The sequence below is a fragment of the Ooceraea biroi genome, chromosome 9, assembly GCF_003672135.1.
Source record: "Ooceraea biroi isolate clonal line C1 chromosome 9, Obir_v5.4, whole genome shotgun sequence".
Lineage (NCBI taxonomy): Eukaryota > Metazoa > Arthropoda > Insecta > Hymenoptera > Formicidae > Ooceraea > Ooceraea biroi.
Genome location: NC_039514.1, coordinates 10028369 through 10084494, shown reverse-complemented (window position 1 = coordinate 10084494; position 56126 = coordinate 10028369). Strand labels below are relative to the sequence as shown.

The 56126-nt window shown below is 52.3% G+C and overlaps 2 protein-coding genes across 2 annotated transcripts; both read left to right on the top strand.

Annotated features, from left to right (window-relative positions):
* Nucleotides 1-23830: 23830 nt before the first annotated feature.
* Nucleotides 23831-31695, top strand: LOC113562656 (protein no-on-transient A-like). The gene is made up of 2 exons (XM_026972645.1): nucleotides 23831-23902; nucleotides 24459-31695. Exons 1-2 carry the CDS (start codon nucleotides 23831-23833, stop codon nucleotides 25392-25394), a joined length of 1008 nt encoding a protein of 335 aa, XP_026828446.1. The 3' UTR covers nucleotides 25395-31695.
* Nucleotides 24756-44641, top strand: LOC105284709. Its single transcript, XM_011348437.3, has 2 exons — nucleotides 24756-25190; nucleotides 38551-44641. Exon 2 carries the CDS (start codon nucleotides 38701-38703, stop codon nucleotides 42475-42477), a length of 3777 nt encoding a protein of 1258 aa, XP_011346739.2. The 5' UTR covers nucleotides 24756-25190; nucleotides 38551-38700; the 3' UTR covers nucleotides 42478-44641.
* The last annotated feature ends 11485 nt before the right edge of the window (nucleotides 44642-56126 follow it).

Sequence of the window (56126 nt, the reverse complement as noted above, 5' to 3'; positions counted from 1 at the left end):
GGGAGCGAGAGAGCTGTTGAGGGGGGAGCGTTTTCCGCGCTGAAAAGACGGCGAACCCCTTTTTCCACGTAATTAAGACGCGAGCCACGCCGTCGAGGGGGTGGACGGGCGGAGAGCGAGAGGGAGTGGTGACGGGAGGGGCACGGAATCTTTAGAAACTTTTCAGTCGAAAAGATGGATGCAGGAAGGGGAAAGGGTTGCGCGCTGATGATGCATAAATTAGGTGGGCTAATGGGCCGAGGTCGTCGCTGGAGATACCGTCTGAGAAAAGACCGGGGAAAATATTAATGCCTCTCACCCTCCATCCCCCCTGTGCTTTGACTTGGCTTGGCTGGCTCGCCTTGGCTGGTTGGCTGCCTCATCTACGGACCTCCGTGCATTTTCGGGGCGGACGCTCGTAATTACGCTCCTCCGTGCTCTCTTTTTCACGATCGGCCAGCGTCATCGGCCAAATCGTCGTCGGGAGACTCGTGAAACTCACGGCGATCATCTTCCTCAGGAAACTCGTAACTTTCGCCTCTCGGAACGACTCGCGAGATTTTCGGAACTTTCCGAGAACGGAGTGGTACCAGAAAGTACTCAAGGACGAAGTACACGTCTTATTAATGTAATTGCCGCGAAAGGATCAAAGATCGTTAAACTGATCTTTCTAATTTTATCGCGTGATTTTTTTCATTTTTGGAGAACACCATCGGATTTGTACATTTACATAGTATACCCGATGTCGTTCAGTAAAAATCACTAAGTTTTAATATGAAATTTCCTTCTTCTTTAATACTAAATTTTCATATCATTTATGTAAAATACTGATACCAGCTATCATCAGCAATCACATAGAACTGAAGCTCAACCTAACGATTCCGGGACACTCCACGCTCCCTCGTGCGCCTGTAACAGTTCCGTTTCCGTCAATAACTGATGATGTCGGCGATCCCTTCATTAGCCCGATGCATTAATTTCGTTTCTTTTGCTCGCCGCTTCGCCGCTCTATGTCCGTATTTACACCGGCCGATAGAAATAAAACGTCGGCCGCGTACCCCGCAGCGACCGGCGGTGATGTATCCGACGTAATCACGAGGGTACCGGGATTCAAGTCTGGTAGCCATCGTCCTACGAGATCACGTACACGTTCGAGTACGAGATGAGCGCTGCGAAAGGTCCGTTGAGGCACCGCGGGCAATAATTCTACGGCCCTTCGTCCTCCCCCGGCCGCCGGTCCGCGGACCCCCTTCGGCGGATACCAAGGGTCGACCCGCCGGCAAACAACACCCCCGCCTCAGGACGCTTCGTCGATCACTCATGGCGCTCTTGCTCCTCGTTCTTCGATTTACGAGCGTGGCACCCTCGCGCTCTGTACGTCGCTCGCGATACCGAGTAAATGTTTAAGTCACCGCGACTGCGAATTATCACAATGGTCCGATCAGACAGTAATTTCGGCAGTAATTTACTCGGTTCACACACGCGGCGACGTGACGAAGTGAAGATGTTATCGGATAATAATGTCGTATACGTGACGTAATGTTGTATGTTTATATAAAAATTAATAAAATTTATGTAATATAAATTATATATGTATGTAAGCTGATGATATAAATTATGTGTTACCATATCTCTTACTTATTTTTCTAAGTTCCATTTCTTCATTGGAAGATAGACTCTGACTTGATCAGAATTTAAATTGAAGTTGAATAATTAAATGTACATCGTTTTAGGAAAACATTCACAGATTGCGATTCATATCAACTCCGTTCATGTAGTCAATTGCATTCTCGGTCAACCCAGCTCCTCGTCCGAGTAGCGCCGATATTATTCGAGACGCGTCGTTACACTCCTACCGTGGACCACCAGCGGAGGCTGACTGCGCGATCGCTAACGATAAATCGCCAAGGCTCTCGCGCCTCCGTACGAAAAAGAGTGGCGCGTCCGAAAGTGAAAGCGAAATTAATTAGCGCCCTTGCACCGGGCGTCGGTGTAATGTCGCTCGTAAAATAAATACCGCAGTCTCTCGTCCGCTCGCTCGCTTGCTCACTCGCGTGCTTGTCCGACGAGATGCGTCGTGAGAGGCGAAAAATCTTTCCCAATAACGGCATCGGCCGGCCGCCAATCACAGCCGGGACGTGTACCGATCGTGAACAGAGACTCACGATACACATGACACGCATACACTCTTGCAAGCGAGCCCGCGCGCGCGCTCTCTCTCCCTTTCTCTCTTTTTCGGTCCCTATATCTGCGTCTCTCTGCCCCGTAATTACCAGGGTCGGCCTTCACCGCGGCAATTTGTCAAGGCTGTAATAATCCCGGCGGACCTATGGCATTGTATACATATCGGCAGATGCCTCCCACCGGACCCAGATAACATCGCCGGGGCCGCGTCGGGCCCCGGCCGGGCTGGTCCGTTCTCTCTCCCGAGTTGCACACCGTATCGTCCGGGCCCCCGTGAAAACCATCCATTTCGAGTACGCGGTACTATCATCGGCTCGGTTTTGACGCCCGTTTCAAATTAAAGCCAATCGGCACGCGGACGGACGGACGGACGGATACACCGTCGATATACCAGGTCGGTATACAAATACCCTTCCTTGCCCCCTTCGTCCTTCACACCGCCCGTTGCCCGTTCTTCCTCGCCTTTTCCCTGTTCCCCATCTTATTCCTTAGCAGAAATACGTGTGCTCGTAAGAGACGGGAAAGGGGGAGGAGGATGGGGGATGGTATACGTTCTCACCTGTGACCGCCGCTATAACGTAACACACGCGAGTATATCGCTGAGCTGTAATTTATACGACTGACCCTCGTTACATCGCGATCCGTCATTCGCGATTACGAGGAAACGATGCCCGGCGAACTTTTCGCGACTGGCGTGGCGTAGCGTGGCGCGACGGGGAAACGGCGGACGGCGGGACAGCAGGCACAGGGGGAAGGTAGGCAAGGTGAGGGTATTTATTATATGCTCCTCCGTACGGCTGGATTCCGCAGCAGGGAGAGGTCCTCGATCCGTGGAAACGCGGAAGCGTTTCTCCGCAGGTAACGAACGACGTGGCGCGTGATTAATGCCGCGCGATATCCATTCGCGTTGCGTAACGTTTATTTTGGCGGCAGCCACCCGTGCGTGACCGATCCCCGAGAGCTGCCCTGAAAACGCATCGGTAAACGCATCCTTCGTGGAGAACGAGGCGCATGAGCGTCCAATGAACATGACGGAATTAATTATTTTGCAGTGAGGAATAACGAGGAAGATGGAAGGAAATCGGTCGTTTACGGGACACTCTTGATTTACTAATTTTATATGCTTCGTGCATTCGTTGATTGAAATTTTATGTGGGAGAGACAACGGGGGGGCATAGCTCCTTTTATATTATTAACAAGTCAACTCGAGTCTCCGTCAGGATTTCGTGACCATTCGTGACGATTTGCACTTACGAGCCTCAGCAGGCTTTTAAGAAGCGTACTCGCGCGCGCGGGCGATATTAAGCGCTCGTAATGAGTTCGCTGCGCGCAAGATCGCGCGTGCATCTCGCCGCGTGTCTCTCTCTCTCCCTCTCTCTTTTAATATATAGGAGACCCCAAACGATTTCCCATTTCAACGACCGTCGGCCTTTCCCAGAGAGATCGAAGCGAAAGGTAGAGACAGAAAGAAAAAGAAACGAGGGGGGCCAGAGAGGAGGGAACGAGAGAGACTAGCCACACGAAAACGACTTGCGGTACGAGAAAGAGAACGAGAGGGGAAAGGGAGGATCAGGCCGGCGTGCAACAACGTGACTAGCCACATCTCTCTTCTTTTTCCTCTCTATCCCCGTCCCCGTCTCTGTCGTTCGTGTATCTCTTCTCTACCCCTTTTTTTCCTCCCTTTCTTTCTTTCTTTTCGAGTATACAAGCACCTCTAGCTGGATCTCGGTTAATGGTGCATGGCAGTTGCAGGGGCCAGTACGTCAGGTCGGTGCAACAGAGTGCGAGCATCCAGCTATCTTGATGAGATCTTGTTTTCCGTGGGATCCCCCGCGGTGAGCCGCGATTCGTTCCCCGTGTTGCGCGTTCCCGTTCCATCGCCGGAAAATCACCGACGACCGCTCGCGCGCGTACCCGGCTCGGCTCGACATGGCGCGGCGCGGTGACGTGCCGGTAAACGTGAAACGTGCGTATACCACGACGCAACGACGGGAAACGATCGCGATGCATGCGAACAACTGCGTTTCAATCGACAGCGGTGCAAGCAGAAATAAGGAGAGAAAGAGGGAGCGAATGAGACGCGACGAAACGCGACTTTTTAATTACGCGCGAGCGAGCGAACGAGCGAGCGATACGGCGCATCGATCGCTCGTGGCTTACCGTTAATTAATAATACAATTAACGCGCGCCGCGCGCGGTCGTCGGGCCATTCCGCTTGAAAGTGAAAGTCTCCCATCGCGTGTCTACTTTAAATCGTCGGTGAGTTTCAGTGAGATTCGATCTCGCGAAATTGTAACGCGCCCGCGGAATTAGACGGTGATATTTCGAAACGCGACACGCGTCGCGATCATCATCGCCTCGCATACCGTATTCGGTGTTTTCGTTTCGACGCTTGATTCTTTGCACGCGTTTGTGCAGTCTTTATGCGCTCTTATAATGTACGCTTGGATCAGGCAGGAGAGACCGATTCGCGATTCTGGAGCTGGACCGCCTAAAACGCGTAGAATCGGACGCCGACATCTTCCCACAACGGTTTCGTCTCCCGTGAACAAAACGTTCGACATTCTCGCGGCTTCAGGGTTCGATCTGCTCGCCGAAAAGGTCAGTAAAATGTCTCTCTTAGGTAAACACCTCTCCGGAATGCGCTTAAGCGAACGCCTTAATCGATATCTCGAAGCGTCACACGGCGGTGGACCATCTGATTATCCTTACATTGTCCCTGCCGTGGTAAACAGTGCGCGTGACCCTTTTTCTTGCCTTTTTCCTTTTTTCGATGGACGAACCTCGGGTTCGTGTTCATGCCCCTTTGCGGAAGACGCAACCGTGCCGAGAAACCCCCCGGTCACCCATCCAACCCTAAAAACAGCGCCCGGCGGACAAAAAAGAGAAAGGGGGAAACTTTACTGCATCCTAATTGGGATGACAGAGACGTCAATGGCGGCCGCGATCAAAGAGACCGTAAACGTTGGTCACGGGTGTAAACTACAGATTTTAGTGTCACCGGGGCTTTTCTAGGTCCCATAACATACGCGGTTTATGAGGTTGTGCAACCCGCCCTCGTAAAGTAAAGGCACGCATTAATAAATGAAGCGATTACGCGCTGCGCGACCGGCGTTACCTGTCCACTTTGCGAAATCAATTTCACGTTTTTTTCCCGCGTTCGACGCTCGATACGCGCGGCAGTAAAGCGGAAACGCAAGACATTATTTATGCCACTGCACGTCGAAGGAATTGACACTCTCCCGCACCGGTCGCGTTTCATGTCGATAAACCGACAAATTACGAGCCGGTCACGAAGATATTTTCTTATCCGCTCAATTGATTCCGCAAACATTAGGACTTATAACTCACGTGTGGCTGCACGAGAGCTACTAGAAACATGCTTTCGCCTCGCTGGTATCCCGCTTTTCAGCGGGAGACCGGAGGAAATTTCGATGTTAATTAGAAAAAAGAAATCACCGTTTGATCAGATATTCTCTCACGACAATTAATGTCACGGAGACAATACGAGCCAATTTTTCCATGATATCGAATTATAACACGCCTGACTTCGATATTAAACGCTATTCTTAATTGCCTGCTGTCAATTGGCAAACAACTGAATTAATCAAACCAAAAACCACAATAATATTCTGCAAATAATATTCTGTTTCAAATCGGTTTCGCTCGTTAACTATTTTGAAGCACGGAGAATTATATAAAACGAAAAAATAAACTCTAGTTCTCCGCTCCCAAATCTCATCAGTTTGATTTAACAACATAAATTCACAATGGAACAAATAAAATCAATCAGCGTCGTGCGACAATTAGCATCTTGAGCGCTAAACGAACCGCGAGTTCACTCGACGCGCGATTTCCCGTCCGCGTTCCTGAGAACGTCCCGCGATATCGAGGTACCTTGGGGGATGCCCTTCCGTTCGTGCGCGTACAACACTGACGCGAGGGATATCATTAGACGATATAATTATCAATGCACCGGTGCTATTATTACCGATGCCCGTTACTTGCCTTTTTACATGGCGCGGCCGCCTCGTCGTTGTACAGGTGCCGGCGCGCAACGGAGAATACTAATAAGATCGTTTACATCACGCTCAGCTTCGCATTGTTGCGCGCGGAACGCGTGTGTGATCGGGAGATCGAGATCGGGGGGCCCGATAATTAGATACACCCAGGAGATCGGATCGCTCGCTCGCGCTCGCGCTCGCGCGCGGTAATTACAATCACCGCGCGGCGCGGCCTTAATTAATCCCGATGAAAATTCTTATCGCCGCTATCTCTCGCGCCGGCCGCTTGTCAGCGCCGAGATACCGCGACTCTCTCGCGTATCCCTTACGAAGCGACACCGTTATCCTGATTGCGTTCACGCCTTCTCTCGAGGTGCCGTTTAGAACGCGGTTATTCTCGTCGCTGGACAGCTCGCGCCTATGAAATAGTACTGTACATGTATACTCAATCTCGAATCTTAGTCGTAGCCTGAATGATTCACTTTCGTGCAATCTCTCAGGTTGGAATTTGTTTCGACGCAGCTTCGAGCGAGTTTGTGGAAAGGATCGACAAGCTGTTGGAATCGAGGATCACTTTTTATCACTCGTGATCGCCCACGCGATCATTCGCGACGCGATTAACGTCCTTCTTGTTGCGATTTAGAAAGTCCCTTTCAAGAAGGGAGATGGGGGAGGGGAAGGGACACATTATTTTGTGGGCGAGACCGGATTCGGGCGGAAATCAGTTTCTCGGTGGCGCTATATATATATGTATCCCCGCGGAGAGAGGGTGACGTTTTATACGATCGTAAAGACCCGACGTTGTCGCGCGGCCGATGGCGAGCGCGGTCGCCCCCTTGTAATTAGAAATTTATGCACTAGTTCGCGGTCGTGTTATTCAAATGTGACACCGCCACTTCGGCGGCCGGCCCGGGTCGCATTGCTGTCCGGACCCCGTAATAATATGCGATATTTATGCCCGCGACGACGTGCCGCCATTAATTATCGCCCTAACGGGCCGCGCAACGTGAGGACACGCGCGACTCTCCGTGTTACACGTTAAAAATCAACCTCTCCATCATATTATATCGGATCGCCACCCTTCACCGCCAGATTGTCCCGTATCCGGCCGATAATTTTCCCCCCGGAGGGAGAAAAAAGGGGCACGCGAGATTGCATAACGATTTTCGCTGCGCGATAGGTCCTCGATTTTTTAACATCAATTTTTAACCGCTTTTGCGAAGCTACATTTTTCTTTAAACGCTTGAGATTGTCTTCGTCATTGAATTCTTCGGAAGTTAAATATTTATCTCGACGACGAGAATTAAATCTGCTCGTAGGATCGACCGGGAAAGGGGCACGATGAAAGAACGCCCCGTTTACGATCGGTCTCGCTTCTGTCGCGCGAGGACTCGCCGCGAACGCGGAGCGGACGGGATCGCGGAGCAGCTGCCGGGATCATAAAACCCAATCAAGAGTCCCACGCAGGCGAGTCTGGGCCCGGTCTCCCTCTTTTTTCTCTCTTTCTCTCTTTCTCTCTCGGAGCGTGTCTTTTAATAAAGCTTCGGGACTGGAGATAGCGGGATCGGGCGCCGTTGAGACAACGGGGGGTGTTCCGGTGCGGGATACGAGGGAGTAAAAACACCGGCCCGTGCGAGTTAACCACCCTGCTATCTCTCACCGCTCTCTTTCGGCGATCTCGTGGAAGACAGCAAGAGAGAAAGAGAGAGAGAGCGAGTGAGAGAGAGCAACTTCTTGACACCCGGGCAACGAGACCAGATAACGATCCCGGACTGACGTGTATGCGTGCCGCGTGAACGTTTGTTAGCGCGGCGCGATTAACGGCGCGAGCTTTCATTACGTCGGCGGCACCGTAGATTTCATTAACGCGATTTACAACCACGCCGAGCGATGCGCAGCGTGTGTTCGCGACGCGTTCTCGGAGAGATCTCCGCAAGCGGGGCAGGAAACGGGGGACTCGTCGGGGGAATTTAAACAGCTCTCGTGCGAGGGCACTTGCTCTTCGATCAGATGGTCTTTCGTCGGTTATTTCGCGCGTTGCCGCGGTAGTACTCGCGACTCGGGAACTTTACTCGCCTCCTTTTGCGCGAATCGCGAGTCGCGAATTGCTCGATGGCTTTCACAGATCTCGAAATTTTGCGCTCTCGCGATCTCGGATGATAGGCGCGATACCGTCCATCTCACATTCGCGTGAAATGGGCGATTTGCTCTTTTGCGATTTGAGAATCTGAGCGCCTTACGTAAGCACGCACATGCACATACATACACACACATACTGTCCCGCCGCCGCAATGCAAATCGCCTTTTCTCACCTATCTCGCGCACGCCGGAAAAGGGAACGATTCTCTCTCTTTCTCGGGGGGCACACCTCGCCGTGAAATCCGAACGGACGTCGGCGTGCTCGCCGTCCATTCCGAAGCGGCCGAAGCGACCGCATGTGGGCAGGGTGTTTCCAGCACTCGCGCGCTAGCACAGGTACGATTTCGCGTCTAAATCAGCCTTTCTATCTCGCAGCGACGGCGATAACGCGCGCGCGCATACGCGGCGATCCCGCGTCGACGCTTATGGAAACGCGCTTCGCTTCGACGGGCGTGCAATTTCTTTTTTTTCCTTCCCTTCTTTCTTTCCCGCCTTTCGCGCATTGTCGATCCACGGAGGATAGGGAGAGACCCCGATCGGCGCGCTCTTGTCTTCGACAGAGATCCGGTCGACCTTTCCCGCGCGCGTTCCCACGCGCGATATCGCGCCCGGGAAGAGAGCGCGATTTGCCGCCGCGAAACGCGCGTGCATTGTGTCCGTTTCGCGATCGCGGACGAGCGGGATGGACGAGGCGATGCATCGCCGACGGCGAACCGGCACGGCGATATCGACGCCGAGGAATCGGCCACGAGACGAGGGGACGAGGAAGGAGCCCATGGGCAGGCGAGGGCGCCTGGCGCGGGAGATCGGTATCTTCACGCTGCGTGGCCGTGTTGCGAGGAGATGGAACGTCGACGGCTTGACAAATTGCCCCCTGATTCGCGTTTTCGCTAAAATCAATCACTCCGCCGTTAGCGTGTCACCTTTGCACTCGACGGCGCGCCGTAATTGCCGGATTCTACGGCGTAATTGCGAGCGCGGACCCGCATCATCATCGTCGGTATCGTCGTCGTCGTCGTTGCGAGCTGCTCCTCAAAATGCCTCGAATCTGCTATCGAGTCTCGCTCAACGATCGATCGATCGATCCCTCGCCGATGACGTGTAACGTCTCTTTTTTCTCTGTTATCCTTCGTACTTTCTGATATAATTGGCGCGTAATTCTCACACGGCTGTCGACCGTATTCCTCGCATCGAGTATAATTATTATACCAATTGACTGACACAAGAGACGTTTGTTGCGGCCGTCGCAAAAATCGCACGTCGATCCAGCCACTTTCACCGCAGTCAGCTCTCGGACAATCCAATGTTCTGCTCAGGGAGCGATCTCGCGATCCTAAGTCAACGATCGTGCAATCAAGAATTTTAGATTGCCGTTTCGAGAAGTTTTCGAAATACAGACGACTGTCATAATTCAGTTTCAACCTATCAGAAAAATACGAAGCGTGAGAACGTCTCTGGCATTTATTATAATACTCCACTGGATGCGCGATGATCGAGCGTTCTGTTCTATGCAAGAGGAGAGCGCCTCTAGATCGCGTTCTCTGCGCGACGCCGACGCCCATTCTCGGCCATTCTAATCGAGTCGACCAAATTAATTACTCTTCGCACGGTGTCCGCGCTGCGTTTCGAAAGAAAGTCTCGGGAGAGTGAAGCCTGTGAGCTGTCCGGTTTCCTGCTGACGCATCGCGTCTCACGCGAGCGAGCGAGTGTACGCGAACCGAGTGGCGTACCCGGCAGCCTCCGATGCAGTCCCTCCCTCGTCGGGTACGCCCGAGGTAAGACGGGGGCCGGAGGGGAAGAGAAATCAGGACCAGTGCGGCCTAATAAAAAGATATAGAAACGATAATGCAGTCTCCAGAAGGTCCTCTGGAGGTACAATGGGGTGTATCATGGCTGGAATGACACGGCCGTTTCTGTCAATGGCTACCCACAGGCGTCGCATTGTGCCTTAAGGTCTCTATATCCAGTGTCCGTTTCTCCCCCCGTCCCTTGGGCACCCGCGAGGAGAGCGAGTCGCGCGTCATCCTCCTCCGGCAGGAGGTGGCGTTGAATGTGCACTGGCGATCCTCTTCCGCCGGCGATCGCGCGACCGATCGTCACCGATCGTGTGTCCCCTCGACATAATTATCCCGGGTGTCCGAAATTACTCATGGTCGACCCTTCATGACGAGTCGTGCACGTAAGTGCACAAGTGCACAAACAAGGGCACATTCGCGTCGAAATAACGTGGCGTGTCGTTCGGATTCAATCCGCTCCGTTCTCGTCGAACGCATCGAGCGTGAAACGAGAATCTTCGCATTCCGAACGGAAGAGATTTCATTGCCTGCGTGAGCACGATGACGGAGAAGAAAAATCGTCCGTCCGAGGATCCTCGTTCCCTGCCTACGCGTCAGGCGTACGCGACGATGACACGCGTCATCGTCCGGAGACGAGAAGAGCGTGCGCTGCGCGAAGCGATTCGATCTTTCCCGAGGGATCCGCAAAGTGTTCGGTGACAGGCGAACAAAGAGCTGTCGGGACCCTTTTGCGGGGCGCCGCAATGTTTTTCGAAATTCGTAACAGCGGGCCCCGATTGTCCGGGACACGTGGGGGGCCTTTTCTCATCGTGCTCTCGATCGCGAAGCACCGTTTCGCCGGAGGAACGTAGACCGATTCCTCCTCCGCGAGGAACACGATATTCCGCTAATTCCTTTGTCCATCCTGCCGGCGCGCGTTACTCGTGCGCGAGAGGATCTCTATGGAGACACCCCATAACGCGCGCTGCAATTCGAAAGTTTACCTTCGGGGATTACTCCCGGATGTCCGAGCACGCTTTACATAATTCGTCTCGCTGCCGAAACGGTCTCGGGAAACCGATTGACCGGAAAGAAAGGTAAACGGATGATCGTGCAAGCCGGCGCTCGTTGTAACGCCGACGAAATGATCCGTAAAACGAGCGTTAATGCCTCGTTATCGTCTGGGTATAATTTGGGTAATTCGGAATTATTTGCCAGTCCGTGAAACTTTTATAAAGAAATGTGAATAAATCCACTAAAGGCTCTAATAGGAACAATATCCAATGCAAACAAATACTGAAATTTACTTATTTTTTATTTATTACTTTCTCAAGTTTTGTGTCTCTCATATGAACCGATCCTTCGTGAACTCATCAACCAGAATCAGAAGAGAATTCCATGAGTTCGAGGGAGAAAACTCACGACGTCTCGCACGCGAACGATCTGTGTGTCCGCCACCCCAAAAATCCAACGATAGGAATCCATCGAGAGGTGCACCGGGGGACAAGGGAACGGGAACGAAAGTTACTGCGGGAAAGGACCGCCGGTTCGAGCCGACTGTTTTTCCCATGAGCGAGGCCCGGCGTCCACGCGGGAGCAAATTGAAACGATACCGGGCGGATACGGCGCGTCGGCACGCGATCGCGCAGGCGTACCGCAAATTGATACGAGCGAATAATAACTTTATCTCGGGGCAGCTCGATGCGCCGTCGATGCCGCGCCCGCCTTTGAATGGACCGATCAATTCGCCTAACGTCTTTTTAACCCAATTAATTAACGGTGGGCATAGGGGAGGGCAGACGGGCCCGGACGCTCCGGCTAATGCGAAATACTTGTAGTTGACCGGCAGTGACGTCATCGGCACGTCATCCGCGCGCTCTCGTCCTTCCCTTCGGCGCGATCACACGCCGCTCCTCCCGCTTCCGCTACTATAATAGATATTAATTGCTGCGCGCGCTCGCGCGCGCGTTCTCGCGCCGTTCCGATCGATCGCCGACACCCACTTATCGTTTTTGAGCTACGCGAGGGTCCACTGGAACGCTGGAGAATCGCGAGATCTCATTACGATCGAGATGAATCTTGATATCGCTCTCTGACGATGCCGGTGATCTCTGCGAGGTATCCGCATTGCCGATTCCCTGAAGCCGCGCTTTAGGGAACGACAGGATCGGGAGATCAATCCAAAATCGCGATTCGCGCATTATTTTTGCACGATTGGTTAATATTCTTGATGGCGGGCGGAAGAGGAGGAGAGAGATGAGTATCCGGAGAAGCGAAGGCTTCCGCAATGAGCCGATAAATACCAACGGCGACCAGCAGGCTCGAGAGGTCAGCGAGGGAGTCCTGCCGGCCACGTACCTGCCGAGGCATCCAAGTCAACTTGATTTATCCTCCATGCGGTCGATATCCGGGGATCGACTTCCGTTCTTGCCGGATTGCACCGGGTACGCTTGCGGAGTTTAGCTGGCTGATCACCCGCGATCGGTCCACGACACCGGCCTCCTCGGCGGGACCGTGGATCCGGAAAAATCGACGACGGGGACACTGATGGGGACCGGGGAGAGGATCGGCCGATTTCCAGACGATTTCATGCGGTCGGAGACGGAGTTGAACCTATTATTATCGTGGCTCGCAGTCCCCCGTAGTGAAAATGTCAAACGGCCATCTCGCATGGTTGATTCCTTGTCTTCGGTCGCGGCAAGGCGAGGGGACGGCCCCGACGGCGGTCACATCAAAGCTGTGGACCCCGTGGGTCCTTCTCGCGGCCTAGCCAGGACTCGCACGACAGGAGACGCGACGGACCGACGCGTCTCCCGTCCGACAGCCTATTTCTTCAATTTTGTTCTTTTTATCTCGTCGTGTATCTCGTTCGTGCGAGGTTTGGCGTGTGTGCCCCGCTTAAATGGGACCTCGGGGGCCTGCCCGAGTCAAATCGTCCGCGTCCGTTGATCGACCCGCTTTTCGGGAAACAAGCGTGTCCATGATACACGTCTGTGGTTTTTAATCCTTCGTGTATCGTCATGGAGCGGAAGGCGAAAGGCGAAGCGGACGGCGAACCCGCGAGGCAAAAAGACCGAGCGATCGCGAAGGCGACGAGCAAAACAACGAAGGCGAGGCGGAATGAGTCGGGAGCGGAAGCCCGGAACAGCAAAAACCATCGATATATGTGATGAATCGATGAATTCTACGCGCGTTCGCGTACCAACGGCACTTGTTGAACCCCACGCGCTCCGAAATCCGACGAGTTATCGGCGTGACAGCTCGCGATGACACTCGCGGGAGAATCTTCCCGCGCGCGGTCTGAACAATCAGTGCTCGAACAAATAAACAAATTGTTATTTTGTTAATTGACGTAGAATTAATTAACATAAAGTGTATACGCGTTTGATTATGATATAATAATTTACTTCAAGAGAATTTAAAAGGAAAAATAAAAAAAATAAAAGATTAAATCCTGCATTATTCTCGATTAAAACAATCTCAAAGATTATCAACAACGACCGACAAAATACTGATTTTCGCACGCGAGGGGCCACAAAGGAACGCCATTCGCGGTCAAGAGAGTGCGATTCGGTACGATAAAAAAGCGGGGACGACTTCGATCCGAAGGGAGGACGAGTCCGAGACGAAGAGAGGACCCGGAGGGCGGAAAGAAATGAGAAAGCCATCGACGGGCGGCAATAGGGAATCGATAGATGCCATGGCGCGAGCATCAATCGTTGACTCATCCCATTTGGATCACAAAAGTAAGTCGAATTGGGTCGCCCCGGGTCCGCTCGCGAGGGACCCATGTGTAAGGCCCCTCATCTCATCCGGCCGAACAATTATTTTGCGGGTCCTTCTCTCTCTCTCTCTTCTCTTGTTCTTTTCTGTCCCGTGCCCTCCTTATCTACCATTTCGCTCCTCCGGAGAGTCCGAGACAAAATATATATCCCGCAGCGCGACGTCCACCGACGCGCGGCAAGACAAATGGCCTCGTGACGGCGGCTACATTACGTTTCAAAACTGGCCTAATCGTCGGCTTTCCGGCGATGAGAAAGAGAGCCCCCCGATATATAGAACCGCGGGGCCATATACCTGCATCGGCAGGCGCGGCGCGGCACGGCGCATTGTCTTTTCCCGCGCTGCCGTAAGGTCCTCCTCTTTTTTAAAGATTCATCGTCGGCATGCTTTCCAAACCGCACATCGATTTTCGAGCGTGGATTTTTTCATTCGTTGAGCCGACGCATCTACTCTGTCACGGTGTAGGGAAAAAGAGACAGAGAGAGAAAAATGGACGCGACCGATACGGCAATCAACGGATTCCTCAGCAAGAACGAAAGCGATATAATTTCGGCGAGCTGATCTTGATGCGCAGATTAACGTTTTTCTATTTTTCTTCTCTTTTTTTCCTTTCAACCGATGTTCCGTGAAGTTAACCGTGTTCTAAAAGCATTCTTTAAGCGCCTTATACAAGATTTCCATAGAAAGATAATTCCCCACAATTTTGATAATTTCGATGAGACGAAATTTGGAGGAACCGCTGTTGGAGAACGTCATGATACATAAAAAGTAGAAATAAAATATATGCATCATTGTTTAAAGTTGAGCTCACGAGCTAGCGATATTTTTGACTCGAATAATTGCTCGCGTTATTTATATCGCCATTTAACGTTACTGGGGCCCGGCGGAACGTCTTTAGCTAATCATCCTCGCCGATTTATGGTTTACGGGGGAGGATGGCGAGAACAATGGCGCGCCGAGCAAGTATCGGCGGCGATTTGTTCCTCCGAGACGGTGCCTCGCGCGCGCGCGTTTAATCCAGCTGTAAAATTAATGATCAGCTCGTGTCGAAGCCGCGACCGGCTTGCGCAACGGGCCAGCCGTGATTCGCGAGGGAGATAATCGTACACCTGACGTCGAGAGCCGAAGCAATCGGCGCGCAAAGTCCCTCCGCTCCGACTGCCGAGATACGGACCGCCAATTATTATAATCGCGTACGTAATACAACGCGGGAATATTGCGCGCGCGAGCGCCTCCTCGGTATCAGGGATAGCGCGTAATATCCGTGAGGGAAATGTAAAAGGGTCCCTTTCGTATTAGCCGGGACGCGGAGTTAATCGAATGCATTATTCCACGCGGGAAGGATCGCCCGCGTGTTCCGGAAACTTTCAAAAATCATTTTACACGCTCACGCACGCACGCACGTTCACGCAAGCATGCGTTACGCGTCCATTAAAGAATTAACCCCTTCGTGGGCGCGCAGCGTGTGCCGGCGCGCAAAAATAACCCCGGATTTCGCCAACGAGCATCCCGTCCCTCCCTCCCGTTCATCCCTTCCCACCGGCCAGCCCTGAAACCGAAAGCCGACAGCGGCTTTTCCTGCTCGCTTTTTTTTTCGGTGAATTTTCCGCGAACTAGCAGAACGATCGTCCTCGAGAGTAGCCGGAAATCGCCCTGTTATCCGTCGAACGTTGTGTAAAAACACGGAGGCGCGAAAAACCGATTGTAATCGCGCTGGGTCTATGGGGACGCCGCGGATTCGTTGCACCAACAATATGCATCTGGGAGGCGGAGGAGGAAAAAAAAGCAGTGGCGTGAAAATCCCGCGGGTGCGGGAATGTTCGATCGAATTATCGATGTTACAGACGCCAGATACACGAAAACAGGGACAGGAGCGGGAACGGAAGGGACGGCGGTGAATCCGCTAAGTTGAGCTATGCGAAGTGTCCCATAACGGGGACTTATCAGCCATGTATATTTCCAAATTCTTTTTACCCTACAATTTTCCACGTATTTAATCTTTTTCGTAACTGGAAATTTATCAAATAAATCTATCATTAATTACCTATATTGACTCGTTGATCATTTTTGAGATCGACTGTCCTGGCCACATCGGTCACGAGGCTTAATATATCTCATCGAGATAAAATTCATTTAGATTCGATTAAGACTGCTGAGACTCGTATCTTGCGGGCTCCTAACTGTATATTTTACGGTCATATATTATAATAATCGTCCGCGCGATAATCATTTCCCGCAGTCGCCGTCGCGCAGGTACGCTTCGGCCAAAGAATCAACTCGCCCTGACACATCTTAAATCGCGATCGATATTAAATAACAGCGCGATTACGATGGTCCGCCCCGGCTCCGGGATAATCACCACGTTAATCCTGCGCGCAGAAGGCGTAAGCCTGCGTCCACCTCGAGAAGCGACATTTCCCTCGATCTATCTTCCGCTCGATCCTTAATACAATATAATTATACCGAGGAAAATAAACACCCAAAATCGTGCATCACCGCGAGCCTAACGTGCCGCATCCTCCCAAGTGCGCAATCTTCTTTCCAAATAACAGTCTAAACGCGCTATCTAACCGTTATCTAACTTGCTACTTGATTACCGCTCCGTACGCGTATCCCATATATCAAACTGGCGCCGTGCGCGCGCGCGAAGCTCACTAAAAAGTCAATACCTTGAAGCAACGATCTTTCAGAATCACGAGCGATCAGGTTGAAACGTTTACACGACACAGCCCTAGCTCGTACCACGGGGCGTGACGCGTTTTCAGCGAGACTCGGGGACCCGCATTGTCCGTGCTATTCAATGCCTGGAGGACGAGTACCTACCCTCGCAAAAGGGAAAACACGCCGTGGAAACACGAAGGGAAGATTTTGCGTGAGGCCATCATTGGCGTAACTAAAGACACGGAGAACAGACGTATGCAAGCAAACAAGCAAGCAAGTGTGTCTGTGCATGAAAAGATAAACGAGAGAGGATCGGCACGACGTGAGCCATGCAAATTTCGGGGCTCCGACTCGATTGCCGGCGCCTGCGATTCTTCGGCGTTATCCCGACAAAGTCGGAGAAGCGCTAACGAAATCCTAACCGAGATTCAAGGTAAATATTTCACAGGTCCGAGAGGTCGACACGTTTGTGCATCGATCAGTGACATTTCGGACCAAGACGAACGAGACGGGAAAATCGCTTTCTCGTTCAAGAATCTCTAGGAAATCAGTAGAACGTTGTCCATTTTCAATCTTTCCTGTAGGCATATAAAATTATATTTTTATTTAAGCAGAATATCGATTAATATCAGACATGAAACAGATTCTGCATGCACGAAAGAGAAATGGGCGACGCGAGGAAGAAAGAGACTCTAAACGCGTGAGACATCTTTAGATGCCAACATCAATGAATCTAATGAACGCACCCACGACGGCGATCCCGAATAATGGAGTTCGTAAAAAGGCGATTACGCGCGAAACAAAGCGAACGACGGCCCGATCGTCCGGACCCCGGCCGGGGAAAAAAGTTCGGTGGGTGCCCCATGCGGCGCGAACGTCGATCGGCCCCCACCGTTCGGTAACAAATGATAGTTTTCATAATTAGCGGCTCCTTTCTCTTGGTTTCCGAGCGACTGCCTCGCCGCCACCAGCGGACACGGTGTCAAGGGACAGCAGGTGCACGCGGCCGTTCCCCATAAAGGGACGCTCACGATAATTCCGAAGCGTGAAATCTTCCGGAATGCGACGTCATCGAGAGATGGGGCGTTGACAGATCGAGGTCGACAGAGGGTCGGTGACGACCGATGTGACGATTCGGGCCCTCTCTCTCTTTTTCTCGAGGCTCCAAGAGAAACTCCGAGAAATTAGACTCGCCGCTCGGTCAAAAATTCGCAAGGCCGCTCGGCAACTATGAGACATTGCCTTACTTTATGATATCTTCTCTCTTTCTCTTGAGGCTCCGAGAGAAACTCCGAGAAATTCGCAAGTGCGATCATTTCGGCGATCATGGGATCATGGGAGGATAAGGAATGCCTTTACGGTATCCCTTACTTACTTTACTGTATCTCGCAGTTTTGGAAGTTTAAATAGAGCGTGTCGAGTCGTCATGGTTGCCGTGCGAGGGAAATCTAGGCTCGCTCGTTTGCCGTAAAATATTTCAGTATATAAGGCAGTACCTGTACAAGTGCAGTTATGGAGTCGCGCGTGCTGTTCTTCATTCGATTACTTTAACGACGGTGCGAGCGGCCTGTTAAAAAGCGCTTTGCGAAGCTCAGCTACGTCGCTCATGAACGCAGGCGATACATTTGCATAGCGGAACGTGCACGTTACGCTCGATAATCTGAAAAAACCGAGCTTACAAATTAGGGGTGGAGGAAGGAGAGGAGGCAAGGGGGCATCATTGGCAGGCAGATTGGCAGGGATCACGCAACGCGGCCGAAACGCATCGTGGACGATAAGTATCCTTTTCACGGACACCTGGTAGATCCTAATCTGTCCTTGTCTGGACGAGCGGGTGGTCACTTGTCGTGTCTTTTACACGTTCGTGCGGATGACTGCGCGGGGGGTGATCGGCTGTTCGTCGCGGCGGTTCCTCGTGGCGAGCTCTGCCCTGGTATTAACACGATGGTGTTGGTTTACCCTCCGTGAAACGGCGATCGGGTAGCACGATCGATCTACGTTGCCGCGAGGATCGTGTCAGGGCTGAATGTGAGCCAACGCTTTACGTAACGAGCTCAGGCTCGTTGCGAAATGCCGTCAGAAGACGCGCGCGAGCGTCTCGCACGACGACGAAACCGCAATACGAAGGAACCAGCGACGCGTGAGCGAAACTCCATTTCCTCTGATGAGTGGGTCACTCGCGAATAGAATCGGCAGTTGACTCGAGTCGTCGCGGATTTAATGGCAAACGAGTCGCACAGAGAAAACGAAATCTTTTGAGGGAGTCACGTTGAACGAGGCGGGCGGAATTGACAGCGAGAGGGTGATCGTTCTTGTTCTTGGAGAACGCAGGCAGCTTTCAAGAAAATTATTCCTCGAGAATTATTCGATGTTCGCGACGGGGATTCGGCATTAGCGAATCGCCGGCGACGCCGTTTGTACAGCACGGTAAACAAGCGTTCGCCGTGGTTACAGGGCGCGAGTAAATGGTATGTAAACCGTGTGTCCCGACTTCACCCTTGGCCTCAACCCTTGGCCAAGTATCCCTCGTTCTCGTCCGCTCCTCCCTCCTCTCTCCGTCTGTCTTTCTTGCTCTCGCTCTCGCTACTCTCCTCGCACTCCGCAAACTCCATTAAAACATTATCCACGTGCCGATGCGCTCGGAAAATCAGACGCGACTATCCAGCTTCCGCGACGTATTGATATTACGTCCCACCACGAGCGTCCTCGTGCGGTTATATACATATATATGCACGCGCGTATATGTACATATATATATAAAAATATGTGTATATATATATTATATATATATACATGTAATATATAACAGGCGCATATACTCGTATCTCCATTCCGTTACCGGGTGCGGCTGGGATCGACTGGCCGTCAGGCTTTCGGTTTTCGAAAAGGGTCGAAAGCCACCCCCGTAAACACTGGGATGTACATCCGTTTGACCGAAAAAAAACCACAAAAAATTGTCGATAGACTTGCGGCAATGTGGCGAGCACTCCGCCCCACGAAAATGTCGAAGGGCGTCCGCCTGGGGCCCATCGAGGATACGAAACGGTTGGTTCCGGCGAGATACCGAGGGGCGCGTGTTCGTATTGACGATCTTAATCGCCAGACGGTCTATCTAGCAAGAGATTTTACTCGAAAGCAAACGTATCTTGGTGGACATCCATCGCACGGAAACGACGATCATGCGGTTCAGCTGGAATAAAATATTCTATAATACGTAAATAATATTTTTATCCCGCCAGGAAGAAACAATTAAAAGAAGTCAAGTAGATCCGACCGGTTGAGTGCCGTCTTATGATTGTGTTCGCTCTGACATCGCTTCGGTCATCTCCAGCCAGTGAGTTCGGGTTCGTCGGTTTGTCATTAGTTTATATTGATTTATTAGTGATATTATTGTTTAATTTGTAGGTTTTGACTGAATACTTTCACTTGAAAAGGACCTGAAATCCACAGGTCGAAACGTTGTGTATTTACCAGCAATAAAATAGCCAGTTCGGTCGGATCTACTTGACTTCTTTTAATTCTATAATATTTCGTCGTTTTTAATGGAATTTTTGACGGAACGCGATGAATGCTCGGTTTCCCGAATTTCTCGGAGACTCGGCGCGGCGCTATGAAAACGGGAATAAAATGCGCCCGGGGAAAAAATCCCAAGAACGGGTAAATAACGACGGATAATTCACCGGCTTTGCCCATCGTGCCGCTTCCGGGGATAGGATTAGAGCGCTCCGGGCGATTTTTCTTGATTCCCGCATTTTCCGCTCTGTTATTTGGACTGCGACCGGAAGAGCGAGGGACATAGATCCCCGCTGGATGCGTCGCGCGAGGAATTGATTTGGAAAACTGTCACGAATCACATATTGAAATTTCCGGAAAATAGCATGAAAAGGTAGGAAAATCTGCAAGTTAATGGATATTCATACTTACGCATCAAATAATTTTAACGACGCGCGTAAAAAACGGATTTTAAATTTAATTATAATGACTTATAATATAATGCAGCATTTGAAGAATGAAAGCAAACGTTTTTTCAAAAATAACATTTCCCACGTCTTCGGCGAATTAAAACGCGTGGAGCGCGGCGTGACAGTGTACGATGATCATGAAGATGCAAATTTTTCGGCCCCGTTAATTTGAACCACGAACAAAAGCGTACGGCGATCCGTTTAATTTTCATTTATATCGCGCAAATCAAGCGCGCGCGCGCGGGGACGTCGTGCGGTATCGGATTACCGTCCCCCTCGATATGCGTACACGCTCGCGGAAAAATCCGTTGACACACGTGCGCACACCCACGTACAGGCTTCGAATACCGCGTGCACCGGTATTAACGCAAAAAACAACGTGCGCCTGTCAGGGGAAATAAAACAAGGATCGGGCAAATAGCGACGGTCCGTAGATAATTCTGTTTTGTTTATCACTGCCGCGGGAAATGCGATTTCGTACGCCACCGACTGACGCGATTTGTTTTTATATCCAATGTGCCTCGTTGCAGCCCCCTTCCCCTCCCTCCTAGCAGCGAGTTCCCGGCATAACGATTCCGTAACGTGTAATTCAACGGCGACGGCTCTTGCGGTATCTTGTGAACGCAAAATACGATTTATCGATTACATCGTCGAAATGCACGATTACGCGGTGGGGGGAGATTGCAATTCTAATTAAAATGATTTCACACGAAGACAAACGCGCAGCCGACAATCGGACAATCACGCGGAATTTTACGCATTCGTGCGTTCGGCGCGGCGGAGAGATCGTTCCTCCGATCGCGCGATCTTTGGTTCCAAGACGTCGACTTGCTCGTCGGCATTTAGGTGGTGGCGAGATCGTCATCGGGGTTTAATTAAATCGAGAAATATCGGATAGTCATTAATGACAAGTGGCGCCCGATCGCGATGACTTCGTGATTTTTATTGATCCCACGCTGGGCCGCACCGCGAGGGTCGGGACCGCTCGCGGGGGCGTCCCCTCCCCCCAGTATGGCACCTACAACGACAATCGCGCCGCCGGGGCCCCAAGGCCCCGATCGTCGCCGCGCGGAACAACACCGCCCCCTCAATCTTATCGATCGCACGAAAAGAAATCACGTAATGGATCCCGACCGACGACGTCGACGGCGACTTTCTCATCGACACGACAATGAGGGATTATTCCGCCGGTCCCCGAATCCCTCCCCGGTCCCTCGAAGAGGAAGAGAAAGAGAGAAAAGAAGAACCGTTTCCATTATCGATCCTCGATCATCTGGAACACTCACATAATACTCTCCGCTCGAGACCTCGAATTGCGAGGCTCTTAATAAGGCGAATCATTTAGACGATGATCCTCATCTTTATCTCGTCTCCGCCCGTTTGGAAATAAATTCGAACGCCATTTTTACGTGCCGTTCGCGAGAGAATGAGTCGACTTCGGCCTCTATCATACCGTTTACCTGCATCCGTCCGTCCGTCCAGCCGTTCATCTGTCCGTTCGAGTGGTGAGTGACCGACACGCTGGGACGGCCGATGCCGAGAGACAGATAGGGAAGGAGCATTAGCGCGCTCGCACGTTCGATTAACGTTTTCGTCGTAACGCGAAACGCCGCGATCGTCGCGATACGATCTGCGGACCGACGGCGGAGTGCGCGGGGCCCGTAAGGAGGTCCATAAACTTTCGTGTCCCGAGATAGCGATCGTCAGGTGCGAAAAGCGTGACGGTTCTGGAGGGAAAGCGTCCGAGCGGCCGCTGGTACCCCGCGGATGGGTGTTCACCGTCGAATCACGATGACGATGATGACGAGTGCGCAGCGCAACGGGGTCCTCATCCACGAGGGAGGACTTCTCTTCATCGTTTTTCCTTTCTTTCCTTTTTTTTATTTTAACATGAGACTACCCGGTCGCTCTTACCGTAACGCGACGTACCGGAGCGAGCGCGCGACCAGCCGCTCGCGCTTCATTTACGGGACGTTGCACTCACGGTAACGAGTCTCCTACAAGGGCCTCTCCCTCTCCATCCCCATCCCTGAGTTATCGATTTCACGACGATACGATACGTCGATTTGTCATACGTTTATCACGGCGCTTATTACGCGCGATTTATCGCGCGTCCGATCGCGCGCGGCCGCGCTCGCCGCGCCGGGCCCGCGATTATTAATTTAAAGGCGTGATAGGGGCGGGTACGCGCGCAGGGGGAATAGTTGATACAGTTGATGCATCCTATCCCGTGTCGGCGCTCGCTCGCTCGCGCGCGTTCTTTCGTTGACGCCGCAGCGCGGGAATCGCGATCCGATAGGCTCCGATCGCCGATAAATGACCGTGTCGCGCCGTAATGATTGCGCTGAAATGGATCGGTACGCTGATCGTCTCTCTCAGCAATTTTTGCATTTGCCGAGAGAATCGGAGTTACTGCTGAATGAAAAGAATAAAGAAAACTTTCGTTATATTTGAACTTTCTCAAACTGTAATGCAGTAAATCATCGAGCTGTCTATAATAGCAAGAATGACACGATCGAGCATTGTTCGTTTAACGCGTATATTTTTTTATTCAATTGCAAGCAAACGCACATGTGCGAGCGTTGCTCGTAGCTTTGTTTACGATTGGAGCTGCGCCGAGTTCATTTGCACGACGCACCTTGCGGCCGTCCACCTCCTTCGGCTGACTTTCTCCTGTAATATCAAAGCGCGACCCGAGAGTTGGATTATCTGCACAACTGCACCACAAAGTAGCCCGTATCAAGTTCCGGTAAGCGCGTTATGTGCCGCGCGCGCGCGCTTCGATCTCAGCTGGGAAAGGAATTAAGTTCCGCGGGGCGGATGTACTCGGCGGCGCGGATATTCTCGAGCGATCTCACAACGGAACGGCAATGCGTCCTGCGAGGTAATACTCGCGGTAATCGCCCCGGGAAGCTGAAAAACCGCAGCAGCTTTTCATCTGCGTTACACCGATCCGATCGCGAGGTCCGACCGCGAGCTATCGACTACAAGATCCCACCTCTCGTGGAATCTCTCTGGGAAAGCTCCCTGAAACGCGTCATGATCGGGACAGGTTCGGGCGCGATCCCTCAGGGGATTGTTCATGTAACAATACTTTCCCGGACACTTTCGGATATACTCCCGGATCTGCTGGTAGCGCGTGGATGGTCCTCGCGGCGAAATCGAGACGATACGAGGACAACAACGAGATCGGCAGCGGCTGCAGCGGCGGCAGCAGCAGGTTGATGGATGCCGGAGTCTCATGAGAAAATCCGCACGGTGGGGGACACGCCGCGCGACTCGTCGCGCTCGTCCTCGTATATACACTCTCTCACTCTGGCCAAGTAGTGATACCGAACTGACGATGGTGGTAGTAGTAAGCGACGTGATGGTAGTGGTGGTGATCCTAGTAGTCGCCGTGGTGGTGACGCTGATGGTAGTAGTAGTCTAGTAGTAGTAGAAATGACGCCGCCGCTGCTAGTAGTAGGGTCGACGCGAAGTGGGGGACGGTAGGTTCGGTCGCGAGTACGGGTAGGGGTAAGTAAGTACCTTCGGTGCCACGGCGACCCTAGGTTGCCTTCGACGATACCGGAGACAGTACCGGAGAGAGAAAGACTGCGAGGTGGCGGGAAAGGGGACAGAGGAGGACACGCGAGTTTTGCTCGAGGGGACGACCGGGGAGAGAAAGAGAGAGAGAGAGAGAGAGAGAAGTCGGACGACAGTCGACCCGAGCGAAAGAAAGAGAAAGAGAGAGGATGGAGGAGAGACACGACACGGAGAAAGACGAGCGTATGCGGGGGTGGGAGTACCCGGAGCTTGGGACACTGGTGGGGCATGCAGGAGAAGGGATGGGATTGGGACAGGAGGGGACACAGGGAGAAGGAAGGGGGGACAGAGTGAGGACGTTTGTCCACGTTCACCCATCGATACACCGACACGGTTGCACGCGCGCGTGCACTACCAGCAAGAAGGCTCCTTTCTGACCTCTCTCTTTTCCACTTGCCTGTGTTCCAGCGCTGGCGCGACTGTCAAACATCCACCACCAACAGCAGCAGCAGCAGCAGCAGCAGGCTCAACAGCAACAGCAACGACTCGGCGGTGGCGGTAGTAGGGATGTCGCCTCCAGCCCTCGTCCCTCCGGTAGGGAGGACAAAAGCGTCGTAGGGAGGGTAAAGCACCCACCATCGGCGACGACGACGCCGACGACGACGGCGGTGACGACGACGACGACGGCGGTGACGACGACGACGACGGTAGCGGCGGCGGAGACGACAACAACAACGACGACGACAACGACGGTACCCGGTAGTGGAGGAGGAGGTAGTAGCGGTGGCGGCGACGGCGGCGGTTCTAGAGGTGGTGGCAGTGACAGTGGTAGTGGAGGTGGCGGCGGTAGCGCTGGTGGGGACCGTGACGGTGGAGGTGATGCCGGTGGTGGTGGCAGTGCTGGTGGTGGTGGTGCTGCTGGTGGTGGTGGCGATTGTGCCGGTGGTGGTGGCGAAGTTGCGGAGAAGGAGGAGAGGCCACCGGCTTCAGAGACTGTCGAGCCGACGGCCGCGTTTGACGTCGCATCCCTCGTACTCTACGGCTCGCGCGCACTGCCGATACGCCTTAAGATCTTGCTCGATCAGTTGTTCAACCAGTTGCCCGCCGCGCAAGTGACACGTATCCTAGCTGCCTTCGGCTGGACCCACGAGGATTACACGCGAGGATACATACTGCAGGTGAGTGGTGACACGTCGATCCGATCGCACCGATCCAGCACCCGACGCGATATGACATACGTACGCGAGTCGCATCCTCGGTGTCCCATGACCTGTCGCACGCGCCGAGTTCTCCCACGAGATTCACACTCCACCGTCACGGGGGATGTCGCGGACATAGACGGATATACACGGAAACAACATGACAGTGTATGCACCACGTGACGACATAGCGAGATGCTTGATTCGACTTCACGTACCGATCAGTACTTGTATCGATCATCACGATTGACGTTTCACCCGAAACGGAACGAGCGCAGTGTCGAAAGCGCGTTTTTTTTATAATGCTCAAATTATCTTCATCTTTACGACATGACAGATATGACATGGACCGCCTGGTGACGTTACGTCGATGCGACATCCTGACATCTTCCGCGCTCTTCGGCGCGCGCGACAGGTTCCGCGGTGATCGGGAAAAGAAAAGTCAAAGATTTCCGCAGACCCGACGCGACTCGGCTCGGACCCGAGACCTTTCGAAATGTCGCGGCGAAATACAATGTTACATAACGATCGTGTCCCCGGTTACGTCTCCGTCTGCGATTCTCCGGTGCATCGTTCATGTTGAAGCGGGCGGCTTGGTAATAAGATGAGACGCGCCATCGTCAACCTTGAGCCTTGACAGAACGAGATTCCTGAAGTTTACGGTGACTGCGGCAAGCAGGATATCGCGGCGCGAATAAATCGCAATGACGGGGAAACGTTGACGAGTGAGTTGAACGGCGACAAGTGCATCGCGAGTGCGTCGTACATGTCAGTGTGAGTGGTGCAAGCGACGTCGGGGCATGGGATCAAGATACCGTGGCTTGGTAGTCGAGAGGTACCTGCGCAGTAACACGTAAATTCGAACGAAAGTCCCCGTCGGGCGCATCCGCCACGTCGACGAGGATGAAAAGGACGAAGGAAGTCGCCGAAGAAGGAAGAGACAACCCGCCCGCGGGAGGAGGACCGACCCGCCGATCGAGGGGAGTTGATCTTGGACGATTCGTTTCGCCGATGAGATGACAGTTGCTCCATCACAGACTTCTCCAGAGGACAATCCTATCGGAAGTAACGCAGTTGGACATCCGGTGTGACGTGTGACGTGCAAAAGCGACTTGTCAGAGAGACGCGACTGATCTAATATTCCGTCATGAATCGTCACGTGAATATGCTACGTCAGTTGTATGTGATTGTACATGTTTGCTCGCCTAAGAACCGGAGGAATCGGAAGTCTGACAGTGCAGGGGGACGATCTCGTGATTGAGAATTCGTCAACAGCGAGAAACCACAGTTCGATCTTCGTCGGCGATCTCTGCGAGGATCGGCAGGATGACTCGTTGTGTCTCGTCGGGTCGACCGGTGACGAATTGGAGCGTATTCACGGACTGTTCCTCTTTAATCGATTGTGTGCGTCGATCGGTGAAAAAAGACTTCAATGCCGTCGACTGATCAGCGCGGCGGCGGCGGCTTTCGAATGATGTGTCAAAATGAAACTGTTGTCGTCGTGAAAGAATGGTGTTCTCTCAAACGACCGGAACACTCGTTACACTGTGTGAGCTGAGGTTTCGTTAAAAAGATTTCCTCGTGGCAGCGCAAAGTACGCGAATTAAGAAACAAATTGCAAATCCGTCACTCGCACGCTAACTAACGATTCCTCGTGATCGCACGCGACTGAAAATATAAAACGAGCGGTCGTAATTACGCGGACGCTTAAAACGTAATCTGTGAGTGAAAAGAGAAAACGATGTGAGCTCCGAGCGAAGTCATAAATCCGAGCGAATGATGTATCACGATGACGATCGCGATCGATTCGCGAGATGAGAGCCGTACACCGAGATAATTATCAATCATTTTTGTATTCGTGAAGAATGCACGGCTTTACTTCGCGCGTGATGACGGATGGCAATCTGTGTGGGTGATTAAAAACGCGGATGGTATATTTGCGCGACGAGGCTGATGCTTCTCCCCGCGGCGTGCTTCACTCGCGATTGTCATCGCAGCAATTCCGATGGCGTGCTGGGATAATTCAGCGGTAACTTTTCTACATTTTATCGGAAAGTGGATTTGCGTAATCGCGGCGAATCATCAGGATATTCGCAATAACGCGAATAATCGAAACGGGGCCGGCGTTTCGAAAGTCGCGAAGTCGCCGTGTCTCGCGATCTCACGCGCGCGGCAATTACGCGCGATCGATCGTCGAGTCGCGGAACGTTTTCACGGTGTAGATTGGTCTCGATATCACGTACATCATGTCGTGCTCGATACACGGTACCGGCATCACGGCGCGATTCCGCTTTAGCGACACGCAGCAGCAACATCAGCAGCAGCGACAGCGCGGGGCACCGAAAACGCGCGCGTTGGTCTCGCGCGTTAGAAAACGGCGGGTATCCGTGTAAACTGAATTGCGCCGAGACGTCGGCGTGAAATTAAAACGTACGTACCGGGAAACCGGTTTCTCTCTCTCGCGGCCGATGCATACGTACGTACGAGCGTGCGTGCGTGTACCTACGTATGCATCGGCGACGCGTTTATACGCTGCGGCGAGTCCGAGGCGCGTATCCGGAGAACGCGCCTCGGAATTCAATCGAGGGGGAATAAATCCCGATCGGAACAACGACGACATATGGGAGAGAAACGGGAAACGACTGTGCGACACGTGTACTCTATCGTGGTGGATGCATGTGATTCTGCGAAAACCTTGAGATTGATTCGCGTGGAATCGTCGTCGAGAGAGGAAACGCTATTGACACGTGCGAGCTACGCGCGCTCTCTCGCACGTGTTCTCTCGTCTCTCCCTCTGTCTCTCTTTCTCCCTTACGTTTACTTTCGTCTGGTTTTCGAGCGAATTTAAAGCGAGATTTAAGCTCGTTAGAGCTCGCGTGACGGTACACTTCGGAACTCTATTAGCTCCGTACTTGGGCTCGCACTCCGGGTCCGTTTGTACTCGGGCGTTCAAGGCGTTTCGTCGCCATGAACAAGTCGGGCGAAGACACGCGATTAGTCGGGAACGGATGTCGAAATACACGCTCCGATGGCGAGCCGTCGCGTCTCTAACAAGTCGAAGCGCCGAGGATGACACCGGGTCTAACGCTCGCTTATGGCGGGATTCGATTAACACCATGACTCTAACAGCGAGTGTTTTCCAGCTGCTTCTGTGATAATTGTTGAAATAATCAAGTGCTCCTTGACATGACAATGTGACGCGTCGCAGGAAGCGAGTGTTTCTTCAGAATCACGGAATTTCTCCGTGCCTCTTAAAAATCTAGTGTCTCGTACGTACTTTATTCGCTTCAGACAATTCGAATCGTGATATAATCGAGTATCCAGGAAATTATATCGTAATTACATTGCAATTATATTGTAAGAAACATCGGGTTGATGTAGGTTGTTCACAAAGACCATAAAATTCTTTGACGTCTCTTATTCCCTCAAGAGACACTGTTTGTCACGTATGAGTCTATACGTGATCCGGCGCGTTGTGATCTTTAATGTTCCTCGCGTGAAGTAAATCTCGCTGAAACATCGTGCCGTCATAATCTCGTTCTCGACGATGCCGAAGACACGTTTACATATCAAGTGCCGTCACAGGATATCGATTGGCTTCGCGAAATCCTCGCGAATTCTCGGCCGGCTAACAAGGCCTGTCACGATTCTCGAATCGCCGGATTCCGTGGCGACGATTCGCAGCCGAAAGCCGAGAATTTGCTTGTTCGGAATTTGCATTTTCTCGTGCGATCGCCGGTCGTTTCTCCTGTCGAGCGATGCTTTACGATCCATTATGGGTCGCGGCACCTTCGGCCGATTCCTAATCACCGTCCACGACGTGAAAGAAAATTCTGGGGATTCATCAGAAGTCGAGAGTCGCGGATTTGCATCGCCTTCCACATCTGGCACGGTCGAGCGCTACTTTAACGGCTCATTATTACCGGAATACAGTCCTCGAGATCGCGGGACTTCCTGAATCACGATCCGCAAGTGTCACGTCGACCGATCAATCGGAACGTAGCACAGCAGAGAAAGAAAGAAAGAGAGGAAAAGAGAGAAAGAGACCGAGACCTCGGTTCTCCGCTCCGGATTTGCATCTCGGTATGCAAGCTATTTGCAACGCCGCTCCACGACTTGAGTGCCTGAATCATGATTTACGCCGCCAATAATGTCTCCCAGACTTGCTGTCGGAATCCCAGTCACGGGGCTCCCGGATCGTGATTTGTATTACGGTGATTCTTCCTGTCGGCTAGATGAAAACTACTCGCAATCTTCTGGCGTTCTTTCCGCGTCGCAAGAATCATGAATCGCGTCTCGCGAGATCATTTCCTTCTGAAATTGTGTGCTGCGATGCGGTGAAAAAATGGACCCTCACATAGAGGGGAGAGTTCGCTATCAGAATCTTGATAAAGTAGAATTATCTTTTTCGAGGGGAAAGCGACAAAGAAAGGATGAAGAGAGAGAGATCTACTGGATGCGCGGAAGCTTCAGCCGCTCCGGATTTGCATCTTCCACTCGCCCGTGGAATTCTCGCGGTCGAGGGCCGCTTTATCGTTCGCCACGTCGAAGAATGTTCTTTCTATGAGAGAATACCGGGAGTCGAGGGTAGGATCATCGTCGTGGCGCGGACATGGAAACGGTAAATCACATCGCCACGGCGGACGGCTGTGAGGCAGATCTCGAGGCGGAGAACGGCGCGCGTTTCGTGGCGCAGAGGGCAATTTCGCGCGTTGCCAGCAACGGAAGCGGTTTGCGCGTTTGCGACCCAAAGTCGCAACAGCGGAATCAAGTGGGATTTTACACGAGGGGAGGTACACGACTTTACGACGGACGCCGGGATGGAGGCAGAGGCAGCTCAGGAACGCGAAACCGCCCTCTTGCTGCAGCGGCAGTGCGAGATTTACGAGCAAGTTGCGCGGCTCGTGAGGATTCGCGCAATCTGCGACGATCAGTGAGAGATCGCGGGGACTAATGCGGCGCGGACAATCGTGAAAACGGGATTTTTATGGCCAGTGCCATAACGGACGTCTTTCGCTCTTGGGAGTCAAGTGGCATAATTTGTCGACAATGTTGTGCAAGATTGAATTAATCAACCGAGAAAGGGGACGAATAATGTCGGATGAATTAAACTTAGCATGTATTTTGACGTTATCGAATCGGATTAGCTCTTTTTTCAATATTGCAGGATAATCCAGTTTTACACAAGCATCGTCCATTTAAAAATACTAATTAAATGAGCCGATAGAGACAGAAAGTGACAGAACTAAATTAACGTTGTCATGGTATTAAAATCGGTATAGTAATTTATCTTCAAAAATTTCTAATAATTTGAATGAAGTTATTAAACGAATGCGGAAAGCATTCCTAGACGATTTTACGAGCTAGGATCATTGTCACCGTGTAACACGAGTCCGCGCGGACGACATCGCCACATGACTCTTCGTCGTCGTGTATCTCGGCGCCAAAGAGCCGTGAAAAGGCTGGGAAGCGTGACGAATCCCCCGACACTCGCGCCGATCATCGTCGGAATGCGTCGATTTCGAGAGAAAACGAAAGTTTTCCGCGATGGATCGCGTAAAAACTAAGACGCCATTTGCCACCTCTCTCCTCTCCCGCTCCGCTTGTAAAAATCAAAGTAGAGAACGCGCTTGGATCCAAAAAAATCACCTATCGAGATCGTGCGCACGGGATATAAATTCATTATTCTCTAAAGGGGGAAATACCCGTGTGTCACGTAGTAATAATAAGCACAAATTATATTTACCACAATATACTGAAAAATATCGACTCGGCCGTGACTTCTCAAGTGTTCAACGATGTTCAATGATCGCCGACTCGATTAAAATACCACGCTCATACTGGAAACTGTAGCGCGGACTAAATGGATCCCCCTCCCCCCCGAGATAATCTCGGGTCGATACTACATTGCTCACCGAGTATCTCCATGTGTCGATTGAGCTGCCGAGGCTAGGGAAAAGAGCATCAAGGACGACGGCAAGTCGAGTCCTTCATCGGTGGTCCGCCACCGTCTCTCTCGGAACCTAAAACCCGTCAAGATCGCCTGACCCAGGGATCGATCGTCGCGGGGAAGCATCGCGGGGGGAATCGTAATATCGAAAGTGGCGACGTAAAGCAGACAAGGGCCGGGACCGGCGGAAACCGGTAAAGATGGTAGCCCGGAGCCGATCGACCTGTCATTACTCCACCTCGATGGGAGCATGAGCCAAAACCGTAAATTACAGAGCATCTCACAGCGAGCGGAGACGATTCGAGGGTACCGATCCAACAGTGTTTGCCGGATGAGAGAAAAACAGTGGCGGCGAGAAAGATAGAGAGTAGGCAGCGCGACTCGATCGCTCGAGCGGAAATGCAGAATCTGGTGCGCGCAATCGTCAAATTAAAACTTCGACATGCCATTTACGTACATGGCTACCGAAATGATGAAGTCGGAATGACGAGGACGACGACGGCGAAATGGATAAACACAAAGTAATAAAAAAAAGAGAGCGCTCGATAAAAACAGGAAGGCGGCCAGTTCGAGGGGTCCAATATAGGAAAAATTACAGAGCGCGCGGGGGACGATCGTGACCGAGGCAGGCATGATTTCCGACAAAAAATAAGATTCGACGGCGGGATCGTCGAGCGCGATCAGGGCGCGATCGAAATATCGATCAACAATCGCGAGTGTGCTCACCGCGCGGTCTCATCGCAAGTAACAGCAAAAAAACGAAGCGTAATTGCTACATGGTTCACGAGGTTGAATCACGAATTTGCTGGCAGGGTAACGCGTCAACGCAAAAATAAATCGCGCGGAATTTATAGATTCGCGCGTATTTCGCCGTCTCCGATGGCTGTTCTAGATCTTTTCACGCTTATGAATCCCGAGACACGAAGCTGTGAAGCTGCGAGGCGCACGTCCGTTTCGAAGCGCCGAGTGGTGCTCGCGGGGATCTCGCGGAACTCGACGTTAACGAACTCGCGCGGGCGTGTGCGGCATCGTCCGTGCGGAGCATCAAAATTCCGGCCGCGTCAAAGTATCGCGTTAACGTTGATTTGTATAAACGGTGAGCGCCGTGGCTGTCTCTCACGATCTTGGTGACACGGCCAATCACCGACGATTGGTCGCGACTTCCTGGCCAGGCAAAGATCGGTCGTGTCCGATATTCTTCTCTCTTCATCTCTCTCTTTCTCTGATGGACGACGACGACGACGACGACGACAACGACGACGATGATCGAGAAACGTGTTCCGAACGTAAATCGTTCCACATGGCGCTCGAGCTCGGCACACGCATGTACGCGCTCGAGGAACGTGTTTCGGCGCCCGGCGCCCCGAGCGATTCTCGGGGATAATGTCGGCTTATCGATAATATTGTCGTTAAAACGTACGGGATCGAACGATCGCGGTCACATTGTTCATCCCTCGTCGTCGTCGCGTACGTGAGACCAGAATAAGTTACGAGTATAAGCTGCGTGTTCCATTTCAGCGCGCCTTGTCGCGCGTTTGGCGACGAATGTGACCGCCCTCGTTTCGTCAATGCACGAAGCATTAATATCTGCGAGACTATTTCTCCGGTTCCCTTTAGTTCGAACTCTGTTTTAACGAAGTGTCACGTATGCCGATATTATTCGCGGGTCTAACGTGAGAACGAGAATGACGCTAGTGGAAATTGGAGATCGCGTGTCACGTAATAAACTTTCGGAAATATAGACACTTGCAAATTATGATATGAATGTGAATATGACATGAATATATTATTTATGTTAATGCGACGTAATCGATATCCCTGGGATTCTCTTTAACTTTAGATTTCAAATCAAACGATGTCATACACGATTTTATTAAAGACGGCAACCGGTGCCAAAGGAGATAAAAATGCAGCCACCGTGTCGTGATATATTAAAATGTCGAGAGAAATTTTATTATAATAATAATAGCGATGCCTGTTCATATGCCGGGAGCAATAATCTTGATTCACACAGAATATCGATCGACGTGTTGAAAGAAGGGACTCGGTAAAATTTCGCAGGATCTCTGTACTCGAATCTCCGACCTCGGACTGGCGAAAGACGCCATTTTCCCGGTCTTGCACGTCGCCGCGGTGAAACTCCGTGTTGTTGCATCGAAGTTGCGTTTTACGACCGCGCCAGCGGCCAAGCCACTCGCATCTCCGCCGGGGACTCTTGGGGGCCCGACGAGGTTTCTCCTCGTTGTGCGCGATCGTCGCGTTCGAACGAGAGAGCTAACGAGAGCGCGCGAGGCAAAGTCGAAATAAAACGGCGCAGTTGCGGTGGCCGCGACAAAGAGTCGGAGAACGAGTCCAACAGGAGGTTACAGAGAGATACAGGGAGAGAGAAAGAGACAGAACGAGAAAGAGACAAAGAGCGGGGGGCAAGAAAGAGGTAGACATCGACCGCCAGTTAGAGGAGGAGGGCAGAGGATAGACGCAGGTAGCTGCAATCCAATTTAGCGGCGGATATCCACGCGAGATCTTTACGATTTCTACCCACGAATAAGACGGGCCCACTTAGCGTGAAATCATATGCAGTGTCCAGTCACGGATGCCATTGCCGCCGCCGTCGCCGTCACTTCCTCCGCCTCCACCGCCTCTTCCTTCGCGCGGTGAAAACCGAAGTGCGTCGTAAGGCCCCGATCCCCAGATGGCACCACGGACTGGAACGGGCCCCGCACGAGTCTTCTCGGGGGCCCGGGATCTCCGACTGACGCGACACGCGTACCTCCCCCTCCCCTCCCCTCGCCAATCCGCGGCGGATGAGCGATTAAGCGCGATATCGCGATCACAGATGATTCATTTGTAAATGATTCGCAAACACATCACGGAATCAACCGTTTCCGAGAGTCGAGCGAGCGTCTTTTACGCAAATGTGAATATCCGGTCTTCATCGAAAATTTCATGCGACGTCTGCGGAATCCTGTTGAGCAGTTTCCCTCCTCATTTTCTTTGTTTTTTTTCCTTTTCACTTTTTAATGCTCGTGAGCGGGCGCGAGAGTAATATCGGTCCCATTATCGGTTAACGGCTGATAATGATACGAAGCAGACGGCGTGTACGACGTACGGGGGCACGATTGCGTGAACCGGACAACGGGGATTACACGGAGTCATACGCGACGAGACGTAATGAGCGAGCGAGTAAAACGAGGTTTATCTTACTTCTTCGGCTCTCGTAATTATCCATTATGCAATAACGCGGTAATGGTTCGCGTCGTTCTTAACGCCTCCTTTATTCCCGGGTACCCAAGCCACTAAAGTTCCCAGGGTCCCGGCGACGCGGGTTTCGTATAGCGCGCATAGCCTGCTTGCTCGGAAACGCACGTTATTATTTAAATTAACTACATCTATCTGTATTTAATTAAAGGCACCCCTAAGTTTCCTCTGAGAGACAAAGGGAGCACGGGAGGATACATGCGCGGCGCGCGTCCCGCGCTCTCCGCACTCGCGGTGCTTCGGTCAGATTAAAAATCAGTGTCAGCAGATGAGAGTTTTTAAATATTGTTTAATTTACAAAATTGCAAAATGTATAATACCTATATCAAAGTCGTAGATATTAAAAAATGAATAATGTTCTCTCTCGTTTTTTCTCTCGTGATAATAAAACCTCTCCGATAACCCGACGTGCAAATTAAATTGAATATAAATTGCCAAGCGCGGTATTTTTACAACAAAATTTCGATAAATCGAGTTTCAACGTCGTTCACAGATTTGGTGATATTGGAGCTAGAAATCTGTTGTTTTTGCTTTAAATGTCAATGTCAGTCTTTCATGAAAGTAGTCAGCTTTCTTGAAAATCTGCCCTCTCCAAGTCGAAATGATTCAGCGACCTCGCCCACACGTTTCACACCCATTTCGCGACCCATCGGCCTCGCGGGAGAGCACACAGAACGGCAAAATTCCACGCTGCGGAATTCGGTAGAAGAGTTGAAGGAGGAGAGGAGACAAGGAGAAAGAAAGATGAGGAGGAGGAAGAGGAGGAGGAGGCAGAGCGAGTGCTGTGTCGGGGAACGGGGCCTCATTCGCGTGCGGGATTAAAATTCGAGTCCCACGGTACACGGTAGTCTTGCTTGCGTTCTCAGACACGAGCGTTCGGGTCCTTTCACGTAAGGACGAGAGGAGGCGCGTCTTAAGCGCTTCGCAGAACCCTTTTTTCGTCCCCCATCGTGCTCGGGAACGTCACGCACGCGTGTATGGCACGGCCGCGGGTGAACGATGACGCGCCGCGGCCATCGAAACCCTCGTGAAACGACAGATCTATGGGAAAAGCATCCCATCGACCTTCGGGACAGATCGGTCCCTCAAGGGATCTCGAAGGGGGGAAGTTCCGCGTCGGCGCCAAGTCTTGGAAATATAACACGCGTCTTTGTTCCGCTTTTTACTTTTCTTTCTTCATCGACATCCATTCCCGATGCTTGCATCGCAAACGATCGAACGCTTATCATCGAGATTGAAAATTAATTAATTAACGTTAATTACGTAATTTCGACAATTCTAAGTCCTCATTCATCGCGACAGGGACGGAAGAATCATGGAAATATTAGAAATCAATGATACGTCGCTCTACCGGGATCCGAGGTTGACGGATAACTGTAACCTCCTGCTGTAAAGTGTAAAATGATATTACGCGCTCCGGAATTGGGACTCACGGAGTCCCTCAAAGTCATTTTCGCGCCTTGCGTTCGACTAACGCGGTGTCGCGCGTCGACGCGCTCGGAGGCATTTTACATCGTTACTGTCGATGCGATCCGATAATCACGATGGGAGAGGGCAACGACGAATTCCCCGGTGTGCTTAACATCACGCAGCATAAAGATTCCGCAGAAATCGTCGTATAGATCGAAGAGGAACTCGCGTCATCGCGGCGGGCGGGCGAGCGGGAGGGAACGTCGCGGACAAGCAGAGAGGTGTGACATTACTCGCGCCTCATCAAACGGTAATCTATGCGATCTATGCGACGTGAAATAATACACGGTACGACGTCGCAGCTGTCGCTGCCACGTGAGACTTGATTACCGCCGCGAGAATAAAAATCACTAAATTACACTTTGTAGTGTAGCGGTAACGTCGAGCGTTATTCATTGTCTTTCGATTCTACGTATGTGTACGCACGTGTGTGTGTGTATGTGCGCGGTTTTTCAATTATCTCCAATACGTTCGCATACCGTCAATCGTAAACCATACACCGTGTCCTCCACTCAAACGTCGCTCAGCATTTTTGCGTAGAACGGATTTCTGCGCGTCCCATCACGCGCGCTCGGGCTCGAATTAATTTTTTTCTGTGATGACGTTCTCCTGTCATGCGTATCGTCGAATTATTTTTCCTCGTGACCGGCGCGTTATTAATTCACGCCTGATACATCGAGACACTGTGCAAACATCCTGATTTACCGAGGCAAAACACTCCCAGTGCCACTCCGCTGCTCCCGAGGTACTCCGAATCCGAACCAGAAATCTCCTTCCCCCCTCTCTCTCTTTCTTCGTCTCTCTCGTGTTCTAGATAGAAGATCCGAATATCAGCGCGACACAAGGCGGTATTTTATCCCTCGCACGGCGCACATAGATGTTGTTTGCTTTGCAAAAAAAGAAGGGAATTCGGGGGAGCAGATGAGAAACAGAAAGAGAGGAACACTTTGCAAATAGATCTGCGAGATCGCGCCGTGCCCCGTGACGGCGCCGAATCGATCCTATCAAAGAGAGAACAAAAACTTCGCGGCAGCAGACCTATTATATCTGGCGGCGTGATCGCCGGCATTCGTCCGACATTCTTTATTTTTGCGGTTGGCCCGGAGCGAAAAATAACGACGTCGTTCCCGCTCCGGATCCGATCCGGAGTGGCGGCGCGGCGCGGTCACGAGTGTCCGCTGGCCAAGGAGCGTGTCTCTCGTTCCCGAAGAGAGTGCGTGTGCGTGCATACGATATACGGTGACGCGTGCGCGTGCTTGAAGAAATATACACGGGACGCGAAAAGCGTCGCGGCGCTGGGCGTCCTGCGTTACGTCGGGGTCCGCTGGAATGCATAAATATACAAATCGCGAGAGAGAGAAAGAGAGATTGAGGCAGGGATGGTTGGAAGGCGGGAGGGAGAGAGGAGAGGATAGAGTGCGCAAGAGGGAGACAAGCTTGCGTTCTATATACGCGGCCACCCTGAATTTATAAGAAGCCGTGACTCCACCGCGAAGCGAGAGATACGTGACGTCCATGTGGAACGTCGAAAGCATATCGCCAGATTTACGCTCCTCTCGGCGGGATACGTACGTATCTTGGCGCGAAGAAGGCCACCACGGTTTGAGCTTTTGTCAAGCAACGCGCGGACCAAGTCGTGGCAGACAGAGCAGGAACATCCGGTGTTCTGCACTGTTAAAAGTCAGGAGAATTGAACGCACGAGCAAGCTCCTGACACAAAGATGACGAGTATGACATTTGGCTACGTCGTCGTCGTCGTCGTCGAGACAGTGAGATTAAGCGACGTTCCTCGATGAAGCACGCAAAAAAAGAATCGCAATTTTTTAGAGACGATTGTTGTCACTATCGTGGCTATTCCCGTTGCTCGATCTTCGGATCGAGAGGATAAATCGAATTCGAGATTGATCGGTACTCCGTCGCGGATCACTCAAGTTCGTCTCGCACACATGCGTGGTTTTTAACGACGCGCGATGACAAATCGCTAAACCCCGATCGCAAAAAGTGGATCGTTAATAGCGCAGGTACGAGGAGAAGACAGATCGGCCATGTGTATCCGTCCGCGATGCAAGGTTAAATCTTTAACGTGTCTAACATAAGTGCAATCTCGTCACTAACAGGCGAAGCAGAACTAATTACCTGCTCCATTAAGCGTCATCAATCAGTCCTTTTTACTTATCAGCCACTTTTTGTGCATTCCATTTCACAAAAGTAACGGGACACGTATGGGACGCGTCGGCCTTCTGCGGTTGTAGCGGCGACAATGTAGGAAGTGGTTTCCTTTTCTCATTGCCGCGGCGCGTAATCGCGGCCGAATAAGAATAAACGCTCCTTGTTCACCGCGTACGATTATGCCAATCGATAATATTAATCGCGCGTCCTTTATCGCGCGATTTGCGCGTTTGCGCAATTTCCTGCATACGGCAGACAACGTAATCGCAGAGTACCGAGCACGGCAATGCATAGGAAGTCGTGCCCGACAAATCTTGACGAGCCCGAGGCAACATTCTCTGTCCCCCTTGTCGATACAAGTCGCATCACGAACGATTAGACTACATCTCAATCCTGGCGATCGCGACATTAGATCTCTAATTAGCTTGTTCCGACGTTAACGTCCACTTCTTCTGGAATTTCAAGACAATTCTCGTCTTCCTCTGTTCGCAGGACTCGCAGAACGGCCCGGTGCTGGACCGATGGAGCATCTGCTCGGCTGAGGAGGAGCCGCTGGTCCTGCAGCAGTTCCTCAGATTCGCCGAGACGCGTCCGTTTGTGCAGCAGCTGCTGCTGGCCGCCGGAACGCCGGGTACGGATGCTATGTCACCGAGCAGACGACCTTCGCCACCGACGATGCCACTAGCACACTTGCCGCCCCCGTTGCACATGCTACACTGCGGCCTACCGCCCCCGGGTTCCCGGCTGCCGCCCCCGCTGCCGCCACCACCGCCGCCGCCGCCTCCGCCCCTGTCGGTGTCGCATCCGTCGATGTCGCCAACGACGCCGAAGCATTATTCCTCGACGGCCGGCAATCCCGGCATCACCAGCCACGCGAATTCACCCCCGCGGACCATCCTGGACTCCCATCTCACGGTGTCGCCGTTGAATCGGCTGCAGAGCATGCAGCCGTTCGACTTTCGGAAGCTGAGTACTCTCGGGCTGCCGGCATTTCCACCGTTGCCGCCGCCACCCCCGCCGTCCGCGGAGCAGCTCTTGCAGAATCGCAAGTCTCTAAGGAACCCACAGAGCCCGCACAGTCCACCTCATCATCATGCCGTATCCGTCGCGTCGCAGCTGCAGAGGCCGCATGTACCAGTCGCGCCCGTCTCCTCTTCAGCACTCACCTTCGGCCATCCGCTCTCGGTCGCGGTATCTTCCGGTGCGCTACCACCGAGTTTCCCGACGCACTTCCCGCCACCGCCAATCGGCAAATCACCTGGCGGCATCGGCGCCTGTCTGACGGTGCCAGGGGACGTGCACAGCGGCGGCGAGAAGAGCAGCGAGTTCGGCTCGGAGGAGGATGAAGAGGATGATGAGAACTCGGATAGCGCATTGAACCTCAGCAGACGAGACTCGTTGTCGAAGCATGCTATGTCTACCCCGGAGCATCGTCATCACTCGTTGTCGTTGCAGGCAGCCCCGCTCGGCAGGCCGCTCGGTATTCCTGGCAGAAAGCCGCACTCGCCGGGCAAGCGGCCGAGTGGTCAGTGGGGTGCGGCCGCCAACCTGCCCCCGAACCTCGGCACGCCCTTCATCAACCCCACCACCGGCAAGAAACGCGTGCAGTGCAACGTATGCCTGAAGACCTTTTGCGACAAGGGCGCTCTGAAAATTCACTTTAGCGCGGTGCACCTGCGCGAGATGCACCAGTGCACCGTAAAGGGCTGCAGCATGATGTTCAGCTCGCGCAGGTCGCGCAACCGGCACAGCGCTAATCCGAACCCGAAGCTGCACTCGCCGCACTTGCGCCGCAAGATCTCACCGCATGACGGACGCTCGTCGATGGCGCATGCGCTGGTGCTGTCGCCGCAGGTCAGTCTTCCGGTACCGGCTACCGGTCTCAATCACCTGCCCTTCGGGTCGTTCCCGTTGCTCACACCACCGCCCGATCTGCGCTCGCCCGCGTCCTTGTGCGCTCTTGACTTTAAGCACTTGGACTTGTCGTCCGCGCAGCCGGGCCAGGGCAGGCCGTACGACGACGCGCTGCAGCAGAGGATGTCGGCGAACGCGAGTCTCTCGACGACCACCGCCTCTACGACGATGCCGATCGCGATGTCGTGCGTCGCGGCCACCACAACCACCACGACGGCACGCGGTTCGTATCCTGGTAGCGGCGGTAGCGGAAGTGGCAGTGGCGGTACCACCATTGGCGCGGTCTCCCCGTCCACCCAGGCGTCGTCCATGATACCAGAGGGCGAGGAGGATGAAGACGATGACGACGGTGGAATCGTCGTGGTCGCGGAAGATGAGGGTAGCAATTTGCCGTCTAGATTGCAGCCGCTGCGATCCACGACCGCGATCGCCGGTGTAATCGATGATGATGACGAACAACCGGCCGACTTTAGTCTAGCGAAACGACCGAAGCTCTACTTTGGCGATACCGGTGACGATGATCTCATCAGCAATCCTGATAGTAATGAGGACAACGATTCGATGAGTACCGTTGATCAGCAACCGTTCTCCATCAGCCAGCATTCACTCAACTCGAGTTCCTTCCACAGCCGGGGCGTGCGCAAACGAAAGTCCCAACATCCCACAAGGTGCGCCGTGCCGGCAGAAGTGCATTCTTCATCTACGGACGGAGACTCGTCGAACGATGAGGAGCAGCGAGTACAGCGGCGATGCCTGTCGGACGGCGTGGCCGCATCCACGCCGATGACCGAGTTCCAGAATCAGCCGGAGGATATGTCGATGTCCAGGCTCGAGGCGGAGGAGCGAAAAATGCTACCCAGTTCGCCGAGGAATCTCTGTGGCAATTTTCACGATCGCGAATCGAACTCGCGCTCCCCGGATGGCGAGAACGCGCAAGAACGCGACGCGACCACCGGCGCCAGCACGCGGCGCGACACTCTCACCTCCCAGGACAACACCGTGGAGGATCTACCTCAGGACGAGCCGCGGGACTTGAGCTCGAGGGCGAGCAGCGTCAAGTCGCCGAAACGACAGATCACCCCGGAACCAAAGATCGATAACGCTCAATCGACGACGCCGAGCGGTGCGTCATCGACCACGACGATGACGACGACGACGGCGCCGACCGCGAGAGATCCTGATGCGACGTCGCCGAAACAGAGAGATCGACATGCGAGTGCGGAGAGCGACGAAGTGCCGACGAGGGTGCGGGAGGAGACGATCACGAAGAGAGAAACCGCCGAGGCGTCGCGGGAGGAGGGGAGACCGGCAAACGACGAGGAGAACCAGGTGGACGACGAGGATGACGATGATGAGCCCATGGAGGAGGTCGAGGATGATGATGATGATGAGGAGGTGGACGACGCGCTGCGTAATCAGGAAGGTGAGCGTCCCGATGATCCCCCCCGTGCCCCGAGCTCGGTCGACAGCCGTCCGACGACAGCCGACGACCTCTCCCACGACTCCTCGACCAACACTTTGCGTCAACTCGAGTCCTTGTCGCAGGGTCGATGCGCGATGCCGTACGCCGAGACGCAGCGGGTGGCTTCGAGGTCTGGCCGCGGCTCTACCAGCCCTATCAGCCTCACGACCCACCAGGAGACCACCATGGACAACTCCTCACGTGGCTCTCGTTCATCCAGCGCCTCACCCTCCACAGCGGCCATGGATACGGACAATAGCCTGATCACGTACGCGCGTTACGAGAATGGCGGCTTCGTCAGCACCCAGGAGGTGCCGCTCGACCGTGATAACCCGCGGCGCTGCACTGCCTGCGGCAAAGTCTTTCAGAATCACTTTGGCGTCAAGACTCACTACCAGAACGTCCACCTCAAGCTGATGCACCGCTGCAGCGTGGACGGTTGTAACGCCGCCTTCCCGTCGAAACGCTCGCGCGACCGTCACTCAGCGAACCTCAACCTTCACCGGAAGCTGCTGTCGACATCATCCAGCCCGCCGCTCACGTCCGGTCTGCCACCGAGCCTGTCACCGCGCGTTGATGATCCCCAGATGGGTCCGCTGCTGCACAATGAGTTCCTGGCGCGGCTCTACGCGGATGCGGGGATTGGAGCATTGGGCGCGTATCCGCTAGCGCCTGGTTTACCATCCGCGGTCGATCTCGCGGCGAGGATACCACCCCCGCATCCATTGCTGTTGCCACCGCACCTGGGCACCACATTTCCAGGCCTCACGTCGTTCGCGTCGCACCTGGCCGGTCTCAACGGCCTCACGCATCAACATCTGAATCACCTGACGCGACTCACCCAAGAACAGGGCAACAGACACGCGTCCGCTTCGGGTTCTCCCGTATCCTCGCCGGGTTCGGACGACCGCAAGGAAGAAGCCAGGTGCACCGTGCCCGGCTGCGAGCGGGTGTTCGGCTCCAGAGCGGTGCGGGACGCGCATTCGCGAGATCCACAGGCCCACCGCGATCTTCCGATCCTTTCTAGCAGCGGTGGCTCGTGACCGAGCGCGTTCCGCGGCCGCGGACACGGTGATTATTACTATCATCCCCTGCTGTGATGGCAGAAACGGCCTGGACCTGACCACGTCACGACATCAGGGTCATCGGTGGATTTGAGTCGGGTCCACTTCGTTGCCCCGGACGGAATGTTCCAACGGACGTTCATAGAAACGTGCAATACTGAGTGGGATGGATCAGTTGATCGTCAGGCGATCGCGCGACTCGAGATCGCAGAACGTCCGCCCTGAAGTGAAGCAGCAACGAGCCAGTGTCAAGTACCGGTCTTCGTCAAGGCGCAACGCGCGATTCGCTGGGCTAATCTAGTCAATCCGGAAATCTTGGTTCGCGCGTTGCCGGACGCGAGGGTGGAAATTGCCGCCGGTTCCGTTCCGCCCGATCGGTCGGGCGAGATTTCGAGTGTCAGTGTCAACGATTTATTATACAATGCACATCAGGAACGAAACGTCTCCGGCCACAATTACAGCCTCACACCGTTCCTCCGAGTCTGCGACGAGTCGTTCGAGCTGCTGATTTCGGATCACGCTACACGAGAAATGATAAACAGCGAAACGATGAGAGCTCAAACGAATTTCCGATGCTTCCTGATTGAATCGCGAGCGTGATGCGGCACGTATTCTCCATATCATCGCGAGGAATCGCACTGTGGTACTGGCTGGCGCAAGTTCAGGAATTCAAGCAAACTGTGGATCGTGAGGGTCGCGATCGTTTTTCTGAGGGTTGGGAGGAGGGTCACGTGTAGTTTCGCCTGTCTCGGGTGTACTTAACATAATCAGGAGTGAAAAGAGGGTTGGTTGACGGGGAGGAGGTCCCTCAGGGACAGGCGGAATCCCGGGGGATTAATTTTCATCATCGTTGTGATAACGTACGTTAGCGGATCACGCCACTATTTAACCAGTAACCAGTTACTACCGCTGTATATAATAGACACACAGACATTAGTACCTTTCGATGTAAACGCGTAATTATATCGGCTAAGTTCTCTATCGGACACACGCGCGCGATGCGCGACTACGTTCAACGATACGTTAGTTTTGTAAATGACGACGACAGGGAGGGATGTCACACCCTGCGAGAGGGTAGAGGGAGCCAGGAGGGCGAGACGCGCGCGCGTCACGTCGCGACGACGGCAGCTAGGAGGGAGATGCAATCTTAGTTTAAGACGACGGGGGCGTTGCACACCCCCGAGAGATAGGTAGACAGAGAAAGAGAGGGAGAGAGAGGCTCGAAGGAGGAAATGAAACGGCCGGGCGAAAGGGAGTAAAGACACAGGGGCGAGAAGGATGGCGAGAAGAACGATGGATCGACCAGCGAATCGAAGTGACGGGTCTCTCGCGCGCTAGGTAAATGAGAATATAGATAGATTTTATTTATTGTTTCCTAGAAATCTCCCCATCCCCTCACGCGAAACACACACACACACACACACATACACATGTACACGTATATGTATATGCGCAACATACGCTCACACACGTCGTATCGGAGCGGCCAGTAGCGGGCACTGCCGCGAGTATAATTTCCTCCTTCATAAAATCGCGTCGCCGTTTTCGCGTGGGAATTGACTGGTGAATCTCGGGGGATGTGTCGAAGTGTACGAGGGGGATGATATCACGCGGGAACTCGCGTGTGCGATCGGCGATACAGCGGAGGTGCGAGCTCCTCCCGTGATTTTTGTTTTTTGGTTGTACATATACTTTATTTTCATATCCACGTACATATATGTATGCAATATGTATATAATTTGGCGATGCACACCCATACACTCATACACGTACATACATAGCCACGTGAACGTCGCGGCGCGCGTGCACGGGACACTCTTCGGGAGAATGTACGTATGTCCTAGAAAAATGAAGAAAGGAGAAACGAACAGGTGGAGAATGCGTTTTTCTATGAGCCTTCGATCCTACGTTTTGCATTTCCGCTTACCGAGAGAAAGGGAGAGTGAGAGTGAGAGGAAGAAAGAGCGTGATTCCCCCTTCTCCCGCGACACATGACGAACTACCACTATTGCATACACATTAAGGGCGAGATGAGATTTACAATTGTAATTATGTATAAACCGAATGCTACGATGTATATTATAGATCGATTATAAAGAACACACTCACATCATTATGAGAATAAATACCTATCAAAACTGAATCCACTGAACGTGTTCTTCTTTCCCACTCTACCTTGCGAACCGAACGAAAATCTGTCGTGCACAGGCGATTTTCATTTGAAACGTCAACCCACACGAAATTTACTTTGTAATTTAACCTGAATTTAATTAATGCCTCATTAACGATCAATTACAGTCGTTGGACACGATTATTATATATAACGATATCGTTTCACGGCGTGTGTTTACGAGGGTAATAAATTCGATATTTTCGATGATGAAAAAATATGACGGGCATGAAAAAAGGGCTCAAGGAAGAAATGTCTGCTTTTATAATTCTATCTCCGCCTTGACGAAAGAGCGGGCAGCGCTACGCTATCCGCTCTCGCGGAACGCGAGCGGATACGACCGCGCGCGCGTGCAAAAATGTAAAAAACCTCACCACGCCCACGCTGAAACACGGGTCGACCTCGTTTTCAGGAAAGAAGATCCTTTGCCAGCGACGCCGGATCGTTTATCAGGGAATCTCGCGGGCGTGCACGTGCACGCCTACTAATCCGCGCGGTCTCGAAACGAAGAAATCGCCCCGGCAGAAGGGTTGTTCTCGGTCTCGGACTTGGGAGCATCGCATTCGAGGCACAGTGATGGAATTCGTGGGCTCCGAGGATCTATGGACGGCTTCAAATTCAAAACTGTGTTCTGAACTCTCTACAAACTATTACGCACGATTACTCGAAGTGCAACTTAAAAATGTAATCGAATATTCAGAAAGGTCATTTTAATCTTAATTTACAATTAGCGAAATTATTTTATTCATTTAAATTTGCCTTTCGATCGTGAGACTTGCACTTTAAGCGCCGTTACTTCAATTGAAAACTAGATCTACGTACTTTCCGGAAAAGAATATCTCATATATCAAATTCACGTCACAAATGAAAAACTAAGGCTCCCCTCCGGATAATTACGAAATTGCGTTACGGAAGGGGGAGGATCGGGCAGCGCGGTCGAAACGCGAGAGATGCAATTATCCGCCACATTGGAAAACAGCTGATTATGGCTTTCGCAAACTTTTCGCGAACGGATAGTTACGTGCGCCGCACGGCTCGATGCTTCCGTATTCGGAGCTCGCTTCGGGGACCGCTCGTCTAAGTGGGTCCACCACTGCCACGTTCGTTCCCCTTGCGCGAGCGAAACGACGGACTGACACCATGGCGGGCTACGGTAATTAGAAGTGTCCTGCATTCGGGTCCACCCGAACGAGACGCTTAATTACACGTGAGCGAGCCCGACGTCCACCCGAGAGGAGGAGGGCGCGCGAGAGGGCCCGGACCGGCGCCCTCCCCGCGGCCTCCCGTTGCACCGTGGCCTTTAATCGGCCAGGCAGATTAGATTAGGCCCCTTCGATTCTCGCGTTAACTTACGGTCCCGCCGAGGGGACAGCGGGAGGAGATTAATAACGGGTGCACACACGGAATCGAGAGTCGGGCCCCGAGTTGCGCTGTGCGATTGCGCGTGTCACGTCTGCACGAATGATGCGGGAAAACGCAAGAACGCAATGGAGAACTGTGCGCCTCGAGATTGTTTATGACGTCCGTGAGATTATACTTTTAAAACGACGTGCGATTATGTACGCAACTTGCGTTGCAAGTTGTGCAATGACACATACTGTAATAATGCATGGATGGCTTTATGCCATATGGATGGCTCTACATGGGTAGAACCTGGTGATCAGCGATAATTAACGTCGCAGATCAGCGCGCCGATGCGACATACGGCGATCGTGGATGGAGACAAATCAGGAGTTTCTGATTATCCTCTCGCTGTGAAAATTTTCAATTAATCTCGTGATGGTTAAACGTTGGAGTCTAATTAAATATCGAACGGTGGGCGTCATAGTAAACAAACGCAATTCTTGGCAAATGTACATTTGTCGTTTAATTAAATCTTGAAAGGACAGTGTGCATTAATTAATTTTAAATAAAATGCATTTTACACTTGCGTCAGTAAGATCGCCGCATGCTATTTTCGTTCCAAAATAGGATCTGCAGTCTGAGAATGATCGCGCGGGATTATAAAATAAATCGATCGACGCGCCCGTTATTTTAGCATTTCTGTTTCCCTTGTGCGGATTTTCCCGGGACCGCTTGGGCAGCTCCGGTTTCCTCGAGGTTCCTTTCCGCTGAAAGGAGCGAGATTCATCTTTCGGAGAGCCTTACCCGCTTTTCGCTCCGGAGTCACCGGCGAAACTTTCCCCGCGTGTCTCCGCGTATCGGGCATCGCTTCTCGCCCCTTTTCTTTTCCACGGCCACCCTCGTGAACGTGCACGTAGCACCGACGTACGCGAGATAAATGGATTTAGCGTGGTCTCGCCGAGTACGTGCGCTCGCCCGGCTAGAGCTTTATTCTACCACCTCTCTTGGGCACTCTCGTGCGCACGACAGGTGCAGCGTGGGAGAACGAGGGTGAGTAGGTGGAGGTAGATGCACGCTCTCGCGCAGGAAGCTCGTCAGGAACGAGGGAGAGAGAGAGAGAGAGAGAGAGAGAGGGACAGAGAGAAGGAGACAGAGACGGAGACCGAAGCCGGAGGAGACAGAGAGAAGGAAAGCAAAAAGGACAAAACGGCGTGGAGAGAAGGCGGTCTCCTCGGTTAGCGTCGGCTCGCCCATCGATCCCCCTCGCACCCCCTCCGCTCGTCTTTGCTCCGACTGTGCCGCGATCCGACGCGGGGCCTTACCATCGCTCGCGCGAGCATGCTGGACCGCTCCGGACCGCGCGATCACGCTCGCGTGATCATCGAGATCTCTGGCATTCCAGTCGATTAATCGCCCCTTTTCTCGTCATTATGCATTCTTGTTAGTTGTAATGAATTGTTAATCAGAATTCTCATACTAAGAAAAATATCTAATCGGATAATCAATTACATAGCAACAAACGGATATATCCGATTAAAGTGTATTAAGACAAAGAAGATGATCGGACATATCCAATGAAGGTAATCGGATATATCCATCATTAATCGGTTTAATCAACAAAAGTAATAATCGAAAACACTATTTAATCGATTTATCCGATGGAAATTTTTCTCAGTGCAAGCGTTGTTTTGCGAAATAACGATTGGTAAATGTTTATAACAAAAAAGATTCTAGATTGATTCCCGAAACTTGATTTCGCGCGATTTGTATGGTGTGAATAAAGAAGATGTTAAGAACGAGGAAAAGTTGCGGCAGTTCCGCATCGGCTCTCTCTCTCTCCTCGAAGTTTTTAAATTTATTTTCTACACCGCTTCTCCTCAACGAGGTTGAAGAGATGGAAATCAGATGCGCAACGCAGCGCCGTTAAATTCTGCATGCAGCCGATCGCAAGCGAGGTCCACGTTGGCTCTCAATTTGCTTGGCTATTTATTTGGGCGGCCGCGCGTACAAGGCCCGGCTACTTCGTGGTGGTCGGCCGTTAAACTTGTAATTGGTCGCGTGAGAAACACATTAGCCGAAGGGTAATTACGCCCGATGCAGTTTGCGTACTTGATTGTTCTTCGCCCCACATCCCTGAGTTTTCCTTACACGTAAAGCCGTCAGTTAAATATTCAAACATCGAGTAAGCCAACACTCGCTAACGATTACTCCGCGCCGGGCTTTCTTGCGATTCGTGTGAAAACCACCGAAAGTTTTGTCCGTTAAACGGTACCATCGCGGATACATTGAGCGAATTGGCGTACAACGTTAAAGAAAGAAAAAAATTCACGATTGATCTATTGTACTCCGAAGCGGATTCGCTCAATGAATCTTCCTTTCATGTGCTGCCCGAAAATCTGCCTACCGGATGTGATGCGGGTCCTAATTTTCGGCCGTGCACGCCTCAATTATTGTCACGCCAACGGTCCCTATGATCACGAGATCGGGTACACCAGACGATTCCAGTATTCGCCGCGAAATTAGTCCGATCAGTCATCGGCGACGTATCATCATCGGGCAGAGCGCACAATCGTGCACAACAACCGTAACGATACGAGGCCTCAGCGAGCACATCGGGGATGCACGAAGGGTGCTCTTAGGCTCTTTTTTTCACGCCGCACTCCTGAATCCCGGACACCTGCGCGAATCGCGAGAGTCCCGGTCTAGCGTCCAACCGATCGAAAAGCATCGGGACGCGCATCGGCCGTCTCGATCTCGCGTAGGGCGCGCGTATAGGGCGCACGTATAGGGCGCTCGTTCGCTAATCGAGGAGCGATACGAACCTAATCGCCATGGTACGGGCAGGTACCTACCCGCGGCTCCGACGTCGGCGTGCTCTAAACACACGTTAGAGCGTGGCCACTCGGCCGTTTAATCAGACGCCACGGGCGAGCTTCCACATGCCGAACCGTGAATATCGGTCCCTCGTATCTGCCGGCCCGGCCGTGCCGCGCGCGATAAAGATCCCCGCGCGCCACGCCAATTTCGGCCGCGTCCCGCACATGTCGTGTCCCGTGGCCGATCTTTCCCTCTCTCTGCCGCCGACTCTCGTAGAATTCCGCGATGTCGGAGTATCGCGGGTCCCCGCGGGGGTCGAGGTAATTAAAACTAGCGAAAGATCACAAGGGATTTTTGTCTCGTCGGTCGCGAATAATTGATGTCTATGATTTGTGCAGTATGATCGCGATTCGTGATCGTTGATCATCGAGCAGACGAACAGATACTTATATGATTTTATAGAATATACTTTTTGTAATAATTTATGACCGTTTGCGAGATTTGCAATTTGCGTGAAGTATAGTCTGTTTCGAGAATTGGATTTAATGTCACCGGTTTTTGCAGCTGCTAGGTGTGAAATTATTTATTGCCTTCTACAAAACGTCCAATGCAAACTGAGGTTTCTAGAACGATTTATCTTATTAACTTAATTTTTGCGTCAATTCTTGTCATGTTGCAAAGTAAAGGAGTACAATTCAAAATTAGTCAAAGTAACTGTAGATTTTTATCGCGTTATCGGCGTCCAGAACAATGCATGTTTTCACTTCGACCGAATGATCGAGATGACGATATCAGGATCTCGTGTCGCCGATCTTAATAGCCAATCATGCGTCACATTGCGAGCACGGTCCTATCGCGGTACCGATCACAGCTTTGTGGACGAGAGATAGCTATCAGGAACACGTGAAATTTCGATAGAATGAGCGCGAACCGGTATGCAAATGCCATTTCGTAAGATTATCAGGATTGTTTCGTAAATGTCTTCGACGCGATCGGCTAAAGATATTTGATCAGATACTTGCAGGCGTTGTCGAAACTCGAACGACGCCAAGCCACGTCGTTTCCCCTACAGCGGAAATTTTATCAACCACTAATCCTCTCTTCCTGTCTGAAACTCACGCGTCACGCTAATTAATTTACAAATAACCAACAGAATTTGTGACTCGCGAATTAAATAATTAACACGTACCCTGACGGTACACTTCGACATTTATTAGATTTATTAGACTCGCAACTTCATTCGTGTCGCGTTTGCATACCCGAGGACGCATCTGACAACCCCTTGATTACCCCATCTTCACGATTCAGCAACGCGGACTTTTCGGAGCCCGGATGTCTTGATTGGGACTGTACGCGGAGGATGGCACGGTCGAGGTTGAACGGAAATCTCGATGGAATCGATTCCCAGACACCCCGACCGCAGCCACTTTAGCCGGGGTGCGACCTTCCGCCGATGCGTCAGCTGGAGTGACACTGCACGCGATGCTCGAGGGCCACGTTCTTCTTCCTCGGGGCCCCGTCATCTGGCACCGCGAATTGTCCGTCGCCGTGTTCTCGGGCGACAAGTCCTCTCGGACTGATTGTCGTTTCTGATCGTCTCGCGACGCTCCCCGACAGAAAGAGAAGATTCCTTTTTGCGGTGTCGCCTCGCGGTGACACGCAACGCCCGAGATCCCTTTCAGAGACACAGTGACTCTTTGTTACCGCGAATACTGATTCCTTCTTCTCACCCTCGCCTCCGGTGTGGCCGTTTTGTCCTCGCGATGAAGATTCGCGCCTCCCGAAGGGGACAAGTTGGTCACGAAGCACCCTTCACGTGGGAATATCGGTACGCCGAGTTGATCTCCTTAAAGTCGATTCCCTTGGACGTTTCCCACCGCGAGAAGACTGAGAGTTGCGTGCTGAATATTCTTCTCTTATCTCATCTCACAATGACGTCATCAAAGGGAAGGTACTGCATTCTCAAACGTTGTCAGTTTGCCAACGCCGTGTTATCGATAATGCTTTTCTTAATTACGTTCATTTGCGCATATAACATCTCCATTTAATGTTTTTCTTCCTACCACGGATAATAACATTAAGGAAGCGCAGATCGTTTACGAGGAGCGTGCGAGCACTTGAAATCAATTTTCCTCTTTAATCGCGACAATCTTCTTCCGGAGAACGCACCTTCCCCTTTCTCTCTCTCTCTCTGTCTCTTTCACGGCGTCATCGTACCACGCGGCCATCGTCGTCCATCGGCTGGCTATCCGGCCGCTGGTTTCGCACGCACATACGCACGCACGCACGGAGTCCGCTAATAAAAGCCGCACGTCCGTGATGAGTCGCAGGCGCGTAAAAAGCGGAAGACGCACCTCGCGCGCGCGGGCACGCGGTTACAACCCCGCTGACTAGCATTAATTACGTCATTCTCGCGTTAACGGATCGGGACGGCCGCGTAATGACGACACGCGGCTTGTGCATGCATTGCGTGCGTGCGTGCGTACGTATGTATGCGTTAACGATCCCGTAATAACGATAAAGACGTGCGAGCGCGCGCGCGGGTTACTGTTACCATTAATGGCCGTTAGGCCTCTCGCGCCTCGGCGCGGCGTTAAGAGCGGAGAACGAGTTGCGCGCGAATAAAATTGCGTCATCTCTCTCTCTCTCCCTCTCTCCCTCTTTTTCTCTCTCGTGTACGTAGTTATTAAAAAATTGTAACCAGCTGTCACTCTTTCTCTCTCTCTCTTGTTCTTTTTCTCTCTTTCTTTCTCGCCAGGGGAATTTTATGGTAGCCGCGGTGCCATCTTAGGACCGCAATGTTGGGTGCAACCGTCGGGACTGATGTCGTTACGACATCACGATCGCGCGCTACCGTAATTCCTTTACGGCTCAGCTTTACGACGTTGTTACGTTCCATTACTTTCGGCTTGAATTTTTGGCGACCCGCCACCAGCATCCAGTCTCCAGTCTCCCCCGTGCTTTCCCGCTGATTTATAAGGAGCCGGAGGAGGAGCGTTTGCACGTTCTAATTTACGTGCGGCGATAATTTGACTATGCGCGGTGTATGTATATCTGAAAAAATAACGGGGTTGATAGGGGCTGAAAGTAATTTACGCGAGACGTTAACGCGAGTGAAAACGAACGCAGTTTCGTTTTCCGGCGATGGTGGCGATTCATCCGTGGATGATGAAACCTCGATGATCGCGATAAACGACAGATCGTGTACGGCAATAATCATAAGCTCGACTGGTGTAATGTGTCTTAGTTCCGTGCAAAGCCATACGATCGTCGGTATCGATAACGTGCCGCTATCCGACCACGGCAAACAAATTGGGGTCCCGTAATCGCGCCGATGCATCTCTTTACGGCCGTGCTGCAACGGGTGTGACGGTAAAATTGCGGCGCGTCCTTTCGAAAGCGGCATGATCGTATCGCCTGTCTAAGTATGCAAAGTGTCCGCTTTTAACGAGCAAACTGCAGATTTCGCTCACTCCTGCGAAAAGAAAGAACGATGATAACGATAAGAAAGAATGACAACCGTCTCGAGGACTATACTAGTCTGCTTCACGAAGGCACGATTTGTGGCGAGTGAACACGCGTATTTCGATAATCAACGCAAATCTGAAAATCCTAAAAATTTTTTGAGTTCAGATTTTTGGCGAGTTATCAAAGTATTCAGCCGAAAGTTTTGCCAAGAAACACGAATTGATGATTCGAAAGGATCGATTGTCATCCTTCACTCATCCAGCAGATTATTTCTCTCCATTGGAAAACGATATTTGCTTTAAATAATCATGATCTGCTCGCGGAAGTGCCGCGAAGGGTTGAACCGCCGATTGCGACACGATATCAATACCGCATTGACGATGGTCGATGGGTTCTCGTTTCCCTCGATCTGTGAAATTCGATTCTCCTCGTAAGCGAGGAGCGCGAGGCGATCGTGACGGCACATCGTACTTCCGCGTATCAAATCGATGTCTCGTGCGCACCTTCGCAAGAGATGATGGCATTCTTGCGTATACAAGAGAAGGAAGCGCAGTCCGGCACGCGATACGGAGATTAACGCGATTCTACGAGAAACGGCAACTTCGTTTCGGGACAGTTATGAGAGAGAAAAAGAAAGAAAGAGAGATATCGTGAACCACGAACGACGCGGAAAAGCGATTAAATTCGCTCACGTGTAAATCGAAAGCGTCGCCTTCGCTCTTCCAGCTCCTTTTCAATCCACGCGATAAGCCGGATGGACGTCACGTGAAATAAATGAGTCGGTTGAGAGGCTAGTCATGCTACAACATAGAAATATAATGACGAGAAAGAATCATAACCGATCGAGGAAGACCGGTAGCGAAGCGAATGCTATGCACGATGTCAGTTGCATCCCGTGTTCATTGATTCATTTTGTTTACCGTTCGCGTTATCAGCCTGCGTTCGGTTTCGCAAAGTCCTCTACGTACCGTACACGGTCTGCACGATAGCACGTACTTGAGATAATGCATCTCGCGTAATGACATGCAATTTCGACAATTTCGCGGCGATGCTAATGTAACGCGCAACTTTCCCTCACGACTCAATTCAATTATCGCCCAGTCACTCTCCCCGCGTTGCGCACCTTTAATTTGGAAATACGGAATTTCTATATGGACCTCGGACCTCCTCTCCCTTATCCTCTTCTTCGCCAGTAAGCGAGCCAGGTAACAACGTAATCAATCGCTCCTCAACAGACCCTTTGTGCGGCAAACCGCGGTAGAGCGGTTCGCACTTGACGATTCGCCTGGATCGGAAAGGGGCTGGAAAGGGCCGAAGGACGCGCAAAAACGCGAGAAGAAATTTGCTGCGAAGAGATCGGAGAGAAAGAAAGAGAGACAGACTTATCGAAGCACGATCGCGCAGCGCCGTAGCGGTGTCCGAACGTGGAGCATCCCTTGTATGGAGAACAGAGGCGAGATCTGCTCTCACCATGGCGAGAGGGAGGAGGAGAAGAAGGGAGGCATCGCGCGAACGACGAGCGAACGTGGTGAGTTCGGGGCCCGCGCCGCGGCGCGTCCCTTTTGGTTTCCGTTCAGCAGTAAAACGACGCATCCAAGTGACCACGCCGTTTGTCCCTCATCCTCTCCTGCACCCTCTCGAACTCGCACTCTCACGCCCTTCCCCCTTGCGCCCCGCTCACCGCCGCGGTCTCTCGAAATTAGAAAAGTGCCGGTGTAAAACCGAGGGAACGCGGGTTTAGTTACAACCTATGGCCGAACAGCTGCCGCGGCTTCTACGTCGGGATATCACGCGAGAAAGAGAGAGGGAGAGAGAGAGAAAGACGAGAACGAGGATGCAGAAGAGGAGCAGGAGGACGGGGCACGGAGCGCGGACGAGAGCGGCGAGGAAGCAAGCGGAGGAGGCTGGAGGAAGACAGCCTGGTCCCTGAAGACAACGACCCGCCACTCAGGCCGTCGTAAAAAGGACGGGAATGTCACTGAATGACGGGCCGCGGGACCGGCACGGTAAGTAATTCTTCGGCAATTACATAATTACTCGTGGTTAGCCCTTGCGCGTCAGCCACTCGCCCGGTCCCGCGCGGCGGTGGACGGGAGGCGGGAGAGAGAGAGAACGGGAGACGAGTCGTTACGATATTTACTACTATATAATGGCTGCCCCTTGCCGTTCGAGAAGAAACGGACCGCTCGGCGGAACAAGCGAGCGAGAGCGAGCGGCGCGGTTTAAGAGCTGGCGCGTCCTCGGCCGACGACGCGTACCTCGCCCTCGAAGGACAGGTGAAGTACCGCTTGCTCGGACAATTTAGGGATCGTTTGGGTCCCTAATTTCATAGGGAGCATATAGCTGCCATCATTTCACGAGAATCACGTAGGTCTCCGTTTCAAGAGAGAGCGGCGCGACATCGAAGGCCCGAAGGAGACGAAAGGCATCGCGACGATCATATTTCGCGCACACGATTCTCACGAATCTCCTTACCTCGAGATGTGACGAGAAAAAAGGAAAAAGGAAACGACAGATCATACTTTCGAATTGCCGAAACGGAATACCGACTCGCTCGAGAATACGAAACGCGAGGGGCGGGGCGGAGGTACAAAAAAAACCTCCGTGAAAATGCAACGCACTCATCATTATGCACGGGCACCGGCGCTGCGGCACCCGAAATTAACTGTGATCGATGGACGTCGAATAAACGGCGTAAGAGAGGGCCCGGCGTAGGGCTCGGGAACGCACGAACGCCGCGTTAACGCCACCGCCACCGCCGATCCGAGGGTCGCGTGAGTGATTCGGCCGCGCCGGGGTCCAGGGCGGGGTACCGACGTGCATCTCTCTCCGAATTCTCCCCCCGAAACCGGCGATCGCGCTCTTGTTTTTCCGGCCGGCCGGATGTACACACGGACACACTGTGGCGAACACGCGAAAATAGTGATTAGGAATTTGCATCGTTGCGCCCGTCATTCCCACCGAACAGCGGACCTAACATGGGGCCCGGGGATAATTTTCCGAATGCAGAACACGAGATGGGTTACCGATAAAGCGTGCGCAAACATCTTACTGGCTCCCGAAATCGAAGCAGTTTCATGTTGCGATGCTCCCCGCTTAAAGGCGCAATAGTTTGGCATTGACAAATGGAATGTATATTTGTGTAACAAATCTGAATCGTACTTGAATAATTTCTGGTGTCCATTTTATTTTAATACTGATGATACCATGATAACTGCATAAATCGATCATGCGGACGAAGATCGTAAAAAGTAATGCTCGTAAATGCATTCCGCTGTTTATAAAATATGCTCCTGAAATCTGGATCGAGATCAGAAAATTCTTATCGATCGGTGGACGTCATTCCCATCGTTCCAACTCCAAAACAAGCGCGCGCTAAGGTTGCGAGTGCCCGGCCGGCCCACGGATTCCTCTAACGATGACTTTTGCACGCGGACGCAGGCAAATACGAGTGGGGTGCAAAAAGAAAGTGGTCGAAGCACACGTGACCTGTATTTAAGGTGATTTCGACGGGCTCAGGGACCAGGGCCTCCGCCTTCCGCCGCCCCACCTCGTTTGATTCTTATTTGCAAACCGCCCTCTCCTTGCTCCGCCGTGGTGCACGCGAACGTGAGAACCGTGGGTCCTCCGCTCCTGGACCGAACCATGTGTGAAACAGAAGCGTGCAGTCGATCGCTCCAATTTCGATAGTCGAGAACTAGCTGACCACGTAAAATAGCGATTTCCGGTCCCAGCCGTCCTAGCTCTGCACTTCGCAACCTCATGTTCTCGCTTTTTTGCACTCTCTCCTTTTCGACGGTTCAAACAACTTGACTATCTAGGCGCTGGA

Excerpts from the sequence above, each read along its gene's own strand:
- LOC113562656 (XM_026972645.1), top strand. The coding sequence starts at position 23,831 with ATGGTGGTAGTAGTAAGCGACGTGATGGTAGTGGTGGTGATCCTAGTA. Across the intron at positions 23,903-24,458 it reads CCGTGGTGGTGACGCTGATG|TTTCCACTTGCCTGTGTTCC; the intron begins GTAGTAGTAGTC and ends TGACCTCTCTCT.
- LOC105284709 (XM_011348437.3), top strand. The coding sequence starts at position 38,701 with ATGTCACCGAGCAGACGACCTTCGCCACCGACGATGCCACTAGCACAC.